Source organism: Peromyscus leucopus, chromosome 5 (genome assembly GCF_004664715.2).
Source record: "Peromyscus leucopus breed LL Stock chromosome 5, UCI_PerLeu_2.1, whole genome shotgun sequence".
Taxonomy (NCBI): Eukaryota; Metazoa; Chordata; class Mammalia; order Rodentia; family Cricetidae; genus Peromyscus; species Peromyscus leucopus.
The window spans coordinates 91071771-91136130 of NC_051067.1; the positions used below are offsets into that span (position 1 = coordinate 91071771).

The 64360-nt window shown below is 43.5% G+C and overlaps 1 protein-coding gene across 5 annotated transcripts; it reads left to right on the forward strand.

The window, feature by feature from the left end:
- Window positions 1-28330: 28330 nt before the first annotated feature.
- Window positions 28331-60214, forward strand: Mmaa (metabolism of cobalamin associated A). Of its 5 annotated transcripts, none has more exons than XM_028892884.2 (7): window positions 28331-28369; window positions 45420-45906; window positions 47703-47825; window positions 53131-53301; window positions 56856-56941; window positions 58889-59038; window positions 59903-60213. In XM_028892884.2, the coding sequence occupies exons 2-7, from the start codon at window positions 45468-45470 to the stop codon at window positions 60188-60190; spliced, it is 1257 nt and encodes a 418-aa protein (XP_028748717.1). In that variant the 5' UTR covers window positions 28331-28369; window positions 45420-45467; the 3' UTR covers window positions 60191-60213. The 5 variants fall into 5 exon arrangements, with proteins under 5 accessions (XP_028748717.1, XP_028748718.1, XP_028748716.1 ...); XM_028892883.2 differs by lacking the exon at window positions 28331-28369 and adding an exon at window positions 28404-28710 and having other exon boundaries at window positions 59903-60214; XM_037206147.1 differs by lacking the exon at window positions 28331-28369 and adding an exon at window positions 43407-43953 and having other exon boundaries at window positions 59903-60214.
- Window positions 60215-64360: the final 4146 nt, after the last annotated feature.

The window sequence follows — 64360 nt, forward strand, 5'->3', positions numbered from 1 at the left end:
AGACCCTGGGTTTGAACCCTAGAGCTGCAAAATCAACAACATATAAAATCCACTTGTAGAAATGGACTAGCCGTATGATTTTTAACCCTTCGTTCTTTGGTGGGTCTTCTGCTGTGGAATATTATTTTAAGATGTGTTACATTTGTTTATGCTGTGGAACATTTGTTTAATGATGCAAAGATGTGTTGCATTCCTTTATGTTGCATTTATTTAACTCTGTGAAGCTGTGTTACTGTGCCTGTCTAAAACACCTGATGGTCTAATAAAGAACTGAATGGCCAATAGCAAGACAGGAGAAAGGATAGGCGGGGCTGGCAGGCAGACAGGATAAATAGGAGGAGAAAGAGAGAGAAAGAGGGTCAAGGAGTAAGGACAAGGAGAGGAGGACTCTAAGGGTCAACCACACAGCCACATAGTCACACAGCCACATAGTCACACAGCCACATAGCCACACAGCCACATAGCCACATAGCCAGCCACGGAATAAGAGTGAAAGTAAGATTTACAGAAGTAAGAGAAAGGTAGAAGCCCAGAAGCAAAAGGTAGATTGGATAATTTAAGTTAAAGAAAGCAGGCTAGAAATAAGCCAAGCTAAGGCCAGGCATTTATAAGAAAAAATAGCCTCTCTGTGTGTTTATTTGGTAGCTGGGTGGTGGGCCCCCCCAAAAGAGTAAAGAGGAAAAAAAACTACATTTTGGCATACCCACATGAGGCACTTAAATTTCCATGTAGAGTCTGAGAAAGCTGACAGAGAAGTAAAAGGACGTGGCTCCTTTAAGAGGTGCTGCTGCTCAGCCAGCAGGGCAACTGTGAGACCCACAGAGGCTTCCTAGTGAGAACTTACTCAGGGTCTGAGCATCTGAGCTTGCTTTACCCAACAGGGCTGTATAAGGGGATGATTTGACCACGGTGTGGTTAACAGGTGTTTGGAAGTGTCTGCACTTGGCTGTGCAGTATGCTCTGATCTAGCAAGGGGAAGGTCCTGGCCTCATCACTTAGCAGACAAAAAAGATTAGAGATATGCAGTAAATGACATACAGATGAAAAAACCTCTAAACAGGTTCCAATGTGTGTAGGCTTAAAAAAGAAAAGAAAATGGATATAAACAGTTGCAGAAAGAAATAAGTAGTTCAAAAACAATAAAATAAAGTCTTTAAAGAGAATAAAATTAACATAAAAGACAAAAGCCACGTATGATGGGAAATACACAGGGAGTCTGGAGCCTGTATGTTGCTGTGTTGATTTTGATTGCTGATAAGTAAAGGACAGCTGCTAAGAGACATGGAATTGAAAGAGGGACTATTGAAATAAACCAGCCTATATACTTTAGAAATTCCTTAACTTTAAAGAGGAAGTCAAAAAAATGTATCTGTAAAATGGAACTTAAAAGATTCATTGCTTTAAAGAAGAGGTTTTGCTTTTGTTTTCACAGGAAATGAGAGCTGTGGTTTCCTTACAGATTAATATGGATTATGTTTGATTGGTGGAGACCTCCTGAATCTTGACAGGTGACATATATATATCAACAAAGGTTATAGCTGGTCTCCCCAGGACTTGGCCATTATCTCCATTTTTCTCAGGAACCCCTAAAATGCCTTTGCCCACAGACAGCAGGAAGCAGTTTGGAGAACACAATGCCTATATTCCCAAGAGGGGTGTAGGAGGCTGTTGGTTATTTGGTGGGTTATGGATATTTGTTATCGTTTATGGGAATATAGTATTTTTGATACAAATTTAAAGTTATTTTGTTATACTATATATATGTTTCTACTCTTGTTTAAGGTATTGTACTTATACAGTTCATTTTAAAATGTAGGTAAAATTCTAGTTTTTAAAGTTATTATTATAAACTATTTAGGATAATCAAGAAACATAGGTTAGTAGTTAGTCATCTATAACAATCAAATTTGTAGATATATTAGGCATGTTTTCAAGATAATATAGAGATATATTTTAGATAAATGGTTTTCAAACACTTCAAAGACCTAAAGAATATGACATTTAAAATGTTTTGTTAACATAAGGTTTTTCATGACAGTGAAACAATCTGCTCTTGGCAGCACCAATTTACTTCAGAGAAGATGAGCATTGAGGAAACTCCTTATTTAGTTAGCCCCTGGGCAAAGAAACTGCTCTTGCCTTTGATTGCTGACAGTGTGTTGTGTAGACTGGACATGCAGGACACACAGGAAAGTGACTGCTGAACTTTGCTGATACAAGGTGGGACGGTCCTTAAAATTTCCTGTTTCACTGACAAGTCTGCCAGATACTCTAGACCTGTAGGCTGAAGATGGATGCCCCAATGTTGCAAAGGAACTTTGGGTGAGTGTCCAGGCAGTCAGATATCTCTGTCATTTCTAGAGTATTGGAAGTGGCTTGCACTGCACTTCCTGTTTACTCAGGTAATATTACATCTTTCTGAGGGTCTTTGATGGAGTTGACAACTAGATAGTTATAGTTGTAGTTTTCCTTAGTTATAAAAAAGTAAATTGGGTGTAAAACTTTGGATTCACTAAGATAGGATAGATAATGCATTATTTTCTCTGAATATGCTGAATACAAATGGACTGAATATTGTAAATGTAAATCTTACTTGATAACTGTTTTTGTTGTGTATAGTTTTATTATGTTAAAGTTAAAACCTTTTTTTTTAGACAAAAGGGGGAAATGTTGTGAATATTGTTTTAAGATGTGTAACATTTGTTTATGCCTGTCTAAAATACCTCTTTGGTCTAACAAAGAGCTGAACAGTGAGGCAAGAGAAAGGATAGGCAGGACTAGAAGGCACAGAGACTAAATAGAAGGGGAAATCTGGGAGGAGAAAAAAGAAGAAAACAGGAGAGGAGGATGCCAGGGGCCAGCTACCCAACCACATAGCCAGCCACAGAGTAAGAATAAAAGTAAGATTTACAGAAGTAAGAGAAAGGTAAAAGCCCAGAGGCTAAAGGTAGACTGGATCATTTAAGTTAAGGAAAGCAGGCTAGAAATAAGCCAAGCTAAAAGGTTGGCCATTTATAAGAAAGAATAAACCTCTGTGTGTATTTATTTGGGAGCTGGGTAACAAGCACCCCAAAAGAGTAAAGAGTGAAAAAAACAAACAAAAACCAAGTACAATGTTCCTCACCCTGCATTAGTAATATGCACCGTTTAGAGACAGAGCTTTGAATGGATTAATTATCCATGTACTTTTAAGTGAAGATATACACTTTTGTCTTCTTAGATATTCTCAAGATGTCTTTGGTTATATCCATACTTTTGTTTTTTTCTTAATATTTTTGTTTGTGGTACTGGAATCAAGCCCAGGGGCCTCTTGCCTACTAGGCCAGCACTCTGCCACAACGCTGTGCTCCTAGCCCCTCATAATTTAATTCCTCACTGGTACTAAACCCTCTCTCTTCAGGAGTTTCAAGTTAGTGACTCACCTGACCATGTATTTTAAGTAAGCCCATTGTTTCCCCCGAGCAGGGAGGCCGACTGACCTGTCACTACCTGTTGTGCTTTAGCTGAAGTCCATAGAAGATGTGACTCTGCTGGTTCCTTTAAGTGGTTAAGAGGAAACACCCCCGAGGGGTGGCAGGGACAAGCCCTGGAACGGGGCTGGATGTTCCCTCTCTTACAGCCCACATTCCTTCCTGCCTGGGAAGCAATGGAGGGAGGTCCTATATCTCTTTGGCTCTCCCAGGGACATCTGACATGTGAGCAGAATTGCAAATGGAGTTTGAAGTGTACATGGAAGTATTTAGACAGGATGGTCCTTAGAAAATGGTGCTCTTTGCACATCTCAATTCAGAGGCCCAGTTCCTTGGTGTGCATTAGTTATGACCAAGGCAGCTACAGAAGGAAGGGTTTATTTGAGCTTATGGTTCTAGGTGGGTGAGTCCATCGTGGCAGGGAAGCAGCAAGAATGGTGGCAGGGGCCGGAAGCTCAGTGTCCACACCCTCCACCACAGCAGGAGCCGGAAGCTGAGTGTCCACATCCTCGACCACAGCAGGAGCAGGAAGCTGAGTGTCCACACCCTCGACCACAGCAGGAGCAGGAAGCTGAGTGTCCACACCCTCGACCACAGCAGGAGCAGGAAGCTGAGTGTCCACACCCTCGACCACAGCAGGAGCAGGAAGCTGAGTGTCCACACCCTCGACCACAGCAGGAGCAGGAAGCTCAGTGTCCACACCCTCGACCACAGCAGGAGCAGGAAGCTCAGTGTCCACACCCTCGACCATAAGTGCTGAACAGAGAGTGCACACTGGAAGTGCCTCCAGGCTTTTAATCTCAAAGTCCACCCCCAATAATGCACTTCCTCCAGCAGGATGCACCATCTAAACCTCCCCAGACAGCACCACTAACTGGAGACCAAGCATTCAAATGCCTGAGCCTATGGGCATTCTCATTCCAACAACTACAATGTGTGTCTTGTTTTTTTTGTTTTGTTTTTTTTTTTCCAATTCCTTGTCTTGAGCTTTGCGTGTCAGCTGATGTGGCATTTTGAATGTAACTGGCCCCCATAATCTCATAGGGAGTGACACAATTAGGACATGTGGCCTTGCTGAAGTGGGTGTGGCCTTGTTGGAGGAAGTGTGTCACTGTAGGGGTGGGCTTTGAGGTTTCCTGTGCTCAGGATACCACCCAGTGTCTCAGTTGACTTCCTGTTGCCTGCAAGATGTAGAACTCTTCAGCTAATACTCCAGCACCATGTCTGCCTGTACACTGCTATGCTCCCTGACATGATGATAATGGACTGAACCTCTGAAACTGTAAGTGAGCCCTAACTAAATGTTTTCTTTATACGAGTTGCTGTGGTCATGGTGTCTCTTCACAGCAATGGAAACCCAAACTAAGACAGCTGCCAATTACCATTTGCAGTTCAGTGTACAACGAGACAACAATCTGCTCGAATAAAGTCATGTCAACTGCTAGGAGATGTCTCACAAATAAGTCTTTTTCAAGTATTTCTCAAAGAATTATTCTATAAAGCCAAGGTGTGGGGCTGGAGAGATAGCTCGGCAGTTAAGAGTACTGACTGCTCTTCTAGAGGACCTGGGTTCAGTTCCCAGGGCCCATGTGGTGGCTCACAACCACATGTAATTCCAGTTCCAGGAGATCTGATGTCCTACTCTGGCCTCTGAGGTTATTGCATACATGGGATGCACAGACATACAAGTAGCAAAATTCTCATACACATAAAATAAAAATAAATAAGTCTTACTAAAAAGACAAGCCAATGTGTTATCACTATGTATAGCATCCATCAACTGTGGCCACATCTAATTAGCAAAGATAGAGTCATGGAGGGATGGGAAGGGTTGATGAGATCCTCTCATGAAATATACATGCAGGAGCAACACGGTGAGGGTGAATAGATATTTGTGCATTTCCTGAACCTGTGAATCTGAGCAGACAGTCAGCTCTGCATGTTAAAGTTATATTTGCTTATAAATATACAAATTTTAACATTAGAAACACTGTGGCTAGGCATGGTGCCACAGACCTGTAAACATAGCACTTGGGAGGTAGAGGTAATAGGATGGCTGCAAGTTCAAAGCTAGCCTGGTCTACATAGGCCACGTAGTCAGGGCTGCAAAGCAAGACTTTGGCTTAAAAGAAACAAACACATTATACTGTTAATGCAGGGAGAAGTTTATGAGGACAGATGACTTAAAATTCAGGCTGGAACAGTGTGTACTGAACGGTGGCAATGGTGTGTAAAAATGTTTTAGCAAAAGGAGAGATGAATTGGTGGCAACAGTGGCTGACGGTGACCGCCTCTCGGTAGGGAGTGAGTCATGGGCGCATCATCTCACTCTTTGCAGATCTTTGTCACTTATGTTCTTCAAGGTTTCATTGCTTTCAGAATAATACACCAAGTACCAGTCTCCCTGTTTTAGATGACCTGACCATAGCAGATCCTCTAGCATTTGCAGAGATCACAGAAAAGCTAGATGATGAGACACTCGTAACAATACAAGTCAACCTTTTCCAAAACATAGTGAGAACTAAACAGTTCACACTTATGGGATGAGATTGGGGAGTGGAGATCTCACTGTCACGTACAAGGCCCTAGTTTGGATTCTTAACATCCTTCCCCCAGGAACACTGATAGATAGGATTCTAAACCCCTTTGCCAATCTAAAATATATTCTGAAAAGTTCCACAGTGGAAACTGTTGCAGCAGTTACTTAACCACAGACCCCATTTTGATGGAACCGTAGGAAATGCGATCTTCAGGTAAGGTCCATGGAGATCCTCTGCCTTGGCAATCAGTTGCAAAGGCATCTTGTCTTGACTACCTAGGAGGGCGCTAGAGCCAGCCAGGTCTGTCACAGGCCTCTCCTAGTGAGGAGGGCGCTAGAGCCCTTCGTTGAGCGTTGTCCCAGGCTCTGCAGACAGGAGAGGTCCACCGCACAGAGCTGTGTGTGGCGGCGGCGGCGAGGCCACGTGTAAGTAAGTACATGTGGGTCTAGCAGGCCTCTCAGAAGTGTCCACAGCCAGCACGGAGGAGCTTCAGCATCTACCTCAGGGTCGTCCGGCCTCTCCCTCCTTTCCCGTCTGCTCTCACTTGCTCCATCCTGCAGAAACAATGCTTCCTAAAACCAAGAATGTCCAGAGCTGGCTTCCGGCCTCCACAGACCAGGCCCTGGGCGTTTGGCCCTCCGGAGAGTTAGGGCGTATGTAAACGCAGCTGTGTTATAATTTTAAAGTAGTAATAAGACAAGTTTACAGTGCTAAGCCACGCATACTGAAGTGGATTCTTTTCACCACTTTCAGGAGTGTGCGTCGGTGGTGGGTAGGCACATGCTGTCACCGCCAGTCCACATCTGTAACTTCCTCGTTATTCCGAAAGACGCTGTGGACACACTAACTCCAGTAGCTTCTATTTTACTTTCTTTCTCTGTGAATTTACTATTTTAGCACCTCATATAAAGTGAATCAGGCAGTGTGTATTGTCCTTTTGTTCCTGGCTTAATTCACTTATCATAATTTCCCTGGTGTTCATTTTAAAATGTAACATTTTTATTCACAATAATTGTAATAAATCTAATCACAGTCAAAAGTTATAATAATTTCTTATAGGGGAAGCATGGTCCTGTGTGTAACCTTTCGACAGAGTTCATATAACGATGTCAAAGATGAAGAGGTTGGGCCACAGACTGGCTCTGATGTGAGTCCTTTTCTAGATGCACGGTCCCAACATGACCTCAGTGCATATGGTAGGATTCTTTGTGTGTGTGTGTGTGTGTGTGTGTGTGTGTGTGTGTGTTATGGACTAGCTGGATAGATGGCTCAGCATTAAGAGCACTTGTCGCACTATCATGAGAACCCCTGTCTGGATCCCGTGTACACTTATACCCCCAGCTTCAAGGGGCCGGAAGTTTGCTGGGGCCTGCTGGCTGCCAGCCTAACCAAGACCACAAGTCTCAGGTTGACGGACAGACCCTGGCTCGAAGGAATAAGAGTGACAGAGAGGGACACACGATGCCCCCTTCTGACCTCTAGGCACGCTCAGGTGTGCATATTTGCACACACATATAAATAAATAATTGAAATACATGGGATGTTCTGTGTCTCCCTCGGAGATGGTGATCAACAGAGTCCTACTCCACTCTTTTTCCACGAGGCTTTGAAAATGTGTGAGAGCATCATCTGGATTTCCTTTTACTGATGTGCTCTTTTAAAATGTGAATACACCTGCATCTCATCTTGTCATTGATTTCTCTGGTAAATGAAAAAAAAAAGTAAATTGAGTGTGGAAATCAAACTTGCTAAGTAGCTATACCATGCTCTTGTTTTCAGAAGAAATCCTAATAACTACAGTCAGAAAAACGACAAAGCTTGAACTCTGACATGACAGACCAAGGCAAGCGATGTGCCACTTGATAAAACTGCCTTTCTGAAAGGAAGGAAGAAGGGAGTGATGGAGGGAGGGGGGAAGGACAGAAGCAAAAAAGAAAGGAAGGGAGGGAGGGAGGGAGGGAGGAAGCCCTTGCCAGCCGCCACTTTCCTCGGCAAGCACATTGGAGAGACACACGTTGCCAGCAGCGTTGGAGAGCACAGAGCCCTTTCACAAGCGATTCTCCGAGGATAAAATCCCGGATGAAGGGGAACTGATCCTGTTCCGCAGAAAGCAGTTGCTTGTTTGGTGCCTTGCCTTCCTAGGCGCTCCTAGCATGGCTCACAAAACCATTGCTATCTACATAGAAAAGCTCCTCTATGAGGAGCTGGAGCAGTAAGTAGCCGGTAAGTGCCGGAACACTTCTCTTTTATACATTTCTTCACCTTTTGTGGGGAGCATGTATGTGAAAATTTCAGTTTATCTAAGGATGAGACCTTTGAGGAGAAACATCACAATGAGAGGAGAAATTGCTCCCCCGGGCCAGCGTTCTCTTTCATGGATTGGGGAAGGGAAGCAAGAAGAGAGAGGAGGCAGGGGGAGGAGTTTGGAAGGGACAACCAGCACTGACTGGCCTTTCTTTCACAATGTTTTGTACCTTTCTGCACCGAGTGATGGAGAACGCACGTCTCTTCCTCTGCCCCAGGGTCAGCAGGCACACAGTCCCGCACACCGTGCTCGGTGCTATCAACACTGTCTAATGTACACACAGCGGTCCATCCGGATCAAGGAGCGCCCAGGATCTAATGAGTGTCTCTCCTGAGCATAGTGGGCCACATTGTGACTTCTGCATTTTTTGGGGTGCCCTGTTTGGAATCATCTTGCTTTCGTTTCTTTGTCCTCTTCCTTTAAATGACACAACTTAACAACTTCCTGTGTGGAAGCATTATTTTGTGATAGTTCAGGGAAAATTCAATTGGCTTATCAGAAAGGCTCTGGAAAGGATGAGAGGGTCTGGGGCTTCTTGCTACTCTGACAAAGTTTCACCAAAGTAATAGATAGCAGGCATTTTGATGGCTACTCTGATGCAATTCAGTTTTCAAGTATTCATTCCAGTGAATCCAGTCAGGTAGTCCAAATTTGCATCAGACTTCTGTTCTCTGCCCACATTCCCATTGTTTTCTTATTTATATTGTAATTTCCATCATGACTTGCAAACTTTCAAGTCACTGATTTAGTACTGTGAATTGGCTGTCATAACACACAATGCAAAATGTAAGGTTAGGTGTAAATAGCATTTAAATACATAACATTTAGTAGTTAAAGCAAAGCACCCCGTTAGCTCTTAGCTGAGTTGAACATCTTTTGGGAACACGGTATTAAGTAGGTGACTGCATTCTTACAAAACAGAATTTCAAATGTACAGAGCAGGGATGAACAGAACCACAACCTTCCCCCTGGCCCCTGGAGCAACAATGATGCACATTTATCCCCGGAGGGAAGAACGTGGGGATGTCAGAGCGCCTGCCTATCCTCTGAAGTTCTCCATCATCCATAGCCTCAAGCCAATGTTTGTTAATACGAAGGCCACAGCGTGAAGGGCCTTATTGATACAGAGCGTGTACAAGCCAGATAGAGCTGCTGCCTTCTAGGGGCACATGATAGAACTTCAGAAACACCAATAAATCACCAACCGTTAACACCAATTGTGCAAGACCTAAGAGAAAGAAGGTGCCAGGGAAGGTAATAAAGGATGTGTACGTAAACTCACAGGGCAAGGCACCCCCAGTGAGTGGTGAGGTCTGCCCCTGGAACTCTGGGGACAACTCTCTAAGTACTAACCTATTCTTTCCTAATGACAGGCAGGTAGTACCCCAATGCCTGGGCACAAGTTGTTCTTTTTTTTTTTTCTCTATTCTTTGTGTGAAAATTTTGTCTGTATTTTGTTCCCACTCTGTGTCAGGCAGAGTTCTAGGCCCCGTGAATCAGGCAGACAGGAATTTTGTTCCCATATTGCTTTTATTCTAGAGGTGAGATTTCTTTCCCAGAACACAAAAAGAGGAAAATATAACTGGATCCTGGGCCATTGAAAATCACTTCTAAAGAACACCACAGGTGGGCTGGGGAGATGGCTCAGTAGGTAAAGTACTTGCACTGCAAGCCTGAGGAGCTGAGTTCGATCCCCAACAGAGGGGAGAATCTGGGAGGAAGGCCAGGAAGATCCCAAGAGACTGCTGTTTCCAGTCTAGCTGGAAACACAGCTTCCCAGTCTGTAAGAGACTCTGCCTCGAGGCAGCAACACAGAGAGCAATAGAGAAAGACACCAGGCACGTGCACTTCTCTGACCTCTGTGCATGTGCATGTGTGTGTATCAAAGGCACCACACACACACACACACACACACACACACACACACACACACACACACACAAATGGAACACTAGTAGAGCGGGAGAGGAGGTTCAGTAGTTAAGAGCACTTGCAGAAGCCAAGCGCACGCCTTTAATCCCAGCACTGGAAAGGCAGAGGCAGGTGGATCTCTGTGAGTTTGAGACCAGCCTGGGTTACATAGCAAGTTCCAGGACAGCCAGGGCTACCCTGTCCCAAAACAAACAAACAAAAAAGAGCACTTGTCATCTTTCTAGATGACCCAAGTTTGAATCCTAGGACCTACATCAGGAGGCTCATGACCAACTTTAACTGCAGCTCCAGGAGATCTGGCTCCCTCTTCAGCCTCCTCAGGTCTCACACACGTGACATACATATACACAGACAACATACATATACATAAATAAATAATAACAGGAATTTTTAGAAAACAAATGTACGCTTACCCAATATCACTTGACGGTTTAATCACATGCTTGCAGGTTTATAGTCATGAGAACTGTCATTGGCCATGGAGATGTGCTGGTGAGTGTTACAGATGGACAGTTCAGGGCACTCATTCTCCTTGCTCTTCTCCTGAAGTTTGGCCTTAGTAGGGATTTGCCCATAGAATGCCTGACAAGGCTTAGCCGTGGGCTTCCTGATCACACTCACTGGTCTCTGTGATTGGCAGCTGTCTTTCCTGAGCTGTGAGCCTGTGAACGGGACCTGAGTCTGTACTGAGGTGGTGCATTTCTCCCCCAGGAGACCGCTAACCTCTTCCCAATAAGCTTTTTGAGTTAAGGAAAAAGGAGATATTTTGGAGATAGCTCACCAGGAATATCTCACTAGGGAGAAAATAATGATTTACGGTACCAGGTAGGAAATGGGTATTGCAGGGCTTACAATAAACCATTTTTGAGAAATTGACTCATCTTCTCAAAAGCTGTCAAGATAGACGAGAAAAATCTGGGACAATGGACCGTGCAGCGTTTGATCTCTTTATAAATGCACTTGCTTGGCATTGGGAGGAGGGCAGACGAGCACAGCCAATGGGGTTCTTTTAATTAAACCAACAGGCATTTCTCATTTATTCCATAAGCTGAAACAGTGCCTGAGATCAATCAAAAAGCAGTCAGCACTCCAGTCCTGTCCCCTTTTCTTGTGAAGCTGAAAAGAAACAAAACAAGACAAAGGCACAAAGAATATTTGTCACAGGCCATTGAATGATAGTTACCTGACACCAAAGCTTCTCTTCCAAGTTCAGCAGAAACGCACAAAGAATTGGATAAATATTGAATTCTCCTTTAAGGTAACAGCTCAGACTGTTAATGTGATCTTTAAAAAATGTATTGCCTTCTTTGAAATTAAAGTCCATCACTACATACGATTTTTAAAATACATCATATTGCTCTTTGCCTCAGCTTGGGGAAGAACTTTTGTGTGGTTTTGTCTCTGAACTTGGAGTAAGTAGTTTTCCTCCTGAAAACAGTCTGAACATTTTCAAAGAAACATAGTTTTGAAAACACAGGCTGGCTGCCTACAATATGTTGTGGTCACATGTCCTGCGATGCTACAAGTAACTTCGGTTGATTCATGACAGCCTGGGAAAGACTGGGTTAGACTGTGGCAATCATTTTGCCTCCCAGAGTCTGGAGGAGGCAGAGGTGGGTGACGGTGTCGTCTTCAGTCACTTTCCATCCTGTTTTTGAGAACTAGAGCTCGCTATTCTGGCTGTCCAGCAAGTCCCTGGGGTCCACTGTCTGTTTCCCAGGGCAAGTCTGGCCTGTGCAGCCACACCCAGCTTTTCCTTGGGTACTGAGGATCCGAACTCACACCCTTGTGCTTTCACAGCTCTGAGCCATCTCCGAGGGGTGACATCTGAGCTGGACCCCTGAGACCCACCCATGGACAAAGGAGAGAAGCAGCCTTCTGCTGTCCTCCGACCTCCCAACCCTGATGCAAAAATGTTTTAAAACATACTGATACCCACTTCTCCTTCTTACATTCTTGCTCCCTAGTTCAAGATTATATAAACCACTATCTTAAGGTAATCAGCAGAGTACTAGAAATTCAGAATGCATTTAGATTTAAATTACATTGCCAACAAATACAAGATGCTTAGTTAAGTATGATGTCAGACAAAAAAACAAACCTCTTGTAGTATAAATATGTCCCAAGTGTTGCATAGACAGCCTGTGTTTTTGTAGCATCTGAAACTTCTAATTAAGTTCTATATTTTTACTCAAAAATTTGCTTACTGTTTTATTGATGCTTCTTAGAAACATAGGCTGTTATGACTGAATGAAGGTGTTAGAGTATCCTGGGATCTGAAATCAGCCTTCACACAATTCCCACATTCATTGTTTGTCTTGGATTGGATCTTGCTTCTTAATCAAACGTCACAATTGTCTTCAGCAGGACCAGCGAAAAACCAGGCTATGCAGACTCCATCTTTGTACTAATTTTAATGATTGTTGAATTTCCTTGTTTGTATGTGGAGATCAGAGGACAGATTCTGAGGGTTGGTTCTCTCCTTCTACCATGTAAGTCCCAGGACTGAAGTTCTGTCACCAGGCTGGGGGACAAGGGCCTCTACTTAGTGAGTCACTCACATCCACCTGCTACTGCTTTCAAATGCTAATTTTCATCCGTATTGTTAACTACATTTCTTCTTGTCTGCAAGTGCATATCATTCCATAAAAAGTGTATTCAAGGCTTTTCTTCTGCTTCTCACTGGACAGGTGAGGAGCAGTCCCAATGAGTGCTTGTAACTTTCCCATTTACACGTACATAGATTAGTATGGTTGTGTGTGTGGTTACATGCATCCCATAAGTATATTCTTGGTGTGTGGATTCATATGGATTTTGTCAAGCAGTGGTACTGCTGTGGGAGAGGTTGTGGGGTCTTAGCCTTGCTTTGATGACTGTTGTTGGAACGAGAATGTCCCCCGTAGACTGGTACATTTTAACACCTGGCCCCTGCCTGGCGGTGCTGTTTCCGGATGCTGTGGAGCCCTTAGGAGGTGGAGCTTGCTGGAAGAAGATGGTCACTTACAGAGGGTTTGAGGGTTACCACCCCAGTTCCACTTTCTATCCACTCTGGTTCCACACTGGAGCCACCACAGACATCTACCACTATGTGTCCCCTCCATGAGGAACCGTGAGCAGAAGTAAACCATTTTTCTTGAGTCGTTTCTTATCAGTGCTTGGGCACAACAACAAGGAAAGGAATGCGATGACCTTAGAAACGCCCCTCACACTTGCAGAGTTGTCCATCCGAACAAGTCCAACGTGAACTTTTTGTTCAAAAAATTAAGAGTGTTCTTGTCTACTTAACTAAAATAGAAGACTGGGAAATAGTTCCAGCTAATGTTGTGTGTTTCCTTTCTACTTCTAAATAAGTAAAGTCAGGTGTCAACCTGGGGACCACACACTGTTGAAAGACGTGAAATGCTCCCGGACTGGCCTCTGTGTTGTTTTGACCAAGGCTCTCCCAAGGGAGGCACGGTGACAACATCCCAGCCCAGAGGTGCTGCACTACTGTGTCCCCACCTCGGGAACCAGTCTTCCAGGGCGGCTTTAAGTGACGCCGCTTTCCCACGACTTGTGGGACCTCCATTCTTGTGAGTTTTTAATTGGTCTGCGAACCAGGTGTACTTTACTGTGATTTTGAACTGATTTTGCTGTTTAAAGGAATATTATTGGTGTTTATTAATTTGCTTTGTGTTTGACCTCCTGAATGAACATTCTATTTAAGGTTTGTCAGCCTAGACATACAGTTGTGATAGGGCACTTGCTTAGCGTGTGCGAGGCCTGGGTTCAATCTCTGATCACACACACACACACACACACACATCTGTTCAGACTTAAAATCTGCTACCTGTTCTTCAGCCCACTCTTACTTAGGGACTGGAATCTGTGTTGTGAGACACATGCTTAGACTACCAGGAGACTATTCAAACAACTGCAGTGGATAATAAACACAATCACCTCGCCGGAATCTTTCACGGGATAGTCTAGGAAGGGACACACAAATCTTGTATGACTTAATTAAAAACAGTGTTACAGTTGATTAACCCCATCACCAAAGGGGTCTGAAAACTTCCCATCCTCATTCTAATAGTTCCAAAACAAGATTTGTTGTTAAACAACAATACTCTCAAGAAACAAAAACAGTCAGTCAGATGACTCAGCAGGTACAGGTCTGGCCATGCAAGCCTGGCGACCTGAGTTTGGTCCCAAGAACACATGTAAGATGTATGGAAATGACTGACTCTACACTTGTCCTTTGACCTCTGTGTTTGCTGTGCTGACACATGTCACACCATCCACACTAAAATCTTTCATTGAAAGAAATAAGAAATTTGATCCTTCTGTTCAACATTTATGCATTGAATACATTCAACTGTCTTATTTATAAACACATGAATGAAAAAACCATCTGACTATTTGGTTATCTGCAAGGAAAGGCATCTGAAGCAGGGGATTGATCTCAGTGTAGAATGCTTGCCTATAGGTTTACGGGAATAAAAGGAAAGATATTAGATACAGTTTACTACTTTATAAAATATTTATTTCTAGATGGTGACTTACTATGGTACACAGGATGGCCTCTGACTTCTGCATTCCGGTAATTCTCCTGTCTCAGCATTCCAGGTATCCCAGACCACAGGAACATAGCACCATGCCTAACTGTCACACATTCCTGCTTAAGTAAAACCTTGTGAGCAAGAAACACATCACCCTAACATTATCAAAATTGTTTTTCTTAAACTAGGTCAAAACCAAAATATTGTCATATCTCTAGAACAAGCTATAAATTTGGTGTTGGCATTTAGTGTTATTTACTAGTGTGAATTTATTATTTTTAACTGAACTGTTCGTTCTTGGAAACCCTCAACTGGTCTTGAGTGACTAGATTTTATGCATTTATACATTTTTATGTATTTTAAACACATTTTGATATGTTCATATTTAATTAAGGTTTATGCATAAAACCTCTTACTGTTCTCTGGGTGTGTTCATGCAAAATAGATTTCTCCCTCTTCTTCAGTGGAGTTGTTGGTGAACATCACATCTGGATTCAAATATTTTATTTTCTTATGGGAATAACTATGTAATATCCTCTCTGTGTAATATTTTTAATCCTTTATATTCCAGTTTCTATTCATTTGTTTTGCAGAGATTAACCCCAGGCTTTGGTGCATGCTAGACAAGCACTTGACCACTGAGCCACATCTCTGGTGTATTCAGTTTTTCTCACTGATAATTTGTGCCATGTCTTTTTGTTTATGATTCTACTCACTATAGATGTGTGAACTGATCAGTCCTTTCAAAGACCCAAGTTTTGGCTTGATCATTCTTCTTCACGATTTCTCTGCATAATCCTAGCTACCCTGGAACTAACTCTACAGATCAGGCTGGCCTCGAACTCACAGAGAGATCTGCTTGCCTCTGCCTCCCAAGTGCTGGGATTAAAGGTGTGTTTTCTTATCTCTTGCATTCTGCTTTGTGTGGTTTAATTTTGGTAGAACAGGTCCAGAAGCCATCATTGAGACTGGTAAACCATTATCCCCAGTCTGCAGGCAGTGCCTAGCCTGCCCCCTTGTTCAGCCATATGTAATAAACACGCTGTGCTTCCTCAGTGCTGTGATGTCTCCTGAGAGTCCAGCCGGCCACTCCCAATGTTTCTGTGCGTCTGTACATTTGTCTTCTCTTCACTCCCCAGCCTCCACAATCAGTTCAGTCCCTGGAGCTGTGCAGGAACAGACAATCAGGGTTCCCACCTCTCTTACATCTCCTTTTCCGCAGGTACAGAATGCATCTGGGGAGTTTATTTTGGGTGCTTTTCACTCATTTTGGGAAATTCTCTCAACCCATTGTCTCTGTCTCATACTCATCTCTTTCCTTTTCAACTGGAACTCTGAGTAGATGTAAGGTAAGCCTTGTTATTCTAAGTTCCACATTACATAAACTCATTTGTATTTACCTGTCCGTGTCTCCGCGTTCTGAATAATTTCCTCTTGTCTGTCTTCGAACGCTGTAATTCTCTTTTCAGGTGTTTCCTGTGTGTTGGTAAAGCTGAGGCTTGGATTTTCATTGTTTTGCATCTCAAGAAGTTTTGTTAGTTCTCACAGTTATGCTGGTGTGCTTTCTGTGGTTTCCTAGTTCCTGCACTTTACTTTTTATTGTTACAGTACACAAACTTGGTACTAGTAATTGGAATATTCTCGTATCTCAGGGTTTTTTGTTTTAAGATTTGGTTTTGCGGTTTGCTACTCTCCTGGTTCTCCACGACTTGCTCCCCTGTGGCATGCTCACTTTCATGAGTTGCTTTTGGGTTTCCTTGGCAAATTATTTCTGAGAACCACTAAGGGCCAAGCAGACATGGCTCTTCTTCTGCCTGGTGCAGACACTCCAGCAACTGAGAAACGCCTTCAACGCAGGCTTAGGGTGAGGTTCCGGGTATCTCAGACCACCTTAGTACTGCACGCATGCTAGCTCCCTATATATCCGTAAGGAAACAGTTTCTCCAAGTTGGTTTTGATCTCCCAGTGCTGTTTTATCTAGAACTGAGGCACCTCTGCCATGGATGCCAGGCAGGGCCACTTCCCGCTCATTCTCACCCTGAGCAAATCACCCTCATGAACTCGGTTTAGTGGGAGAAGAGTCACCTTTTGGATTTTGGCCTTAGATTAGCCCTGGGCTGTAATTTCTGTTGTGGACCCTCCACAAGGATAAAGCCAGGGCTTACCTGGTTCAGCAATGTTCCCCGAACAACAGTAATTTGCCTCTGGTGTCCCTTCTCCATTTAGGCTTTGTTGTGCTCCTGCTGTCTCAGTGGGTCCTTATTTCTTCAAAAACTGTTTGATGTGCTACCTGCCCATCATCTATAACTTGTGCTCCCCTCCCCACACCCCCCTGGGAATGGCTGGTCTGAATAACCTAGCCTACCTGCCATATTGTTTGACCAGTAATCTCCTTTATAAAATAATAATAATAATAATAATAATAATAATAATAATAATAATAATAATATACAATTTCTGTCTCCTTTCTCACTCTTCAAATATCTTGGTGTTAGTATTAGGGTGTGTATGCTTCCTCCAGGGTGCTTTTGTATAATCTTTTCTGCAAAGGTACAACTCGTAAATCTACTTTCTAACCAACGGCTTTGATTTCATGTTGCCTATGTTTCCATTGCTGTTCTTCTTCTGAGACACCTGTTACATACAGCGGGCTGCCATGGACTAGAGCCCTCCTGCCTGAAATCTCTCATGGAGGGCTAGGATGTGTCGTCACCTAGACTTAATTCAACAACTTCTATATTTACTTTTCTCATGACTTGGCAGGGGAGAGACTATTTCTTTTCTGGTATTTTTTTTTAAGGAGAAAGTTATTTTTCTAATTTTTGGGTTGAATATTTCATTCAATTTCTTTTTTATACAATGGAAATACTTAAATAATGATTTGGATTTTGGTTCCTCTGTGTACATTCCATTAGCTTATTCCATATCCTTTTACCACCCTACAGGATCTACAATTATACTTTTGATTTTTTTTAGTGTTGCCTTAAGACATGGAGTAATTCATCCCCCCACATTTCCAAATGATTGGTTCACCATCACCGCCACCCCGTTTAATCATTTGTATTAATTTTGATCTTGTTTTATTATAAAATAGAAATTTGGCCTGTTTGGGACATTTTAAAAATACTTGCTAAGTTTTTAATTTAGCATGTATTGTGTCGCTTGGGTGTTTGTGCCATAGCATGCAGTATGCTTTCTCACCAGGACTGCCAGCCTGCAAATAATGACGTGGAGAGTTCTTATTAATTAGGAAAACTTGTCATTAGCTTAGACTTTTTCCTAACTAGTTCTTACAACTTAATTAACCCATGATTTAATCTACATTCTACAACGTGGCTCAGTTACCTCTCCTCAGCATGGCATGTCCAACCTGCTCTGTTTGTTGGTGTCTCCGCCTTTCTTTTTCTCAGAGTCCTCTGTGTCCCGGCAAGTCCCACCCAACCTCTTCAGCCTAGCTATTGGCCATTCAGCTCTTCATTAAACCAGTCCCAGTGACACATCTTCACACAGTGTAAAGGAATATTCTGCAACAATACACACATGTGAGTGTCAGAGACGACATGCAGGAGTCAGTTCTTTGTTCGGTCCTGTGGGTGCCGGGGACTGAGCTTGGGTCTTTAGCTCAGAGACCCTTTCCCCTGCTGAGCTGTCTCGCCGGCTCCAGTTCTCTGAGTTTTTAGTGCCCTGAAGTATTATCAGCTCTACAGTTCTTTGTCAAAAAGAAATAATCACATCATTCAAAGTGTAAGGGTAGATAGGCTGGCAGGAAGGTAGGTATTAAACTTTAAAACTCTAATCTGGCTGGGTGGTGGTGGCGCTCAACTTTAGTCCCAGCACTCAGGAGGCAGAGGCAGGTGGATCTCTGTGAGCTAGAGGCCAGTCTGGGCTACAGAGCAAGTTCCAGGACAGCCAGAGCTGTTACGAAGAGAAGCCCTGTCTTAAAAAAACAAAACAAAACAAAAACTCTAATCTGTTTGTTTTTTGCCTCATTTATTAGCCAGGTTGTTAATTCAAATAACAAAACTGTAAAATAAGAACCCTTCTGAGGAGGGGCAGTAAGGTGGCTTGGCAGGTAAAGGCACTTGCCACCAAGCCTGACAACCCAAGTTCGATTCCCAGGACCCTCCCACAAGTTGTCATCCGACTTTTACATGAAAATGCTCACTCATGTGTGCATGTGCATGTACACACACATACACAAAAAAATGTAACTTAAAAATAATCCTTTCCAGGAGTAATATATTTAAGTATATCTAAATTTAAAGACACTTCCCCTAATACTACTTTAGCATACTTAATATTTTAGTAACTAATGTACTTGAAAGAGCAAAGATTAGTGTTGCAGTAAGATTTTTCATTCACTCAATTTTTATTGTTTATCCCTTTCAATGCTGAACAAAAATTACGTGGTTTTCTGTGCTGTGTCCCTGCAGGAAGAATCAACGGCTGTCTGTCTGTCTGTCTGTAATGCTTTTGACCTGTCACTTGTGTTATTTTTCCTAGCAACCACACATTTTAGGGGGAAGGGATAAGAATGTTATGTCTAAATCGGACTTTGGAAAGTTTGTTATCTCCCCCCCCCCATTACAAAATTATAAACTGAGTTGAAATAAAAATAAAGACATTTCTTATTTGGGCATAGAACAGATTTACCAACTAGGAGATAGGTCTAGGAGACAGGTACAAGCAAGTACTCCATCCGAGGGGAGGGGAGGGATAACGGGGCGAAGGAGCTTACTCTGAGCGTTTACAGTTTATCCCAGTTTGGGACAGCTAGCCTGGTGCGGGAGCTTGCAGCCATGTTCAGCTGTGCACCCTGGTCTCTGGCGACTGTGTGGGGAGTGTGAGGAGGCAGTGACTCTCTCCACACCTCAGCAGAGCCTCAGGACTGGCCATTGCTGCAGTTGTATTCTGAAGGCTTATTCTTCTCAAACAGTGGTCTCCATCTGCAAGTCACTGAGGACCTTGTAGGAGGCAAACTGCAGTCTATCAAGTGTGATTTCACTTTCTTCTCTCTTATCCCCACTCTACTTCCTTCTTTTCTCCTTGTAATCATTGTATTGATAAGGTTTTTTTTTAATATAAGAGCAAAACACATTCTTGTAGAAAACTGGAAACAACATCTGTAAGGTAAACACAAGGGAATGTGCATGCAACCCCAGGGCCAACAGTCGCTGTAAATCATTTTGCTTGTTTTCCTCTGACTTTTTTTCTATAAATGCTTCAAGTGAGCACAGCCTTGTGTGTGTGTGTGTGTGTGTGTGTGTGTGTCTGTCTGTCTGTCTGTCTGTCTGTCTGTCTGTGTGCATGGGATCTGTGCACACATGTGAAGGTGCACACTCTGAAGGCTAGAGGCTGACATCAGGTGTCTTCTGCTGTGCTCCATCGTGTTTTTTTATTTGTTTGTTTGTTTGTTTGGTTTTGTTTTTTGTAGCATTGCGCCTTTCCTGGAACTCACTCTGTAGCCCAGGCTGGCCTTGAACTCATAAGAGATCTGCCTGCCTCTGCCTCCTGAGTGCTGGGATTAAAGGCGTGTACCACCACCGCCCGGCCTCCACTGTGTTTTTTGAGACAGGGTCTGTTCACTGAGCTGAGTTCCACTGGCTGGCCAGAGAACTCCTAGATCCACCTGTCTGTGCTCCCACACTGGAGTTACAACATATGCATGTGGCTGTACCTGGCCTTTTAAAAGTTATTACTCATTGTATTTTATGTATGGGTGTTTTGCCTGTGTGTGTGTGTGTGTGTGTGTGTGTGTGTGTGTGTGTGTGTGTGCTGCCCATGAGTCTACTTATTGCCCACAGAGGTTAGAAGAGGACATCAGATCCTGTGGAACTGGAGTTATGGTTGTGAACCACAACATGGGTGTTGGGAATCAAACCCAGGTCTTCTGCAAGTACAATAAGTGCTCTTAACTACTGAGTGATCTCCAGCCCTGTGCCTGGATCTTCTGTGGGTTCGGGGGCTCCAAACTCAGGTCCCAATGCTGGCACAGTAAGGACTTTACTTACAGAGCCATCCCCCAGCCTAAAGAACAATTTTATGTTCAGACTTCCCACTGTTATTCCACAGACATTTCCCACTATCAAAAAGGATTCACAGGATTGTGTTTAAATGCCTGGAGGATATTCTATCAGTCACTTGCTTTCGCTTTAATGCTGGACTGTAATTTTCAATGATTTTATGTCACTAAAACTTCAGTGAATTTTCTTTGTTTTCTTAAGACCCAGTGGATCTTGAACTTTGGGGTGAATATATGTAACATGTGACCCTGAGTTTCTGACTCAGTAAGTCTGGGGTAGAACCAAGGAAGATGCATGTCTGCAACCTGAGGTGATGTGGATTCTGCTGATCCAAATTGCAATAGCGGAATGTGTAAGGATTTGTCTCAGCGGTCTGTCCTAAAAGGCACTTTTCATTTCTTCCACAGGAGACTCTACTTTTGTACATCTACCAATGTTTCTCAAAATTCCCAATGAAGGTGCCAGTGAAATCACCCATGTGCAGTTACTGATACTAGGAACAGGCCTAAATCTGTCAATAGAGTGTAATTAAAGGTTTTTAAAATATAATTTAAAAAAGAGGATTCAAAAAGACTATAGGCTAAAGTATATTGTTTAATGTAAGGAATGAAAAGATTACAAATATAAAAGGGTTCCGTGTGACTGACTCAGAGAAGATAAAAATAAAGAGGTAAGAGACGAACCTTTGTATTCAGAAGGTATGTGGGACAGAGGTCAAAGGCTTTCCGCAGGAAGGAAACCAGCGAAGGAAGTGAAGTAAATGACAGCAGGTGACTTTAAAAACAAAGTCAGAGCAGCTGGATAGTGATGGAGTGCACAGCCAGTAAGATTCCAGTGACCAAGGGACCAGCTGATGGCTGGACTCTGGAGAACCCTGTAACAGACACTGCTGTTTCCTTTTCCTACCAGGAAAAGCATTATGTTTTTTTCCTGCAAAATCAAAAGTAGAGTCTCCTGTGGAAGAAATGAAGAGTGCCTTTTAGGACAGACCGCTGAGACAAATCCTTATACATTCCACTATTGCAATTTGGACAGAATCCACATCAGGTTGCAGACATGCATCTTCTTCCTTGGTTCTACCCCAGACTTACTGAGTCAGAAACTCAGGGTCACATGTTACATATATTCACACCAAAGTTCAAGACCCACTGGGTATTAAGAAAACAAAGAAATTTGTCAAATAAAGTTAAAACAGTGCAAAAACAGAGAAATTGAAATAACAGCTCAAGAATGCTTTTTTAGAAGGGCAGGAAACATGGGGAGATCTTCAGAAGACTAGTCCGAGTAAAATTTAGGACTGGAGAGATGGCCCAGTGGTTAAAAGTGCTGGCTGCTCTTCCAAATTGTACTTCAATCCCAGAGTAGCTCACAGCTGTCTGCAAATCTAGTTCCATGGGATCTGATGCACTCTTCTGACTTTTGAAGGGTCTAGGTACATGTGTGCGTGTGCACACACACAATTAGTATTTTTTTTTTTTTTTTTTTTTTTTTTTTTTTCGAGACAGGGTTTCTCTGTGTAGCTTTGCGCCTTTCCTGGAGCTCACTTGGTAGCCCAGGCTGACCTCGAACTCACAGAGATCCGCCTGCCTCTGCCTCCCGAGTGCTGGGATTAAAGGCGTGCGCCACCACGCCCGGCTCACAATTAGTATTTTTAAAGTGAAATTTGAGAAGTAATCTTGCAAAATTAAGCATGATTGACAGTCAAATCAATAAGCACAGAGAATAACTTAAAACCTTTTCAAGAGTCAAAAAGTACTTTTCAACATTAAGAATTACTTATAATCCCAAATCTTCTTAAACATCTATTAAACCAAAACTTGTATCTTCCTAAATCATGGAAGAGATTCAGTTAGCACAAAGCTGGATGTTGCAATTTTTCCCGAAGAATGAGTTTCAAGTATTTTGTTGGAATAATGGGATGAGAGAGGTTTAGTCAGCAGAGGAAATCCTAGGGCCTTCCTCCTTGAAATCATGCAGAAGCAAAGAACTGTCAACAGAATGAGTCATCCTGTCAACCAGAACTGTAGTTTGCAAATGGTAGTTTCCCCAAATTCAGCATTGTTCAATGATTTTTGTTGTGCCATCAGGCAAATGTAGTCTACATTCTGTCTACTTACTAAATTCATCAAAAGAGACAGATTTTCTCTTTTGTCAACTACAGCCGTCAGTGGGAAGGAACGTCAGAAAAGACAACTTTGTGAATTTTAAATATTCTGAAATTCTACTTCTGCGACAGCATCAGAGGTGAAACAGCAGCCCCAGGGTTTCCAGACTAGTCCGGGCTCAGGGCAGGACCAGGTGGGTGCAATTGGGTGGAAAGTGGTCCTAGCAATCCCACACTGACTTCCCGTGTGCACCTACTGGCAGAGAAGGACACACCCTCAGTCAGTCTGAACTCACGAGGCCAACAACCTGGACCATGGTCATCACTTGTTTATTTAGTTTTCGCTTCAGCACCTCTGTAGTTTCAGACTACAGCTATCTTTCATTAAAATCATTTACAAGTATTTATGCTACTGTTTAAAAATTTCATGTGCCAAGTGCTACTTACTAGCATGAAGAAATACTTCTAGACAGTTTCTACCCTATGACCTAGCATTAAATTCAGCAGAATTAAGAGACTCTGTACACAAAGCCTACAGGGACAAGTAGCTCAGATTTGCCTGCGTTGAGCTGTGAGTAGTTGAACTCCTTTCCTTTTTAATCTTCCGTCTTTGGAAGACTTGTGAGAACCCAGAACAAAGCTCACCAGAAGCTCCATGAGCAGACAGCTCATCTGATGGCCAGTCCTAGGACAGACTATTGGTGAATGAGCATGCTGGTGGCCCCTGGTCATTCACGGACGTCATTATGTCATAAAGTTCCCTTTTTCTAGTTCTCCACTTGTTTTCATCATGAGTTAGAAATACAGATTGGGTTCACTGTGGCTGGAGTGTCTGTCTTTCTGTCTCTCTTTCCCTAAGTACCTGACTGGACTTCAGCTGACCTAGGCAGGCTTTGAATTTGTGATCCCACCTTAGCCTCCTGAGAAGCTAGAATTACAGACCAGTGCCATCAGGCATTTGATTTATTTATGTTGGGTCAAAGTTACATTCTGGAATAAATCCCATTTGCCTGTTGTACTTTTTTCTATTTTGCATAAGAATTCTGCATCTGTTTCTCCATGGTAGTTGTTAACTTGGTTTTCTACCATCTCAGTGTTTATAAGATTAGGCTGTCAATATTCCTCTGATTTTCCAAATTTACGTAGGACTGACATCACATGTTCTTCAGTATTTACAGATTTCACCAGTGAAACCATCTGGGCCTAGAGGCTTTTTTTGTAAATTATTTTAAAATTATTAATTCAAAATTTCTATTTCCTCTTCAGTCAGTTTTGGTCTTGGATTTATTTATTGTTATCTGATTTTATTGGTCTAAATTAATTTGTAATATTATCCTTTCAGTTTTAACTAGGAGATTTCAACCATAGGACCACTATTATCTGAGGTCAGCTAAGTTGAAGGAGATAGTTGTGTGCAGGGCAGAATGCTTAGAGGCTTCCCTGGCTTCACCCACTCCATTACCAGCATGCCCTGGCACTGAATCAACGGAAGGTTCTTGTCTTATGCCTGCAGAGAAGTGTTCAGTTCCTCCAGATGTGACGCATTTGTCTCCTTATGCTTAGTCCTAGATCAGTTTCACCAGAATTCTGCAGTGTACAAAAATAGGCTGTGTATTAACTTGTCCTATGCCCCACAGTTTGCTGTCCCTGTCTTGGATGTTTTAATTTTTTTCCCTCTATATCTTTCTAATAAAGGCTTTAAAAAACAATATATTTGTCTAGTATTAGAATACTTCAGCTACACTGCATAAATTCTGAGATAATGCTGATGGATATTAACTGATTAATTAATGGTTATGGATAGTGTGTTCATCTATGGCCATAGCATGTGAATATGAGTGTTGTTCCAACAGGGTGGCTTGCATAGGATAACACATGTCAATCTCATATAATCTTAGACAAGTACAATGACAGCATTAGTCTCAGAAAAACCAACAGATAAAAAAAAAATCACAGACCAGTATCACTCATAAACACAGATGCCAAAGTCCCACACAAAATGCCAAAATAAAGTTGAAAAAGAATAAAATGTGAAAGAATATTAACATAACTGCACAATTGCTGTGGGATGTTCTGTATGTCCTGTGGGAGCCCTTCTTGGGTTCTTTGTGGCGTTACCCAGCAGGTCCATATAGAGGATGATTAGGACCATGGGCCTGAGTGCAGGTGTTTGAGATGGTCTGCACTTGGCTGTGCTGGGGGATGGTCTGTATGTCAAGTTGTTCTGATTGGTTAATAAATAAAACCTGATCGGCCGTGGCTAGGCAGGAAAGATAGGCGGGACTAACAGAGAGGAGAAATAAAAGGACAAAAAGGCAGAAGGAGACGCTGCAGCCGCCGCAATGACCAGCAGCATGTGAAAACGCCGATAAGCCACCAGCCATGAGGCGAGGTATAGATTTATAGAAATGCGTTAATTTAAGATATAAGAACAGTTAATAAGAAGCCTGCCACGGCCATACAGTTTGAAAGCAATATAAGTTTCTGTGTTTACTTGGTTGGGTCTGAGCGGCTGTGGGGCTGGCGGGTGACAGAGATTTGTCCTGACTGTGGGCAAGGCAGAAAAACTCAAGCTACACACAATAAAATTCAGTTATATAATTTCAGTATATCCTGCCAAGCAGGTAGTAAGCTGACACAAACTCCCAAGTAGGCAGCATAAGTACTCCTCTTGCTCTGCTCAGGAAGAATGATCAGCCTGCCACAGGCAACACATTAACCAGGACAGGAAAAACAGGGTGAAGTGACCATACCTTACTGAGTACTCATCTGCTGCCACCTGCTGGGAGGCAGAAATGGGCTCCCAGCATCCTAAAAGGTTACAAGGATGACCTTGGATGTCAGGTTTTGCTTATTCCATAAACTGGAACATAAAAAGATGCCCTTTAATAATTTTAGGATAAATTAACTGCATATGAGACCTGAATATAAAATGAAGACTAAATTCTTTTCTATGCACAGAAACTAGGTGGCTTATTTGCAGTTCTCATGAGTGGTTCACAATGCAGTTCCTTAAAATGCTGAACTCCCAAAGTGTCGGTCAAGTGTGTATTTAAAGGTAAACAATGGTGACTAGTCATCTGACTTGGGCTCAGGGATAAATGCAGTGCTTAAGAACAACCATATAGACAAGTATAGAAAAAAGTTAATCTAAAGAATATAGTAAAGGTTGTCACAGGCAGAGTAAAGACCATTCTCTGTGGCTTATAGCACCCGCTCCTTTTCCCTGTTGTGTTCTTTAAACATGCTGAAGATGGAGGTAGATTACATACAAATACAATGCCATCCTATAAAAGGGCATGAGCATGTTCTGATTTTGCTATCCAGAGTTCCAGGAACCTATACAGTATCTGAAACATGGCAGCTACTCAAATTTGTTGAAATGAGTATTTAAAAAGCTGTAACTGACCAATTATAAAAATTTACAAGTCCTATTATAGCATGCCACACACAGCACTGACCCATAACTACTTTGGTTGAATTCCCAGGCCTTAGTATACAAAGTTAAATATGATACCTGTAATAATAAGGTCATTTCTAAGCCCTTCCCACAGTTCTTAAGACATGGTGCAGCATTTCTTAAGGTCAGGTGATAGGAAAACTACTATATCATGAATTTTGTTTCTTATATGTGAATGTTTAAATAATTGCTAGATAGGACATCTCCCAAATTTTTAACTTTCAAAAACACTTATTTTTATGCTGCCTGTAAGCATGTGTGTGCTATGCATGTGTGCCTGGTGTCCACAGAGGCCAGAGGAGGGCAGTGACTTTTGGAACCGGAGTTACAGACAGTTGTGAACTGCCTTTGTGTGTGCTGGGAACCCAATGTGGCTTCTCTGCAAGAGCAGCAAATATGTTCTTAATCGCTGAGCCGTTGCTCCAGCCCCAACAACTTTATATTTTTAAAGATTTCAAATTTATGGTCAAAGAGTTAAAAAACAAAACACTTATAGGTAGCACTTAAATGACCTGTTTTTAACACAATCCCCTGCTTCTTCTGTCTTCACACGCTCTCATTCTGGATTGCCTGAAACTCGTAGATCTTGTACTACTTGATTATACATGGACTAAACACAAAACAATCCTTTCAAAAAAGATCATTCCTGAGAATTCAAATTAATGTGTCTTCATGTTTAAAAATTTAAAATCCTTACTGCTACCCAAGATTGCTCAGTTGCCTTAAATATCTTTTTTTTTTTTTTTTTTTTGGTTGTTACTTTTTACGATACTGACATTTCTGAAGTCCAAATAAAACCAGTTTTAAATTTTTCTGCCTGGCATTTAACAATGAGATTCGGGCTAAACCATTTCAGAAGAATGTTGCACATAGGTGGAAATCTCACAGCCTCAAAGGCAGGTTCCAGTCCCCCACCTTCTCCTGCACTGGTTACAGGGACACGTCTGCTTCATGAAGCAACTATTAATATTTTCCAAAGGAGTGATATTCTGGAACTGCTGGGGAACTTTAAAAAGCAACATGCACTAAAGTAGCTTATAGTTTGCAGAATAAAAAACAGGTAAAGGCTAGGGATCAGTTTTTAAGTTAGCAAACTTCCTCACAAACTCATCTTTCATCAAAAAAAAGAAAAATAGTATGTAGATCACATGGATGTTACCTTGATTACAATATTAGAGAAACTTTCCTCTAAAAATCCTGGACTAGTACACACCGGCTGCTCCACCTGTTGCATCCTCTATGTTTAAAAAATTTTAAAATTAGTTACAGCAGGGAGCCATAGGCTACACCTTTAATCCCAGCATTTGGGAGGGGGCAGTTTGAGGCCAGCCTGGTCTACTTAGTGAGTTCAAGGACAGCCAGAGGCCCCGTCTCCAAAAACAAAACAAAACAAAAAAAACCGAAATTACTACTTCGTCCCAAGCAAGATAGAAGTAGGTGAGGTCCTTTCAAAGGAGAGCCTGCCCAACCCAGACGACTTTCTCGGTGAGCACAGGTCTCTCAATGTGGGGCATGTTACAAAATATTACGAATGGATCAGCTGTAAAGAGAAAATCCGTGGGTCTTTCAGCCACTCAAACCACGCCATTGTTCAGACTTGCACTTGGGCTGGAGGTGGAGCGGTCACCCCAACAAGTGGCCACGTGCGCTGCAAGCTGCGTCCGCGTCATCAGTGACGCGGGAGGCGGGGGCTTGGCCGCCGCAGTCCGGCAGGCCGGAGGCCCCTGCGGCAGCCGAGGCCAGGTCGCCACCGCGAGGGGAGGCGCCGAGGACCAGCGCGGCCAGCGCCGCCGACACTGCCCGCCTCCCGCCCAGGAGGACCACCCCTCCCGCGCATGCCCCGGCCGCCACGAGACAGACCGCCCAGCGGCGACGCGCCTGCGCCTGCGCCTGCGCGGGGCGTCACACTGCGCCTGCGTGCGGCGTGCGCGGAAGGGGCGGGCAGAATGGGAGGAGTGGGCGGAAGGGGCGGGGCGGCGCGGCGCGGCCTCGGGAGGGTGAGTGTGGGACCCCGTGCGCGCTGAGGCCGTGGTCGGGGCCGATTCGTCCTCCGCCCGGGGTCAGCCCCGCTGTCGGGGGCGCCCCCTGGAGGCTCGCGGGGGGCAGCGGAGGAGGATGTGACTGGATCGGGGCGGGGTGTGTGGAGGAAGGCCTCGGGGGACGGCACGCTCTTTCCTTACATAAGAAAGGCGGCGCCGACGCTGCAGTCCGTCTCGCGGCCGCAGGGAGGGAGATGGGGCCCGGAGGCTGCGCTGTGTCAGCCAGCCCCGCCTGGGCAAGGGAGCAGCAGACACCGAGGAGTGGCGTGAACACGGTTTCTCAGGAGAGTCACACCCCGGTATGAAGTAGGGTGCAGAGGAGGAGTCCCGAAGCGGTGTCTGGGTGGCCGAATACCGCCTGGACAGCGCCTGTGGATCTCTTCACAGAGGACGTGCCAACTGCAGATAGTGTTTCATATTTGAAAAGTGAAATACGGCCTAAGCCACAATAGCGGGAATAGAGTTCCTTACTGCCTGCCGCCTTTCTTAAGAATTGTGGCCCATGCATATATTTTGGAGAACAAAGAGACTATAAAAGTGTCTAAGCCGGTAGAAAACCAATTTCCAGCAGAAACAAAGCATTTGGGGGTTATGTATAATGTCCAGAATGTTCTTTGGCAAAGTATATACATTCAGGGAAATAGTATTTTTAAAAGGACGGTTCTTTTAAGGGTTTGTTTCCTATTAGGAGAAAATATAAACATGACGTTACGTAACCACGTAAGCATAAATCGGTGCTTAGAATAATTCGAAGGTGTTACCATCGGTTTAGAATGGATAGAGCTAGTGAATTACTGAAAATTGTCCCAACTAATTGGTGTCACGTGGGAAAAGTAAACACTTGATCTTCCTATATTGATTTAAAATCCTCATTGTCGTGGGTCTTTTACAGAGCTCAGGTACACCTTGTTAGTGATCTGTGCAGATTGTCACCTAAGTTAATATTCAGAATAGTTGGAATTACAGAATGGAAAAGATTCCCAAAAGCCGGGATCATCAGAAGAGGATTTCAGCAGCGAAGGAGAAATGTCCTAGAAGAGGAAAGATGTGACCTGTGGGTCAAATCTGGAAGTTGGAAAAGCAGGTGGTGGTTTGGAAGACAGCCTCCTTGGAGGAGGTCTGAAAGGAGATTGTGGGAAAGGTGTTCGCAGAACTGTGCTGCCAAGGGCATTGCATTTGTTCCCAGGGCGGCAGTTGTCAAACCCCAGGCTTCGGAACACATGCTGTGGGCCCCACCCTCAGTTTCTCATTCACAAAGCCTGGAGTGTGTCGGACAGCTCCCCAATCAAGACACTTGGGGAGTGACTTTGTGGCCGGGGTATAATGTGACACTGACCTAATATACTGAGTTTGTGTTCTTGCCATGGTAGTTACTGAAATTAAGAATATTCATTTGATCAGTTCCAAGAGAAATATCTGGAAAGATCGTGCTGCTAAGCAAACTCCTAATGGAAAAACAAAACAAAGCAGGTGTATCAGACTTTAAACAGAAAAATACATGTTTACAAGTATACTGTTTTCAAAAATCAATTAGCAGTCATTGTAATGGAGTCATGGACACATGCAACATTTGTGCATGTGTTCTTTGAGTCTGTGAACAGTAAGCTGTGGATACAAAGAGAACCACGGTCTACCCAAGACTGCAGTGGTGGTTTGAATAGGAATCACCCCCATAGGCTACATGTGTGAATGCTTGGCCCATAGGGAGTGGCACTGTAAGAGGTGTGGCCTTGGTGGAGGAAGTGTGTCACTGTAGGGGTGGGCTTTGAGGTCTCAGATGCTCAGGCTATGCCCAATGTAACACACAGTCTCCATCTGCTGCCTGTAGATCAAGATGGAGGACTCTCAGCTCCTCCAGTACCATGTCTGCCTCCACGCCACCATGCCCCACCATGATAATGGACTAAACCCTTGAACTGTAAACCAGCCTCAATTAAATGTTTTCTTTTATAGAGTTGCTATGCTCATGGTGTCTCTTCCCAGCAGTAGAAACCTAACTAAGACAACTGCCATCTTAAAAGTGACCACAGTGCATTGTGATGGGGGCTGTCAGAGAGGAGTGTGGTCCGTGAGTGATGGCGAGAGGCAGGAGGAGAGAGTGTGGTCCATGAGTGATGGCGAGAGGCAGGAGGAGTGAACTGGTGTCAAGAAAGCACTCAGTGGGAGTTCTGCAGAGGACACACTGGAGCTGGTCTTGGAAGCTGAGGAGGATTTTGTGAGATGATGAGGAAGAGGACATCCCATGTAGAAAGAAGATGGATGACAGCCACTCTATATAGAAGAGTGTAGCCTTCTCTGGGATCTTTGTGCAAATCAGAATGGTTATAGCAGGAAGTAAAAGCTGAGGGGAATGGAGTAAGTTGGAGAGGATGATAAAGAATTCATGAAGGAGTCTAAGATATCTATGTAATGACTGTCCTTCCTGGATGTACACTTCTGCTATCAGTAGTCATGCCTGTCCCGTATGTCAGTGCTTTCCAAGCTACATGGCCCTGTAGCTTCTCCGTAAGTGTTTACTGACCGAGTGGCACAGTCAGGAAAAAAAGCCCTTCTCTGTTTCTCCAGGTGAGGCAAGGGGAGCCTTTGTATGGTTTAAGGGGAGGAGTGTGCACATGAGATGCACGGCAGTGTGGAGGGTGAATAGATAACGGTGAGAGCCTGTGGTCTTCCAAACGTCACGTTTTCCCCATCTTCAGTCTGCGTTAGAGTGTATCACGTGTAAAAGGGCTAAGTGTCTTTGGGTGATATTTGTGTTCCTTGCTTGCACATGTGCGTGTGTGTTGTAAATATATTCCTTCTTATGGCATACAGAGTTTGAAGCCCATTGCATTAGAGAGATGTGGAGGATGGAAAGAAATAATAAATAAATCACATTTTTGAGGCAAGTAGATGTGAACTCAAAATGTTACTATCCATGTGAGCCTCTCTCAGGTCAGGTGTGTTCAGTTTTTGTCCCTGCTGGCCCTGTGGTGTCACAGGCCATTATGGTGGGAGCCTGTGGCAGAGGTGCTGCCTGCCCCTGGAGCTGGGAATGAAAAAGAGAAGACACTCGTAGGGCACAGCTTCCACAAGGCCCGCTTCCTCACGGCTCTGCTGCCCCAGTAGCTAGCATCAAGGGCTTAGAGTGAAGCCTCTCACACCTAGACCTTCAGTACGTTTAAGATCCAAGCAAGCATGGCAGGAAGTGATGACGTAGCCTATCGCAGTATCTGCGCCTACTTAGTATTTTTCATTGTATATTAAAACACTGCCATCCTGGCTTGTTAGGTCCGACAGTGCTTTGAAGGAAGCAACTGAATGCTGTAAATGCTGCAGAGTTCTGTGTTTTGGAAATGCTTAGCTTACAGATTGCAGGATGAAGCCTTACTGTCAGAAATCATGACAATTAACAGTTTGATTAACAGATATGATTATTGGCCACAGTCTTTGATGTCTGTCCTTCAAACAGCAGGCGGAGATGTTTAGTTCCATGAGCAAGTGAGAAGCCCCTTTGCTTATATAATTTTGCCAGTATAGTGGACAGATACTGCTAGAATGTCAGTAAAGTTCTAACTTGTTTCTCAGTTCTGCCTGGGACATGTATATTAAAGATAGAAACTCGTTCATTAGGCCAAGTTATATTCACTTTTAAGAAATATATTGGACCCTTTAAAATCAGTTTAATTAAATAATGAGTTATATAAGTTATGGATTTATTGGGTGTGACTTTTCTTTGAAATGAAATGTTTTAAAATGCTTAAATTTTAGTCTGTTCTGTACCTAACACATGATTGGAATTCATGCTGACTTTGTAATTTTGACAAAAATGAAAAAGGATAATATAAAGGATATTATACTTTCCCTTGAGGGCCCAGCATGCATATCTGTGTTTATGAAATCCCAGCACTGGTTGTGACGCCTTGTCCATTCCCCCTCATGGTGCTGAGCTCCTCACCTACACACCAGGATCTCCTATGTTGTGGTGCATGGATCAGTTAGGAAAGTACACACAGAACCTCATACATACTACACATGAAGTGAAGCAGAGCTGTTGATGTCTGCCATCCACATAGAGGTGGGGTGCAAAAAAAAATCATCTCTTAGAAACAGTCTGGTATCAGTAGAATCTGGGTAACTTTTTAGTTTATTGGGAGCGTATGAAAATGATGCCATTCTTTACTTAGTTCTTAGTTGTGTTTCACTTAAAGGACTTTTAAGATCCTTGTGGGGTCAAAGAACTGCCTGTAGAACAGACGGTAAGCTTATCATAGTTTTCCAAGAAAGATTGCCATTAAATTGTTGGAGGACATTGCATGCATGAAATACTCAATTAATAAAATATTATCTTAAAATTGTTTTAGGAAACTACTTTTTTATATGTTAAAAGAGGATATACTATTTTTATTAGACAATTTTTATTCATCTTGTTTAGAGAATTTGCTTGTGTTATGAATGGACATATTTCCATCTGGTCAAATCCTTATTGTGGGTTTGGTTCCTTATATATTGAATTTCTTCTTTGGAGATTTGGTTAGATGCCAAGGATGTCTTGACTGAAAGCAGGGCACTTGGAACAGGAGACTGTGTTTTGTCAGGTTCTCTGTGCGCACAGGTTTTATTGTTGGTCAGACTCTCCCCCATAGCATATTCAGTGGAGAACAGGTTGAGTCCCATTGATAAGTCTAAAAGAACAGTTTTGAAAGTGTGCCACGTGCAGGCACTACCCTAGAGCCTGAGGAGATAAAGACTAGATACTGTCCTCTCTATGGGAGGCTCATCAGCTGACAAGAGTGATGAGAACTGGTTCATAGATTTCAACACAATCAACAAGTACTGTATCGCAGATGTGAACCGAAGGTTGTGGAGCATTGACTAGCATGGCTAACTGTCTGGGAAGGTTGGGGAATGTGTCTCAGAGGGTGCTAGTTCAGCTCAAGAGACATATGTCAGTCAAACAAGTGTTTATGGCAGAATAGACATAATAGGGACCTGTAGGTAACACGTTTCAGAGTGTGGTTGTACTTCTAATCTCTGTATGAGTCTGATAAAAATCTGTGTAGAAGCATAGCTAAAACACTAACTGCCCTTTTCACCTTGCATGTAATTCTTTTAGCTACTTTCTTTTTTAGAAGATATGCTAATTTTATGTCTAATTTGAAAGTTGACATGCACATATATTGAATGTAACACTGAAGGTTACAATAAATAGTAAAAGTCTCATCAAGTTGATTCCCGGGTTAGGAAAGATCTAAATGAGGAATGGAGAGGTCACGGGTTATGGCAAAGATAATTAAATCATGAGTGGTTATTAGACATTTCTCATTTAAAAATCTAAATTCTAATCTTTAAAAAAAATTGCGGTTGCTATAGCAACTGTATTAGTTTTCTGTTGGTGTGACTATAGCAATTATCACACACTTAGTTCCTTAAGACAACACAGAATTATTTTCTTAATAATTAATTAATGTGTTGGGGAGGGTGCACATGCGCAGTCCAGCACGTGGAAGTCAGAGGGCAACTTAGTGGAGTTGGTTCTCTCCGTCCACCTTTGCTTGGGTGTTGGGGCTCAGACTCAGGTGACCAGGCTTGTGTAGCAAGCGCCTGTACCTGCTGAACTCTCTTGCTGGCCCAACAGATCTGTTGTCAAAAATGAGTGTGCTTGGTCATGGCGGGCATGGGTCAGAGTAGGCTAAAGTTAAGGTGTCCTTGATACTGTGGTCCATCCTCATCTCAGGGGAGTCTGCCTCTTTGGTTTTTCCCCAGCCTCTCCAGTCAGCCTTCACTGAGGGCTCTTGGTCCTCTACTCCACCCACAAAGCCAGCAAGTGTAGATTAGCCCTCATGCCATCAGACTGTGTTTTTTTTTCTGCCTCCCTCCTCATCTTAAAGGGCCTTGGTCATTCCACCGAGTCAACTTGGATTAAATAGACTATTTTTTTTTATCTTTAACTTAGCCAACTAGCACCTTGAATTCTATTAGCATACTTCAGTTACCCTTTGTAAAGTAATATAATATATTCAGAGTTGAGGAAGTCCAAGACAGGGATACTGTCAGAGATACTGTACACTATAACAACATGCCGCTTCTCTAAAATCATAAAAATGTGGTCTGCGAGCCGGGCAGTGGTGGCACACACCTTTAATCCCAGCACTTGGGAGGTAGAGGCAGGCAGATCTCAGTGAGTTCGAGACCATCCTGGTCTACAGAGTGAGTTCCAAGACAGCCCAGGGCCACATAGAAATACCCTGTCTGGGAGGGAAAAAATTCAATCTAGGACTGGGGAGATGGCTTAATAGATAAAGCACTTGACATCCAAGTGTGAGGACTGTCAGGTCCACAGTGCCCACTAAATGCCTGTCAGGTGTGGTGACAGACTGTAATCTCAGAAGGCAGACAGAGGGATCCCAAAGCAAACTAGCTAACTAAACTAGCCAAATCAGTGAACCAGTTCAAGTGAGAGACTACCTCAGTATACAAGGTGGAGAGCAATTAAGGAAAACTTCGGACAGCAACCCTAGCCTCCACACACATGTGACATATGCATGACTGGCCATACCCATATACACAAGCATGTGTCCCCCAACACACAGAAATAATAAAAAATAAAAATTGAATTTATTTTTTGTGGCTATATCTCCCCTCAACTCCTGGTTAGACCTCAAACCTCACCTCCCAGTCTTGAGCTTTCTATGGCTCAGATAGACCTTTCAGCTAGATCTTAACTGCTTCGTTTCCCATCCCATATCTTGTATAAAAACAGCTCCTTCAGAAGTCACATGGAATTTGATTCAGCACCACCTCCACTTGGTCCAAGCCTTCATCTCCCATCAGTACAATTACAATAATTTCCTCTCTTGTCTCGTCTCTGTTCTTACATCTCGTTCCTCAGTTCCTACTTTGGAGTTTTACATGGAATAGCCAGAGGTCCTTTTAATAATTATGTGTGATGAGTTTTTGTGCTGGTTTCACATCTCATCTGTCTATAAAGCCTTGTATTCAACTTGTCTTTAACTGTCTCTCCTGAATTTCCCCTGGCTCATTCAGATCTAGCTGCAGTAACTGACAGACAGATAGACTGACAGACAGATGATGGATTTTTCCCCTAATAACATAATGGCATCAGCCTTTTTTGGTGTTGCTGCATTCCCAGTACTAGACTAGAGCATGACGCGCAGTAAATGCTCAAACATGTTATTGGCTGAAAGCTATGTAATCTACTTGGTTTGGGGGTCCCCCTCTTCCCTGTCATTGTATTCCTTTGGGCTTGTTAGGTAACAAGAGTAGTCATGGTGAGACCTGTAAATATAAAAAGGACATATCTTAAATAGTTCTCATTTGTTTTTAGACCAAATGTGATTATTGTTTCATAGGATGTAGGACTAGATTTGATAGTAAGAATGTTCTGTGGCATGAGGGTACCTTCCTCTGTTCTCTAGCCTTTCTTCATTACAAAAATTCTTCTTACTCAATTTCAGAGATAGGCAGTTATGAATAACTATTTCCTTTTTGCCACAGGATATCTCTTTTGTACTAACATACTTCATTAAGAAAAATGTCAGAAAGAGCCCAAAGTCCTGGATTTTAGTCCTGGTCCCGTGACTAAGGACACTTCACTCATTCTTGATTTATCCTTCTGTTAATTGAGACCAACTGTCATCATAGTGTCTTCATGGAACTAGAGAATAAGATCAAGTGTTTGAAGATGGTTTATAAACTCTATGAAGTGCCAGGCAAGTGGAGAAGTAAGTTCAGATCAGCAGTCTCCTCTCTGTGATAGTTTTGATTGTTTTTAAAATTGCAGCATGCCAGATGTGTCAGCCTTGAGGATTCTAACAGGGACAGGAAGTTCTAGAATCTGCCTTCTGTTTTCTATCCCTTGATGGCCCAATCCGAGGCTCTTCTTCTCCTTTTCCTTGCTAGGGAGCCTTGCTCAGGTTTCTTACTCTGGATTCTGTGGTACCAGAGTCTCACCACTTACTTCTCACACTCTTCTAGATGTGTGTCCTACTCCTGCTGTAATATTACTACCATTCGTGCTAAGGTTGATTGTGTTGCCTCTGTGAAAGACTGTCATTTACCCATAACAACAGACAAAGGGGAGTTCTTTGGCTTCAGTTTTTGTCCTGGTTCAAACCTCATCTCCCATCACTAGTTCTGTATAGCCACACCTCTATTAAAAAATGTATACATTTAAGGCCTCAGCCAGGAAAACCTGCCTCATGCTTTAGCTTTTTCATTCTTTTAGACTTCAAGTAGCATTGACTACTTGAAGACTTGAACACCTCAGGAGTTAGCTCACCCCCAATCCCCTCCTCCGAAAAGGTATAGCCTCCCATGGAGAGGCAGCAAAGCCGGACACATTCAGTTGAGGCAGGTCCAAACCTCTCCCCCTGCATCAAGGCTGTGCAAGGTGTCCCACCACAGGCAATGGGCTCCAAAGAGCCAGTTAATGCACCATGGATAGATCCTGTTCCCACAGTCAGGGGCTCCTCAAACAGACCAAGCTACACAACTGTCTCACCCATGCAGAGGGTCTAGTCCAGTCCCATGCAGGCTCCACAGCTGTTCATGAGTTCCCACTAGCTTGGTTTGGTTGTATCTGTAAATTTCCCCATTATGATATTGATGCCCCTTGCTCATAGAATCCCTCTTCCCTCTCTTCTATTGGACTTCTGGAGGGCAGCCTGGTGCTTGGCCATGACTCTGAATCTGTTTCCATCAGTTACTGGGTGAAGGCTCTATGATGACAATTAGGGCATTCACCAATCTATCACTGGGGTAAGCCATCAGGCACCCCCCTCCACCACTGCTAGTAGTCTAAGCTGGGGCCATCCCTGTGGATTCCTGGAAACTTCCCTCACTCCAGGCTTCTCCCTATCCCCATGATGTCTTCCTCTATCACGATATCTCCCTCATTGCTCTCCCACTACGCCCCTGTTCAAACTTGACCATCCCATTCCCCCATCCCTACCCTTCATTACCTCCAGTTTGCTCATGTAAATCTCATCTATTTCCCCTTCCTAGAGAGATTCATGCGCCCCTCTTAGGGTCCTCCTTGTTACCTGGCTTCTCTGAAGCTATGGGGCTGTAGTCTGGTTATCCTTTGCTTTACTTCTAGCATCCACTTATGAGTGAGTACATACCATGTTTTTCTTTCTGAGTCTGGGTTACCTCACTTAGGATGATGTTATCTAGTTCATCCATTTGCCTGCAAATTTCATGATGTCATTGTTTTTTTACTGCTGAGTAGTACTCCATTGTATATATGTACCACATTTTCTTTATCCATTCTTTGGTTGAGGGGCATCTAGGTTGTTTCCAGGTTCTGGCTGTTACAAATAATGTGGCCATGAACATAGTTGAGCAAGTGTCCTTTTATGATTGAGCATTCCTTGGGTATATACCCAAGAGTGGTATCATTGGGTCTTGAGGTAGATTGGTTACCAATTTTCTGAGAAAATTTCCAAAGTGGCTGTACAAGTTTGCACTCTCACCAACAGTGGAGGAGTGTTCCCTTTGCTCTGCATCCTCTTCAACATAAACTGTCATCAGTGTTTTTGACCATAGCCATTCTAACAAGTGTAAGATGGTATCTCAGAGTTTTCATTTGCATTTTCCTGATGTCTAAGGATGTTAAGCAATTCCTTAAATGGCTTTCGGTCATTTGGGATTCTTCTTTTGAGAATTCTCTGTTTAGATCTGTAGCCCATTTTTTAAATTGGATTGTTTGGTATTTTGCTGTCTAGTTTTTGGAAATCAGCCCTCTGTCAAATGTGGGGTGGTAAAGATCTTTTCCATTCTGTAGGCTGTCCTTTTGTCTTATTTACTGTGTCCTTTGCCTTACAGAAGCTTCTCAGTTTCAGGAGGTCCCGTTTATTGATTGTTGCTCTTAGCGTTTGTGCTACTGATGTTATATTTAAGAACTGGTCTTCTGTGCCAATGCATTCAAAACTACTTCCTACTTTCTCTTCTGTCAGGTTCAGTGTAACTGGATTTCTATTGAGGTCTTTGATGCACTTGGACTTGAATTTTGTGCATGGCAATAGATATGGCTCTATTTGCAGTCTTCTACATGTTGACATCCAGTTATGCCAGCACCATTTATTGAAGATGCTTTCTTTTTTCTACTATTTCTTGGATTCTTTGTCAAAAATCAGGTGTTCATAGGTGTACAGATTAATGTCAGAGTCTTCAGTTCAATTCCATTGGTCCACTTGTCAGTTTTTATGCCAATACCTGTTTTTATTACTGTAGCTCTATAGTAGAGCTTGAGGTCAGGGATGGTGATGCCTCCAGAGGTTGCTTTATTATACAGGATTGTTTTGGCTATCCTGGGTTTTTTTGTTTTTCCATATGAAGCTGAGTATTGTTTTTTCGAGGTCTATGAAGAATCGTGTTGGGATTTTGATGGAGATTGCATTGAATCTGTAGATTGCTTTTGGTAAGATTGCCATTTTTATTATGTTGATTCTACCTATCCATGAGCATGGGAGATCTTTCCATTTTCTGATATCTTCTTCATTTTCTTTCTTCAAAGACTTAAAGTTCTTGTATACATGTCTTTCACTTGCTTAGAGCTACTCCAAGATATTTTATATTATTTGTGGCTAGTGTAAATGGTAATGTTTCTCTGATTTCTTTCTCAGCCCGTTTATCATTTATATATAGGAGGGCTACTGATTTTTTTGAGTTAATCTTTGTATCCTGCCACATTGCTGAAGGTGTTTATCAGCTGTAGGAGTTCCCTGGTAGATTTTTTGGGGTCACTTATGTATACTACCATATCATCTGCAAATAGTGAAAGTTTGCTTCTTCCTTTCCAGTGTATATCCCCTTGATCTCCTTTTGTTGTCTCTTTGCTCTAGCTAGAACTTCGAGTAATATATTGAATAGATATGGGGAGAGTGGACAACCTTGTCTTGTTCCTGATTTTAGTGGAATCACTTTGAGTTTCTCTCCCTTTAATTTGATGTTGGCTTGCTGTAAATTGCCTTTATTATGTTTAGGTACGTTCCCTGTACTCCTGATCTCTTCAAGGCCTTTATCTTGAAGGGGTGTTGGATTTTGTCAAAGGCTTTTTCAGCATCTAATGAGATGATCATGTGTTTTTTTTTTCTTTTAGTTTGTTTATATGGTGTCTTACATTGACAGATTTTTGTATGTTGAACCTTCCTTGCATCTCTGGGATGAAGCCTACTTGACCACGGTGAATGATTTTTTTGATGTGTTTTTGGATTCAGTTTGCCAGTATTTTATTGAGTATTTTTGTATCAATGTTCATGAGGGAAATTGGTGTATAATTCTCGTTCTTTGTTGCATCTTTGTGTAGTTTGGGTATCAGGGTAACTGCAGCCTCCTAAAAAGAGTTTGGCAGTATTCCTTCTGTTTTGATTGTGCTGAACAGTTTAAAGAGTCTTGGTATTAGCCCTTCTTTGAAATTCTAGTAGAATTGGTACTGAGAAGAAGGTATATTCCTTTGTGTTAGGGTGGAATGTTCCGTAGATATCTATTAAGTCCATTTGAGTCATAACATGTTAGATCCCTTACTTCTCTTATTTCTGTCTGGCAAACCTGTCTATTGGTGAGAGTGGGGTGTTGAAGTCTCCCACTACTAGTGTGTGGGGTTTGATGTGTGATTTAAGCTTTAGTAATGTTTCTTTTGCATATGTGGGAGCCCTTATATTTGGGACATAAATGTTCAGAATTGAAACTTCGTCTTGGTGGATTTTTCCTGTGATGAATATGTAATGTCCTTCCCAATCTCTTTTGATTGATTTTAGTTTGAAGTCTATTTTATTAGATATTAGGATAGCTACACCAGCTTGCTTCTTAAGTCCACTTGATTAGAAAGTCTTTTCCCACCCCTTTATTCTGAGGTATTATCTGTCTTTAAAATTGAGGTGTGTTGCTTGTATGCAGCAGAAGGATGGATCTTGTTTTTATATCCATTCTGTTAGCTTGTGTCTTTTTATAGGTGAGTTGAGACCGTTGATATTGATGGATATTAATGACCAGTTAATTCCTGTTATCTTTTGGTGATAGTATATGTATTTCCCTTCTTTGGGATTTGCTGCTGTGGGGTTATTGATTGCCTGTGTTTTTGTGGGTGCATCTAACTTCCTTAGGTTGAAGTTTTCCTTCTAGTGCTTTCTGGATTTATGGATAGGTATTTATGGATAGGTATTGTTTAAATCTGTTTTTGTCTTGGAATGTGTTATGCCTCCGTCTATGGTCATTGAAAGTTTTGCTGTGTATAATAGTCTGAGCTGGCATCCATGGTCTCTTAGTGCCTGCATTATGTCTGTCTGGGACCTTCTGGCTTTCAGAATCTCCATTGAGAAGTTGGGTGTTATTCTGATAGGTTTGCCTTTATAAGTCACTTGGCCCTTTTCCTTTGCTGCTTTTAATATTCTTTCTTTATTCAGTATATTTAGGGGTTTGATTGTTGTGTGGCGAGGGGACTTTTTTGGGGGAGTCTAGTCTATTTGGTGTTCTATAAACTTCTTGTATCTTCATAGGTATTTCCTTCTTTAAGTTGGGAAAATTTTCTTCTATGATTTTGTTGAATATATTTTCTGTGCATTTAAGTTGGTATTCTTCTCCTTCTTCTATCCCTATTATTCTTAGGTTTGGTCCTTTCATGGACCAAGAGTGGCCCCCTCAGAATCTGGATGCTTTGTGTTAGGATTTTTTTGGCTTTAGTATTTTCTTTGAATAACAAATCTATTCCCTCTATTGTATCCTCCACACCAGAGATTCTCTCTTCCATCTCTTGCATTCTGTTGGTTATACTTGCATCTGTGTTTCCTGTTCATTTACTCAGATTTTCCATTTCCAGCATTCTCTCTATGTCTTCTCCATTGTTTCTATTTCAATTTTCAGATCTTGAACTGTTTCCTTCACCTGTTTAATTGCTTTTTCTTGGTTTTCTCATCTTTCTTTAAAGGATTTATTGATTTCTTCCAATTTTTTGTTTGTCTTTTCCTCAATTTCTTTAAGGGAATTTTTCATTTCATCTTTAAAGGCCTCTATCATCTTCATAAAGTTATTTTTAAGGTTGCTTTTTTTTCTGTTTCTTTTACATTGTGATGATCAGGTCTTACTGTTGTAGAACCACTAGGTTCTGGTGGTGCCATATTGCTCTTTATGTTGTTGTATGTATTTTTGCACTGGCATCTACCCATCTCTTCCTCCAATAGGTGCAAGAGGTGCCTGTGTCTGAGGGGGCCACTCTTGGTCCAATTGGATCTCTTGGTTCAATCAGGGTTGGTGGCTTCTGTGTCTCAGGGAACCTCTCTTGGTCCTGTCAGAGCTCTTGGTCCTCTTGGTCTCATCAGCTGGTGGATTCTGTGTCTCAGGGAGCCTCTGAGGTCACAAGGGGACAGGTGGGTTTGGGACAGGGAGTGGGTCTGTAGATTGCAGGGTCGGGTCCAATGGGGGGTGTTGGTGGGGATGCCTGCCCGCAGGAGTCTTCCCTGCTGGCCTGCACCTAGGGCAGCAATGGGCAGGGGAAGGGGAGCACGGGTAGTGCCTCTGGGGCCTGGCTAGGAAAGGAGACGTTTACCTCTTGGTTCAATCAGAGCTGGCAGATTCTGTGTCTCAGGGAGCTGTTGAGGTCCCAGCAGGATAGGTGGGCTTGGGGCAGGGAGTGGGTCTTGTAGATTGCAGGATTTCTTCTGATGAGGGGTGTTGGTGGGGATGCAGGAGTCTTTCTTGCTGGCCTGCACCTTTTGGTCCAATCAGAGCTGGCAGATTCTGTCACAGCCAATGCTCTTAGCCATTGAGCCATCTCTCCAGCCCTAAAATATTTATTTTTTAATTACATGGTGTATGGGTATGTGCAAGTGAGTGCAGGTGCCCACTGAGGCCAGAAGAGGGCATCAGATCCCTTGTAGCTGGAATTGCAGTAGTACTGAGCTACCTGATGAACTACCTGATATGGGTGTTAGGAACTAGTTGGGTCCTTTGTATGAGCAGTATGTGCTCTTAACCATTGGTCATCTTTCTAGCCCCTACATTTTTGTTGTTGTTGTTTTAAGTATGTGAAGGGTAGTGATGGATACTTAATATTTTTTACACATTAAAAAAAAAAACTTGTCCTTTTATCAGGGTATTTGCGGTGAGACTGTGTCTCCTAGAAAAGTCAGAAGTTACACACATGAAGTCTCACCAACTTGATTGCCTAAATACGTGCTGAACAAAGACAACAACAATAGACATGCTGCAGTGGACGGGGAGTCCACAGGCCTTACCACATACGAAGAGCTATAGGCAGCTAAGGGATGCTGAGAGTGGGGAGATTGTCTTCCCAGGGTATCAGTGTCGAATGGTCAGCCCTCAAAATTACATGGAAGTAACAATGTAGACTGAATAGGTGATATTGAGGAAGATACGTGTGTGTGTGTGTGTGTGTGTGTGTGTGTGTGTGTGATGGATTTGAAAAAGAGCAAGGATGGGGTATATGGGGGGACTTGGAGTGAGGAAAGGGAAGGGGGAAATCATATAATTACATTATAATCTCAAAAATAAATTATCCTTTTAGAATAAGACTAATTTTATTTAAACAGAAGTTATAGTACCTTTGTATTAGTCATGATTCTGTAGAGTAATAGAACTTATAGAACAAATAGAATGAATATATATATATTATATCATATATATGACTTATTAGAATGGCTTACAGGCTGTGGTCCAGCTAGTCCAAAAGTAGCTGCCTATGAACAGAAGGTCCAAGCATCCAATAGTTGTTCAGTGCCCAAGGCTGGATCACTCATCTGGTCTTCAGGGCACACTGGAATCCTGAAGAAGTAGGCTCTAATGCCAGTTAAGGAATGGACTTGCCAGGGAGGTTAAAGCAAGCAGGCAAAGAAGGAAAGAGCTTCCTTCTTTCATGTCCTTACACAGACTGCCAGAGAAGGTGTGACCTAGATTAGAGGTGGGTCTTCCCACCTCAAAAGATCTGGATTAAATGTTTATCTTCCCATTTCAAATGATTTAATTAAGAAAAAAATCCCTCCCAGGTGTGCTCATTCATTTGGATTTTAGTTAATTCCAGATGTAGTCAAGTTGACAACCGAGAACAGCCATCACAACCTTCCTCAGAGAAAAATATTGTGGCCTTGGAAAATCAGAGCAGCTAATTTTACCAATGAAAACCCTTAACCATTCCTTCTTTTTGCCTAGTAGAATGTTTATTACTAACTATTTCATGATCATTGGCCTTGAAGTACCATTTAGAGAAAGGACCTCGGAGACATAGAGTACCTCAATGTGCTGCAAGGTCCAAGGAAACCAGCATGCACAAACAACCATAAACTCAACTGGGCAGGTGATGTCTACCTACAGATTCTAGCTGACCCCAGAAGTGGGGGTGTGACCTAGCATTACAGTGTTTACACATTGATACAATGACGACAAAGACTGATGCTGACCACTGCAGGCTTCTCCCAGGAACCACGTCATTTCATCCTTACAACTACCCTGCTCTGACCTAGTCTTTCCACTCCAGAGGAAGTGGGAACACAGAACGGTTAGGTGACCTACCCAAAGTCATGACAGCAAAAGTGAGTGGCCATGGCTCATAACTTTTGTCCCATTCTGACTCAACACACATGTCAACTTTCTTTAATATAGTGGGAAGTTGTGTAAAGCTGGAAAGGCTCTTCCCTAGTTCTGTGGTGGTTCAAACCATAGCATACTTACCTTCAGAGGCTGGCGTGGGTCTGGGAAGAGGCATTCTTAAGAAGCACTAGGTGCTTCTGACCATCTTTGAGATACACTGGTCTGGTTGCTACGCGGCCTACGCTATTTACTTCACATTAAGGCTTATTGTTGTTGATTGTGCACTTAGGCCAGATTATTCAGGGTGTCTCTCTGAGTATGTGCACACTCAAGTGCTGCACTCCTAATCACACTCCTTATGTAGAGAATGAATAGGAGGCCAGCAGCAGAGGGAATCTTCTGAGCAGATCTTTTGTGCACGCCTCAGAATCGGGTATGTTGACCTGAAGAAATCATTAAGATAAATGCAAGAAAGAAAATGGCAGAAAATATCTACTCTAATGAGATTTTGTAAACATTTTTACATTTATTTATCATTATTATTATGTGTGTGCGCGCACATTCATATGTATGCCATAGCACGTATTTAGAGGCAGGAACTCCTGGAACTCAGTTCTTTGTATTGTGGATCCCCGAGATGGACCACAGAGTGCTAGACTTATGGAGGAGCACTCTTACAAAGGCCTTGTGTTGGTTTTGTTTACAGGGCAATGTTAATGTAGATTGTATTTTACAATAAAGTAGTTTCACGTTTGGGGTTATTCTGAATTATTCTGGGTTATTCTAACTGTGGCCAAGGAAGGCAGCCTCTCCTAAGCTGTAGTGTCCTAGTTAGTTTTCTGTTACAGTGATAAACACCATGACCTAAAGCAGCTTGTCAAGGAAAAGGTTTATTTGGCTCACAGGTTTCAATCCATCATCAAGGGAAGTTAGGGTAGAACTCAAGCCAGTGTCCTGAAATGAGCAGAGACCATGGAGCAGGCTTTCTCAGCCCCCAGCCTGGATGTCTCGCTGTCCCAGTCTGGAGCTGGAGTCCTGCAGGATCCCTGGAGAGCGGCTGACCTTTGGTTTGTTTAAACCCAGAGGAAGTTGGCTCTGATACTGGTGAAGGTATAGTTCAGCAGCAGAGTAGATGAACTGGCCACTGAGAGTGAGGGCAAGCAGGCAGAAAGGAAAGCTTGCTTTTTCCTGTCTCTGTGGGCTGCCACCAGGAAGTGTGGCCCAGATTTAGGGTGGGCCTTCCTGCTTCAAATAAACTGATTAAGAAAATTTCTTACAGGCACGCCCGGCAGCCTGGGTTTTAATTGATTCCAGATGTAGTCAAGCTGACACCCAAGATTAGTTATCACATAAATTATCGAGAACCCTGATTATTCGTGTCTTAGAATGTAGGATAAACAGTCTCAGTTTTACTACTTAAGTGTTTTAATTATCTGTTGGACTCAAAAATATATTTTCTTCTTTCTAGGGAGTTCATAAATCACATTAAGTCAGAAAGTAGCCAGTTACAAACAAAATGAGTCTTCCCACGCTACTGCATCCTTACCAGCATCTCCTAAACAGCCTTAGAGTGCCTTCTCCACGGCTCCACTGCATCCTTCACTCAGGTCGGCATCCTGCATCCCGAACCCCAAGTGCACCTGCAGCCAAACCCCTTGGACACCAGCGTACTAAGTTGGTGCTGCTGTCTGGAGGCCTAAGGAGAGCATTATGTGCCCAGGCAACCTCGAAGGACCACACAGAAGGACTTTCTGATAAAGAACAAAGATTTGTGGATAAACTTTATACCGGTTTGGTCCGCGGGCAAAGAGCTTGCTTAGCGGAGGCCATAACTCTTGTGGAATCGACGCATGCGAGGAAGAAGGAGCTGGCTCAGGTGCTTCTTCAGAGGGTCCTGGCCCACCACCGAGAGCAGGAACGGCTCAACCAGGGGAAGCCCCTCACGTTTCGAGTAGGTCGGTTTTCTTCTTATGTTGCTCAGTGCAAATGGTTTTCTAAACTATCTTCTAAAATACATCCACCTTCTGTGAGGTCAGACGGAGATTTCTTTCCTTGAACATTTGGATAAAATTAAATACTTATATGAAGTATTAATCTTCATATATGGTAAAATTACCATGACCATTTGAAGCAAGCCTGTGTAGTCAGTAAGAATTCTGTTGTGGCAAGACTCTTGCAGTAGATTCCAGAACAGAAGTGCACCCAGAATGAGTTGTTAGTAGTGTGCTGCTCCTGGCAGTCCTCAGATGCTCATCTGGAGTGAGTTCTCCTGTTTTCCTGCCCTACCCGTCACAGTTGGAAATTGTTTCCTTGGTGTTTTGTTTTCTCCCTTGAAGACAAGTCCCACCTTTTCTCCTTTCCTTTTCTTTAGTCTTGCTGTGTCGCACAGGCTGACTTCTAAGCTGTCCTCCTGCCTCAGCCTCTGGAATGCTGGGATTCCAGGCATGTCCTAGGACTCTAGCTGCTCACTGCACTGAGATACTTTTCATTGAGCTTCTAGGGGTGGCTCTAACCTTCCAGCCATCTCTGTGCCGCAATTTGAAAGACGAGATCAGGAATGGATATGAATGTTTCAAAGACAGTTTCACACATAGGTCTCCAACCAGTCTTTGTACCTGTCCCTCCATTTCACATTTTTTCCTCAAAATGAGAGTCCCACACTGGTCTTGATAGTCTTTATGTGTTGTAGACAGATTAGCACACCCCCAAGGAGAGCACCCAGTGTGACAAAGTGTCTACTTACAGTAGACCTTAGAGAGCCCTTGAAGAGAGAAAAGTCTTAGTGTTTGCTTGGCAAGTCACACACACCTTCTCAGGGCCTTCTGGGTGCTGTACCTGATCTTTGTCCTGATACACTCCAGTCTTCAGTCATTTTATCATCATCGTAAATTAAAGCAACATGAATTTATTTAGCCCCTGGAAAGGTGTTTAAGACAGAAAGCTGCCGTGAGCTGTAGTAAGGACCTAAGCCTGCCGTACCCTGTCTGTACTCCTGAAGGTTGTTGAATGCCGTGTTTAATGTTCGGCATTGCATGGTGCGCCTCTCGTGCCTGCAGTGTGTGTCACACACCATATTAAACATTATCTCATTTAAACCCTAAGCCAACCTGCAAAGACTGCTATTGCAGCAGCTGCTGGCCGAGGAGGGTGCTGAGGCACTCGGAGGGCTTGAGTGCCACCGTACAGACCACAGCACTAGGGTGACAGCTCAGGGGTTACCCTTACCCGCCATGCTTGACTGAATTTCCATGTAGGGCCTTCCCTGCCTTTCTGAACACCAGGATTTTTTTTTTCAGATTTCCCTTTATTGGATATTTTCCTAGTTATGAGTGAGACAACAGAAAAATGTACAGAAAATCACTTTCTCAATTACTAGCAGTTTCTGGAGTCATGGATTGTTTTTCCAGTGGGCCGAAGTAGAAGTGGAATAATTACCCACTGTGATGCAAGGGTGGCGGGTGTACAAGGTCTACACACTGAAACACAAGCAGTGAAGTGTGTGTCCCTAAAGACCTGCACTACAGGGACGGGGAAGACACTTTGTAGTTGGTGAAAGCTGACTTTATAAACATGGACCTTGGAAGTGTTTTCGTCTGTCCCACTGTTACTTGGGAATTAGAGATGGGTTCTCCACTGACTGCGTGTTAAAATATGTCAGTGATGATTTTCATAAATTAGAGGAAACAGAAGGTAAATTAATGTTTTATTCATCAAAACTAGTCATGGTGCTGATTTCATTATTTCCCTATAGGATTGTCTGGGCCCCCTGGTGCAGGGAAATCAACCTTTATAGAGTATTTTGGAAAAATGCTGACTGACAGAGGGCACAGGTTATCTGTGCTAGCAGTGGACCCATCTTCTTGCACCAGTGGTGGTGAGTATGGCCAGCATTCTAACTGCACAGCTCATGGGCTCTGTTGCAGGCTAGTGGGAAGTGGCAGTTAGGTGACTGCTGTGGAAGATTATTCTAAGGGGTGTTACTTTTGTTTATGTTGCATTTGTTTAACTCTGTGAAGCTGTGTTACTGTGCCTGTCTGAAACATCTGATGGTCTGATAATGACCTGAACAGCCAATAGTGAGTCAGGAGGGAGGATAGGCAGGCGGGACTGGCAGGCAGAGAGAATAGATAGAAGGAGAAATGTGGGAGAAGAAAGGAGTAACCAGAGAAGGAGGAAAACATCAGGGGTCAGCCACACAGCCACACAGCTACACAGCAAGCCATGGAGTAAGAGTAAGATTTATAGAAGTAAGAGAATGGTAAAAGCCCAGAGGCAAAAGACAGATGGGTTAATTTAAGTTAAGGAAAACTAGCTAGAAGCAAGCCAAGCTAAGGCCAGACATTCATAATTAAGAACAAGCCTCTGTGTGTGATTTATTTGGGAGCTGGATGGCCGGCCCCCAAAAGAAAAAACAACCAACAATAAATGACCTCTGACTGCCATCTGAGTTTGACCTCATGAAAGGAACCATTCCTGTTCTGCAGAGTGAGGTGGTGTTGGTTATTCATGCCAACTCAGAAGGCAGAGATGGCTTTCTCTGTTTAAAAAAAAAAAAAAGGCCCCACCCCCGGAGACCTCCAGCTGCCAGGCTCCACCCCTAGACTACTTTGGTTGCCAGAGCTGACCCCTCCCCAACCCGGGGAGCTCCAATGGCTAGGACCGACCCACAGACTTCTCTAACAGCCCTAATGGCTTTTTTTTTTTTTTTTTGGTTTTTCGAGACAGGGTTTCTCTGTGTAGCTTTGCGCCTTTCCTGGGACTCACTTGGTAGCCCAGGCTGGCCTCGAACTCACAGAGATCCGCCTGGCTCTGCCTCCCGAGTGCTGGGATTAAAGGCGTGCGCCACCACCGCCTGGCTTTTTTTTTTTTTTCCTAATGGCTTTAAAGGCTGTTCCTAGCACTCCCACCCAGGGACCAGGCCCCACCCTACAGAAAAAAAAAATCCCACCCATCCCTAATCTCGCCCCATAATCCCTCCAATCCCAGGCCACTCGAAAGCTCCCCTGACCCCGAAGCCCTATATAACTCTGTCTTCTGTTCAGCTCTCTGGAGCAGAGGCAGCCACCCTCCTGGGTTTTTCCCTCCTAATAAATCTTGTGTGAGGTTTGTTGTGTGGTGTGACTTTGTGGTATTCTTTGGCTCCTGACTGCCAGGATGCCTTTCTGGTCTAAGCTGTAACACAAGTGACAACTCTGGGAGTTAGTGAGGAAGTCCTGACTCCACAGAGCAGGTCAGCTGGTGGGTAGCTCAAGCAGGGTCAGAAGGGCCAGAAGTTAAGGCTGATCAAAGGACACACACATCTCAGCCCTTTTGTGATCATGCCTAGGGCCAGCTCTTCTCACAGTCTGTTTCTCCAGTGGGCCTTACTTCTCAGTTTCATCTTCATGGTATTATAGCATCTCTTCAATTAAACTTGAGGGAACACAATGTATAATCGTTTATAGCTTGTCACCTGTCTGTTCTATGCCCAGTGAAGCAGAAGACACTTGAAGGCCCGTGTAATGTGCTGCTTGCTGTCTTCCTGCAGCAGTCCACAGAGCACACTGTGCACTGCAGTGTTTGGCAATTACTTGCTGATGTGAGGTCATGCAATCACTCAACATTTAATTTGCAGCTCATCAGAGATAAAATGAATATAAACTTAGCTCCCTAAGGACCATTTAAAGAAAACATATAAAGCCTTTCCTATAAATACTCAAGAAACATCCCCCCCCCCTTTGTGGATTAAGTTGCTCAAATTACAGTTACTCACTGAGTGGGCATGGGAGTGCCTTCTCTAGGTGAAGCATGAGCACAGCAGGGACCATGCTGCAGGGTGGCTATGACATGATGCTCTTGGCCTTGCCCAGCTTTATGTCTTAGGAGGGAGACAGGCAGCACAGGCAGCCACACTGTATGTAGTGGGGGCTCTGAGGAGTAAACACTGGGTACTTAGTGGGAGTGTTTGGTTTTCTGCAGAAAGTAATATTTGAAAGACCTTTGGTCAGTAGAGAAGTAGATAACAGTTCTTGTTACCTTTTACTGAGAAGTGTGACTCAGAGGCTTCAAAGGATTTGGTTCACTGTAATAGAAAGTTTAACTATAAATGAAATTATACTCAATATAACTCCATTATATAAGATTAACTCTGTGTCAATTTGTTGTCTAGCCTATTTACTGTTTTAGAACTTTGCTGAGTGAAAACACATGAAGTGTGTTAATGAAAGGCTTTGATAAATAATCCTCATTTTCATTCAAGAGAGAAGGCCATTTCCTTTCCACCTTAATGATCTAGAGTATTTGCCATAGAAAAAGAAAACAATAGCTTGAAATAGAAATTAATAACAGAACTGATATCATATGCTGTGATTACAGCATAGCTCTGTGTCTCCTGACCTCTGTTTTCTGTGTGCGTGTGTGTGTGTGTGTGTGTGTGTGTGTGTGTGTGTGTGTGTGTGTGTAGATATGTGTGTGAAGGGCAGGGCAGCCTCGGCTGTCAGTCCTTGGGAGATGCCCATCTTGGTTTTTTGAGACAAAATCTCTCACTCTCTTGGAACCCACCAAGTAGGGTATGTTGGCTAGTCAGTAAGTTCTAGTAATCCACCTGTCTCTGCCTTCCCAGTGGTGGATAACCAGTGTGTGCCACCAGGCCTGATCTTCTTACAGAGTTCTGAGAGTCAAACTCATTTCCTCATGCAAGACAAGCACTCTCCTGACTAAGCTGTGGTTCTTAGCCTTTTTCAAACTGAAAGTAAAGGATCTTAGTCTTAGGGTTTTAAAAAAGTGTCTGTAATTCAAAAGAAAAAATAAATGCAGGTAAATAGAATATTACAAATATGAATTCCTGGCCTATGTAAATATAAATATAATTGGGAAATAGCACTAAATTAAAGTTAAAGAGCATTAATTCCTTTGTCCGCCCTTCTGCTTTAGACTTGTAAACCTTCCTTCCTGTGATGACCTTGAGACAGGTCACCCTGGGTCTACAGCTAACTGTTGGGTTCACTGGCAAGAGCAGCTCTATGGAAGAGTAACTCCATAGTGCTGTTCAGTGTGGTGGGCTCCATAGCGTAATATGCTGCTGTAGCTCTGAGGATAGACTGTGCACTTCCACACGGGTGATTTCAGGTGGAAAAGTACTTTAGGAAGAAGTTCTGTGTGGATTGAATGAGATAGTGGAGGCAATGGGAGGCATGCACTCTAGAATGAGTGCCTGTGAAAAGGCTCTAACATGGAGCAGTAAACGAAAGGCCCACCTTTCAGGACCTTCTCAGTCTTTACCGTCTGCTGTGGTAGAGTTAAACATACAGGTAAGAAAATCCCCACTCCTCATATGTAATTAGATGGCAGAAAGAAATTAGTGGGCTGGAGAGATGGCACAGTGGATAAGAGCACTGACTACTCTTGTAGAGGACCCGAGTTCAGTTCCCAGCACCCACCTGGCAGCTCACAACCACCTGTAACTCTAGTTCTGGGGGGATATGAGGCCAGTGCCTCCAGCCTCCAAGGGCACCTGCACTCACGCACACATACTTACATGTAGATATGCACACATAGACACCTAATTAAAAATAGTAAAAATAAATACATTTTAATTTAAGAGAAAAGGAAGTAGGAATAGGTAATAGTGGTTCCAGGACCTTAATTCTTTCAGAATTTTCTAATACTGATGTTTGCTCAAATACTACAATTAATTCAAAAGATATAATCAATCCATTCCTTACGTATTTCAAGTACCTCCTGTAACCACTTTGTTTAGCGTTCAGTGTACAGTAGCTTTAGGATGCGGTTCATATCAAGGAACTTACGCTATTGCTGAGGTTCATAGACAAGGAACTTACGCTATCGCTGAGGTTCATAGACAAGGAACTTACGCAATCACTGAGGTTCATAGACAAGGAACTTATGCAATCGCTGAGGTTCATAGACAAGGAACTTACGCAATCACTGAGGTTCATAGACAAGGAACTTACGCTATCTCTGTGGCACATTTTCACAGCCTTGGCACTGGTACCATTTGGTGGAACTGGTGGCAATCCATTGTATGTGGCGGCCATCCTGTGAATGGAGGTCTGCTTAGCAGAATTCCACCCTTTATCCAGTGGGGCCAATAGCATCCTGCCCCCGTTTGTGACAATTGAGATGTCTCTAGAGATGGCAGATTTCCTGTAGGGGGGAGAATTGACCCTGCTTAGAAAACAGTTATGTGAAGGAGATAAGACAACTAGCTATGGAACCCCAAGATGTCTTGTAGGAATACTTTTCTATCTTTTCACTGTACCTTCCATTATTTACTGTAGACTCCACATTTTCTAACTGCAGGGAGGGTATTTAGAAAGAGCAGACAGGGACTAAAGGTAGCTGCGATACATATTTCATAGTACTCGCATAAGGCTGATAGAATGTCATCTGTACAAGTGAAAGAATGGGGGGGGGGAGGCTGTTCTTGGTGATAAGGAAGAGGAGAGGGAGGAGAGGGTTACTGGAGTTTTCTTAGGTCCCTCAAGGTGCCAGAAGATTGCAGAGCAGTTACTGTGTACTGTAGAGATTTACAGCAAAGGACATGTCATGAAAAAGTTCTAGAAAGACTATCTGAAAGAAACAGGTCTTCAGTGTATGTAAGATAGACAGGGTCTGTTTTTGTTAACAGGTTCTGAAGCACATGTTCCATTACTGCACAATCTCCTGTGAGCCTCACCGTGACTTGTTGTCCCATTTATGAGGAGAGGAGGGGTTCAGGGAGATAAAAATAACACCCCAAAATGAAGTGGCCAGGGGCAATAGAGCAGGACCCTGATTTGACCACTTGTAAATGAGTGACAGGAGGACACACTAGATGCCCTGGTAGGACACCAGCAAAGAGGCAGACTCACCAATGTCGATGACTGTGAAGAGACCACACTGCTGGGCCAGAGGGTTGGCTTGGTCCTGGGAGACTGACATTGGTTCAGGAAGATAAGGTAGGATTGGTGCCTCGGGAGCATGGTTAGATTTGAACCTCTAGTGAGTTTGGGGAGCCCTTGTTGGTTTTCAGGAGCTTGGAATGATCCAACGGTTACACCACTGTGAGTTGGAGGAGAACTTGGTAACAGTGAAATATTGGAAAGAACTGTAGTAACTCATGTCCCCTTGCAGTTCGATGATTGGTAATTAGTTCTCACAACTCTTCCATGATTGTGAAATGTAATTATGTGTTTTAGGATCCCTCTTAGGTGATAAAACCCGGATGACTGAGCTATCAAGAGATAGGAATGCATACATCAGGCCATCACCTACCAGTGGGACTTTAGGAGGTGTGACAAGGACCACAAATGAAGCTATTCTGTTGTGTGAAGGAGGGGGATATGACATCATTCTTATTGAAACTGTAGGTAAGTGTGATATTCTCTTTCATAAAAATAACATACCATTATAATGAAGGCTATTTAAAGATAATAACCGATTTCACTTAGTTCATTCGGCAGATATGAAGTGTAATTAAATACAAGCTATTGCCCCACAGGCAATGGGAGTATATGGGCTGTGCTCCCACCCACAAGAGCCTTCCCTGTGAAAGATGACAGTGACCCACATGTCTGTATAGCAGCTTTCTGTGTGCAGGGTTAGTAAGAACTAGAAGGACCTTTGGAAGCAAATCACAGCACTGCTTTGGCACACTTCATGTCCATAGTATTCACTACGGAAGTCTGGGCAGCTGGGACCTTGGGACTCTGAGGCTGGCTAGTTCATCATTAGCACATAATTGTGTGTAGTGAAAACATCAAAAGGACAGCTCCAGGCGTTTGCATTCTTGTGGGGAAATGCTCTTTTGGTTTACTTTGTGGTGAATGTGTGTGACACAACCCAAACCAGTGTTTGGGGGAGTCAGTGAAGACTTCCTGGAGGAGGGAAAGTGGATGTTAATGGTGGGGTAAAGGGCGTTGCACAGACACAGAGACAGCGTGGCTCATTCAGAGAAGTGCAGCTTGCTCAGGCCACTCACAACACTGAGGGCAAAGAGAGGACCTCAGAGCAGTGGCAGGTCAGGTTTTCCTTGTGTGCCCTACCAAAGAGTTTCCTTTTCTCCGAAGGGCGTGGGAAGGCACACATGGGTTTGGAGGGGACCGTATAGCAGAATGAGGTGTGGTCAAGGTTTAGAATGGAGGTGGGAAGTAGTTAGGCCATGGTGTCAATCAGAGAAAGGAGATGCGGGCTCTTCTTCGGGTAAGCAGGCCTGGGGAAGAGGAGACGGAGCAAAAGCATTGGCAGCAAGTGGGCCGGACTTTGTTGTTGATTAAATGCAAGAGATGAAGGAAGGGGGATCGGAGCAGCAGCGAGCACCGTGGAAAAGGGGGAAGGCAGAGTACTGTGAGTTCGCTTATCAGGACGTTACTGTGACATGCAAATGTCCAAGGTGGCATGGTTTTGGGAAGACTAGGCAGTAAACACAGACCTCACAGTTATCAGCATGGCTTATAGCTTTGTACTAAGTTCTAAGTCTGGTTTGGGTTAAAAAGAAAATAGGGAATAACAGTGGAAACTAGCCATGTTGTTTGTTAGGATTGCTGTCATAAATAGGGCTGGGTGGCTTAGACTCTCGGCATCACCACGCACAGGTGTGGAAGCGGGAACTGCAGGTCAAGGCACCAGCAGGGTGGTTTTCTGCACTCTCCTCCCGATTGCAGGTGGCTGCCTTGCTGTGCCCTCACATGGGCACTTCCCAGGCATGTGCACTTTGGCATCTCCTCTGCCCACAGGGCACCATTCCCATTGGTTAGTGCAGTCTCCGTCTGCAGTCAAACTGCGGGCTGGGTTTTCAACGTAGGACCTGAGGGGAAGACAGGCCTAATTTAGTCCCTAAGTAGTCAGCACCAGCCTTGGGAAGTCCACCGTTAAAGTTTGAGTGGAGGAAGAGCGGCCTGAATGATAGCAGGAGAATGAGAGGAGAGTGCAATATAAAAGCCGTGTGTCTTACTAGAGTTCTAGAGGCTCAGGGTGACAGTGACTCTGGTAAAAGGGGCGTTGCTGTCTTGAGAAAGCCTGGGGCTGGTGGTTCAGAGAAAGTGTAGTTCTAACCTTCAGCCCCTCAGGATGCTGCTGGCTCACTCGCTCGCTAGTCCTTCTCATTTAGTTTCCATCCTCAAGGTGGCTCATGACTGATGGAGCGCTGACTGCCCTACCTGGGTTCCAGATAGAAGGAAGGAGAGGAAATAGGAAATAGAATGGAGAACATAAAGAGGATCCCCAGCTGACCAGCCTTCTTCAAAGAGCTCACCTAGAAGACCCATCTGCTGCCCTTGACCTGCCTGAAAGGGACCTTGAAACGTGGGCCTTGACCTGGCACACTGGCACTCTAGGGAGGAAAGGAAATGAATAGATAGAAGTCTCTGTACCACAGAGAGGAAGAGTTTGCAGGTGTTCAAGCTAGGGATGCAGATCAAAACAGTGAGCATCAGTTAAGGTTTTCCAGAAATGTGACCATGGAGAGAAAGTGAGAAATACGGTGATGGTTGAGGAAGCTGTGAGATGTTTGTTCCTTTTTGGTTTCAAGGAGGAGTCGGGGCTCAGGAAAGTGGATGGGATGGAGGTCCTCCTGAGCCGTGCTGCCCACATCAGAGCTGCAGCGTGGGTGGCCTAGCTGAGGCTGTGTTGACATCTGTCCACAGAGTGGGAACGGGAGCAGCTGGGAAGTGCTTCCTTTGTTTGGCACAGTGAAAACAAAAGAAGGAAACTGACTGAACACAGTTAGGAGATGTGTGTAAGTTTTGTCTGCATGTATGTCTGTCACCACATGTGTTCCTGGTGCCTAGAGGCTAGAAGAGGGCCTTGGATCCTTTGGAAGTGGAGTTGTGAGTCACTAGGTGGTGTAAAGATCCAAGCCAGGTCCTCTGCAAAAGCATCAAGTGCTCTTAACCACTGAGCTCTCTCTCCAGCCCCTAGGGGGGATGGCTTTTATGAGACCCTTCAGTGGTACTTGGCTGCAATCGAGAGGTCGCTTCAAGCATGTTTAAAGAGGAGAGAATTAGAGTGGGAATAAGGATGGAAAGTCAAAAGAAGATGAAAATATTAGCAGACATGGTTTAAGACTAGCGTCACAGTTTTCAGGCCACTTTCTGATGAAAGAGAAGCCCAGAGAAAGCTTTAAGGGTAGGAGAGAATGGAAGTCTATAACACAATAGTTCTCAACCTTTGCAATGCTGCAACTCTTTAATACAGTTCCTCATGCTGTGGTGACCTCCAACCATAAAATTAGTTCGTAGCCGGGCGGTGGTGGCGCACGCCTTTAATCCCAGCACTCGGGAGGCAGAGGCAGGTGGATCTCTGTGAGTTCAAGGCCAGCCTAGTCTCCAAAGCGAGTTCCAGGAAAGGCGCAAAGCTACACAGAGAAACCCTGTCTCGAAAAACAAAACAAAACAACAACAAAAAAAAAATTAGTTCGTTGCTATTTCATAACTATAATTTTGTTACCGTTATGAATCATAACTGTGTTTTCCAGTGGTCTTAGGTGACTCTTGTGAAAGGGTCATTCGACCTCCAAAGGGGTCAAGACCCACAGGTTGAAAGCCTATGCTGTAAGGTCTTCATGCAAAATATTGGTCTAGTGAGAAAAGAAAAGATGTGTTGGCACATTAATCCAAACTCATGCTAGCAGCGTTTGAAGGTGGGGCTTTGGGAAAGTTAGGGTTGGATAAGGCAACAAGCACGAGGCCCGTGATGGCATCCGGGACTTTGCACACAGAGAAAAAAACACCTGCATCAGCATGCTTGCTGTCTGAGTAGACGCTGCTGGCTCTATGTATGTGCACTTGCAACTGGACTTTAAAGGGTTAATATGTGCCCATGAAGATGAGGAGTGGAGTGAAGTGGAATGGAAATGAGCCCGTGAATTGACAGCAGAAATGTTACAGCTGAATATTTTCAATAAAGCTGTGATTTGAAATTGCAGGTGTGGGCCAGTCGGAGTTTGCTGTCGCTGATATGGTTGACATGTTTGTTCTGCTGCTGCCACCAGCCGGAGGGGATGAGCTGCAGGTAATGATCTGGGTGCCCCAGCCCTCCCAGTATGTATCTCTGGAAGTACAAATGTGAAGCATAATATTGTTGTGAGCTAGGTTGAAGGTAGTGTAGAAAAAAACATTGTCCTCTAGGCTGAAGTACATGAGCCACAGGCAGATTCTCTCGGTGTGTGTTTTTTTCTGAACCTAAGTTAAATGGTGTGACTTTGAGCTACTCACACAACTTACTCTTCCCTGCACAACATGGAAGTGACTGGAATAAATGGAGGGCTTTGGCGCAGAGACCGCAGTACGGTGGCTTCTGTAGAACACTTGGCTCAGCAGTGATGGGTGCGATATCATTGTGTAGCTTATATACTGTCCACCAGTACAGCACTCTCCTGTCAGTCCATCATTAGCCAGCTGGAGTTGGTGCAGATTTCACAGACACCAGCTCTACCAGGCCACCTGTACCACTGAGCAACCGCCTACAAAGCTGAAGGTCCACTTCCTCTCAGGTTCCATAATCCATTAGAATAACTCACAAAATTCAGGAAAGTCCTGTAAGAGTTGGTTTATGACAAAGGTATCCTAGTGAAGGAGAGACACACATGAAGGGGTGTGTGTGTGTGTGTGTGTGTGTGTGTGTGTGTGTGTGTGTGTGTGGCACTGACTGGGACACATCCACACATAGACGTTAGTATGGGGGTGAGGGGTTTCCTTGTGCAAGGGTAGAACTTTGTATGTGGGGAGGAAACAGACACACCCATGATCGTGTGAAAGATTTTCTTCTGGTGGGTTTAACCCAGGGGATTAAGGTGTTAGGTGATCAACAGTCACCAGAGTGACCACAAGCCAGTGACTTTGGAGTTAATTGTCTAATGTTGATGAAGAATAAGGACTGGAAGAGAGGTGAGCAAGTAAAAGTTGATTTTATCAAGGAAAAAATAAGACCTCTGAAATGGGAGGGGTGGTCCTAAGAGAGGGGACCATCATGCTGTTTAGTGGTCTTTTGTGGGACTTACATTGGGAAGTGGGTAGAGCCTGAGGCACTCCTTAATGAGATTCATCATTCTTTGGGCACATCATGAACCAAACCAGTAAGAGACCTGTTGTGGAATATTATGTTAAGGTGTGTTACTTCTGTTTATGTTGCATTTGTCTAACTCTGTGAAGCGGTGTTACTGCGCCTGTCTAAAACACCTGATTGGTCTAATAAAGAACTGAACGGCCAATACAAGGCAGGAGACAACATAGTCAGTTTGGCAGGCAGAGAGAATAAATAGGAGGAGAAATCTGGGAGGAGGAAAAGAAAGAAGGAGCCAGAGAAGGAGGAGGATGACAGGGTCCATCCACCCAGCTACCCAGCAAGCCATGGAGTAAGAACAAGATTTACAGAAGTAAGAGAACGGAAAAAGCTCAGAGGCAAAAGGTAGATGGGATAGTTTAAGTTAAGGAAAGCTAGCAAGAAACAAGCCAAGCTAAGGCTGGGCATTTGTAAGTAAGTAAGAATAAGCCCCACACTCTCATGTGTCCCCTGGCTCAACTGGAGACATTCATGCTTTGCTCATCCAGTCTAGGCAGTGGTCACATGTCATGGTCACCTTTGTTTACACTCTCTACTTGCCTTACATATTTTGTAGGCTACTGGTCAAATAATTTCCCTTCCTTGTACTCGGGCTACATGACTAGCTTATAATTTACCACAGGTTCTCACCCTTACTTCCTGCAGTGAGCTGCGGGGGAGGGGCTAACTTTGTCTCATGAGATGATGTGAGCTGCCTCCTGCCACTCCATCAAGTTTTCCTTGATCATCTATTTACTCAAAGTCTGGATATATTTCACCAAGTTAGTCTCTAAATTTGGAAGGGATGTTACAGATGACTTCAGTAATTCCAAGAGCATTTACTGGTCATTCTTTTCTCATTCTAGGCGAGAGTAAATGGAGTATTTCTGATTAGTGTGGTTCTTCTGTTCTCTTTAGGGCATCAAAAGGGGTATAGTTGAGATGGCAGATCTGGTCGTTATAACTAAATCTGATGGAGACTTGGTTGTGCCAGCCTGCAGGATCCAGGCAGAGTACGTGAGTGCACTCAAGTTGCTGCGCAGGCGCTCAGAAGTCTGGAGACCGAAGGTTGGCATGCGTTCTTCTGTTTTCACTGAGTGGATTGTGTACCATAGGACAGAGGACTTGGGTCTCAGGCTGGACATCTGAACAGTCTTTGTTTGAATGTAAAGACTACACTTTGAAAACTGAGAGCCAGAGTTTGTAGTTGAACTTAAATATAATCTTTCAACCACAGGGTGAGGTAAGAGATGAGGCTGCTCATCACTTGATGTAGACCATTTGAGCGCGATAGGAGGCCATTCTAAAGAAAGCCCCTAAGGTTGTAGAGCACTTCGTGGTTTGATGTTCTCCACTAGGACTTGGGTAGCAGAGCAGAGGCTTATGATGTGATGCTTGCATTCCCATTATTTTCGGTAAGTTAAGAAAATGAAGAACAATAGTGTAGGAAACAGTGCAGTTGCATCGGCTGGCAGTTTGTCTGCAGGAGGATGCTTGCCCTGTTAATAAAAAATAAACAGTAGTCATGAGAGCAGCAGGCTTTCTTACTGCTGGCTTCTCTGGGGACTTCTCTGTGGGGTGACACCATCTTGTCCATGGAGGTGCTGGGTGCTCAGCCTTGCACTGACTGGCCCAGGAATGGAGCTCCTCCTCAGCTTGGCTTCATCTCTGGCACTCAGACCTCAGGGAGCCCTGCCTACCATTGTCTCTCTTCATCCTATGACACTCGCAAGTCCTCGGGTTCCCATGACCATCTCTCCATCTGAGCCATCTCTTTTAAAATACTGACTTCTGCTGTGCCGTTAGTAACCTGAGGCCTGTGCTGCAGTGCGCCATGTGTTTGCGTGGTCGTTTGTTTCCAGAAACAAAGAATGCATTGGTAAGTAGCAGACTTCCCATGAAGTAACAGTTCTGGTTCTGCCTTCTCCTTAGGTCCTTCGCATTTCTGCCAGAACTGGGGAGGGCATCAGTGAAGTGTGGGACGCAATGAGAGAATTTCAGGACGTAATGCTGGCCAGTGGGGAGCTGACCACCAAGAGACAGAAGCAGCAGAAAGTCTGGATGTGGAATCTCATTCAGGAAAACATCTTACACCTTTTCAAGACCCATCCGAGCACCCGAGAACAGATTCCACTGATGGAGAGGAAGGTTCTCAGCGCGGCCCTCTCCCCAGGACTAGCAGCAGACTTACTGTTGAAAGCTTTTAAAAGCAAACACTAATAAACTTATCCTGTACAATCATTTTATAGAGTTTCCAGAGTACTTATTATCCCAATGTCACCTGTGTGTTTATATTGTGACCCTTTTGTCCCACCCCAGCTGACTTGTGTGGCACGGTTAGACGTGGGTAGCGGTTGTGAGAGCCTGCTGTGTGGGACTGGTCCCACTTCCTCCTTTTCTTATGCTCTGGCAGAGTAGTTTCTTCTTAAGAGTCAAAAGTGCCCAAAAGGAAGCTGAGGCGTCTTAGAATCGAAAGTCATGATTGGCATTTAGTGTACTAGACTAGTCTAAAGATTTCTGAAGTGACCATGCATACTCTAACAAAACAGCATCAGTGATGGGAACCAATGTTTAAAGTCCACTTGGCTGGACTTGGAAGGCTTCTTCTCCATGACAGGCAGAAAGAAAACGCAGCTACAGAGATGGCCCACAGTTCCCAAGAGACTCAGGTAGTTAGGACAGTTCAGCATTACTCAGTTTGAAGATTATAAAATGTTTGTACTCATTTTCCTTGGCCAGTTTACTTCACATTGATCTACTTATGTATGCATGTGTGTGTGCACACGCATGTGCATGCAAACACATCCTCTGCAACAGGTCATCTTTCAGTACGTTTGAATGTATTCTATTGCTGTCCACTTTTTTTTTTTTAGGACAGGATCTTACTATGTAGTCCTGGCTGTCCTGGAACTCACTATATAGACCAGGCTGGCCTTGAACTCACAGAGATCCTCCTGCCTCTGTTTCCTGAGTGCTGGATTAAAGGTGTGCACAACTGTGCCTAGTTTATTCACTTTTTTTTTTTTTGAGAAAATGCCTCTGAACTTAGCAATTCATTGATCATCAAGTCCTAGGGGGTCCCCCCTATCTGCAGCTTTCCAGCCATGGAATTATGTGCACACAGCACAGTGTCCAGCTTTGTGGGTCCTGAGAATAGGATTATGGGTACACAGCACAGTGTCTGGCTTCTGTGTGGTCCTGAGGATGGGATTGTGGGCACACAGCATGGCGTCCGGCTTCTGTGTGGGTCCTGAGGATGGGATTGTTGGCACACAGCATGGCGTCCGGCTTCTGTGTAGGTCCTGAGGATGGGATTGTGGGCACACAGCATGGCGTCCGGCTTCTGTGTGGGTCCTGAGGATGGGATTGTGGGCACACAGCATGGTGTCCGGCTTCTGTGTGGGTCCTGAGGATGGGATTGTGGGCACACAGCATGGTGTCCGGCTTCTGTGTGGGTCCTGAGGATGGGATTGTGGGCACACAGCATGATGTCCGGCTTCTGTGTGGTCCTGAGGATGGGATTGTGGGCACACAGCATGGTGTCCGGCTTCTGTGTGGTCCTGAGGATCAAACTCAGGCTCTCATGCTGCACACCAAGCACTTAACCAACTGAGCCATCTCCCCAGCTCTAGATGTAGTTTTTCTTAGGGCTGAAGGACAAACTGATCCAACAGAGGAAGCACACCGTAGGGACCAAGACCTTCTTGGGCTCTGGAGTCAGGCAGTGTGTCTAAACTTGAACCAGACCAACCTCTGAACCTGAACATGGAACCTGACTTGTAGGCTTCAGTTTCCTTCTGGCAAAATGAGTTTGACATATGACCTTACAGAGCTGGTGAGGATTAAATTATTCGGGAAAATCATTTCATCATGATGGCGTATAGGAAATATTGCTTGCTGTTTTTATTATGCTAAAGTTGTAGGTCCCTAAAGCTACATAAACCTTATTTATAATTTAGATTTCTTCATGGTTTTATTACTACCATCATGCTCTTATGATTTTTTATGATTATCTTTAAACCTCTAGCTCTGCTTAATTCTCTGAATGACTTAAACTATTTGATGGTAGTTACAACTGTGTAGATTTGAGTAAAATTATTTCTAGCCATAAAACTTCTCCCCGATAAAATCCTCTTCTGCACACTGTACCCTGGCCTCTAGGACATTTTATGTAGTTTGTCAGCTTTACTGTTTCCTACGCTACTGGTTTGTAACTGAAATCAACATTTTTTGAGTGTTATTTTAACAAACACTCCTTGATATTTGTGTAAGATCTGTGGGATTTGCATCCTGTGTAGGGTATGAGAAGCTCAGAGGTTAGCCAGGAGAATTTCTTGATGAGAAAGGACCACCATTTAAGGATGTCCAGAAACTTCCAGAGGCCATCTCATGATTTCCCTTACCCGGCTGTTGCAGGATCACCAGGCCTGGCACTTGTGGTACAGTGTCCGAAACAATGGGCGTTTGCTGCCTCCTAAAGAGGTAGAAGGGGAGGGGGACCTTTGTCAGCACTAAATTTAGCGATGTGTTTGTCTCTGTTTTAACTCCTTTTAAATGACACATATGTAGTTACAAAAACATGAGAAAAGCCCATCACCCTCGGGTGGCCATTGTGCCATGGGCTGGCATAGACCGATTCACCTTTATTTCTTTGGTTTGCTATGCCAGACAGTAATATTTGTATTCTTTTTCTTCAACTCTATGCTCCATTTTGCAATGCCCTCAACAGTGGTTCCACTGTGCTGGGCCTCTGGCCTGGTCAAAAGCAGAGGTTTGGACTTAGCTGCATGTTGACGTAACTGTCAGCTCTATCGCGAATTGGACAAATGAGTTAGAAAAGTTGTTTTTCCATGTTTACCAATTCCCTTATCTGTAAAAGTATGGTATTGGGAGAATTAAGTGGGAAACTGAAGCGGTCAGCACTCAACGGCAGTGTTCTAAATGTCTCATACAGATGTTCATCATAGCCTTTTCCCCCTGCAGACTATCATTTCCTTTCAGATGGACCAGTCTACTAAATCTCCCCGCACCTCAATTTTCCCACCAGTAAATAGAAATGGCAATAGTGTGATGATTATATTCATTGTCAATTGATGACTTTTTAATCATCTAGGAGACACATCTCTAGGCATGTATTTGAGGGCATTTCCAGAGAATTTTTCCCTAAGACAACACTAAATGTGACTGGTACTTTCCCACGGGCTGGATCTGAAGAAAAAGGCAGCCAGCCAGCTGTTTGACCAGTCTCTTGTGCTCTGCCACAGCAGTCCCGGCAGCTCTTACTGCTAGGAGTCACAGTAAGCCTTTTTCCTAAAGTTACTGCTTGTCAGTTATTTTCACCATCACGATGAGAGAGTACTAACAATGCTATCAGCCCAGAGATGTGCATGCAGTACCTGACTTAAATGCTAAATATTGGAGAATGAATACGAGTTACTTCTGGGCAAAGTTTAAGGGTTTGATGAGTATAGACTTCCTCTATCTTAAAATAATAGTTATTTTCTGAGGGGAAAAAAATCTTACATGTTAGTTGCATTAGTCGAAAATACAACTTATTCAGGCTGGAGAGATGGTTCAATGGTTAAGAACACTTGTTGCTTTCACAGAGGACCCAGGTTCAGTTCCCAGCACCCACATGGTGCTTTACAAACATCCATCAGTTGGGATCCAATGCTTTCTTCAGATCTACTTGGACACCAGACAGATATAGATAGATAGATAGATAGATAGATAGATAGATAGATAGATAGATAGATAGATAGATAGATAGATAGATATACATGTATGTATATATACATATGTGTATATATGTATAAAGGTGGAAAATCTGGACATAGTAGCCCCTACCTTCAATCCTAGGACCTGGGAAGCAGAACCAGAATACAATAAAACAGACTAGAATATTCAAGAACCTTGGGAAAATGTCAAAATATGCCACATAAAAGTTGTGGATTCAAAGGAGGGGGAGGAGGAGAAGAGGAAATCCATTTCTGAATCCCTGCTAAAATTCAATTATTTTGTTTTTGAGACAAAATCTCTGTAGCCCGGCCTGGACTCAAGCCTGCAAAGCAGGCTGTGGAGTGTGGCCCCACGCCGGCTTTCAAGTGGGGTCCTGCGGCCCACTGAATGTCTCAAGGCACTCACATAATTCAGGGACAGTGCCAGAATGATGACCAGCATTAAACATCAGGACTGTTCCTCTGAAAGACAGAAAATGATGCACATTTCTTCTTGAACAATGAGGATGAGTCTCAGCTACTTTTCTTTGTACTCTATTTTCTTGGTTAGTTGATTACTAAATTTAACATCTTTTTTGAATCCTACTGGAAGTGAACTCTGATGATAGTTACTGTCCCATAAAACTCAAATAAGATTGTGGTTGATTTATTT

Coding starts and splice junctions, on each gene's coding strand:
- Mmaa (XM_028892884.2), top strand. CDS start 45,468: ATGAGTCTTCCCACGCTACTGCATCCTTACCAGCATCTCCTAAACAGC. Junction 53,302..56,855: donor CATTCTTATTGAAACTGTAG/GTAAGTGTGATA, acceptor TTGAAATTGCAG/GTGTGGGCCAGTCGGAGTTT. Junction 59,039..59,902: donor CAGAAGTCTGGAGACCGAAG/GTTGGCATGCGT, acceptor CCTTCTCCTTAG/GTCCTTCGCATTTCTGCCAG.